Source organism: Lactuca sativa, chromosome 3 (genome assembly GCF_002870075.4).
Source record: "Lactuca sativa cultivar Salinas chromosome 3, Lsat_Salinas_v11, whole genome shotgun sequence".
In the NCBI taxonomy this organism is placed as follows: Eukaryota; Viridiplantae; Streptophyta; class Magnoliopsida; order Asterales; family Asteraceae; genus Lactuca; species Lactuca sativa.
The window spans coordinates 50895301-50966375 of NC_056625.2; the positions used below are offsets into that span (position 1 = coordinate 50895301).

At 37.3% G+C, this 71075-nt stretch overlaps 6 protein-coding genes across 7 annotated transcripts; all 6 read left to right on the top strand.

Annotated features, from left to right (window-relative positions):
* The first annotated feature begins 6801 nt into the window (after positions 1 to 6801).
* LOC111891841 (uncharacterized) lies at positions 6802 to 9080 on the top strand. Its single transcript, XM_023887904.3, has 4 exons — positions 6802 to 7065; positions 7465 to 8374; positions 8458 to 8574; positions 8660 to 9080. The coding sequence occupies exons 1-4, from the start codon at positions 6952 to 6954 to the stop codon at positions 8923 to 8925; spliced, it is 1407 nt and encodes a 468-aa protein (XP_023743672.1). The 5' UTR covers positions 6802 to 6951; the 3' UTR covers positions 8926 to 9080.
* Positions 9081 to 10626: 1546 nt separating this feature from the next.
* On the top strand, positions 10627 to 14698 carry LOC111891840 (uncharacterized). The gene is made up of 7 exons (XM_023887902.3): positions 10627 to 10902; positions 11155 to 11953; positions 12177 to 12259; positions 12354 to 13107; positions 13211 to 13293; positions 13384 to 14431; positions 14535 to 14698. Exons 1-6 carry the CDS (start codon positions 10789 to 10791, stop codon positions 14422 to 14424), a joined length of 2874 nt encoding a protein of 957 aa, XP_023743670.1. The 5' UTR covers positions 10627 to 10788; the 3' UTR covers positions 14425 to 14431; positions 14535 to 14698.
* A 17879-nt stretch (positions 14699 to 32577) lies between these two features.
* On the top strand, positions 32578 to 34373 carry LOC111891838 (uncharacterized). The gene is made up of 4 exons (XM_023887899.2): positions 32578 to 32704; positions 32774 to 32822; positions 32879 to 32985; positions 33106 to 34373. Exons 1-4 carry the CDS (start codon positions 32578 to 32580, stop codon positions 34371 to 34373), a joined length of 1551 nt encoding a protein of 516 aa, XP_023743667.2.
* Positions 34374 to 35309: 936 nt separating this feature from the next.
* On the top strand, positions 35310 to 41503 carry LOC111891835 (DNA (cytosine-5)-methyltransferase CMT2). 2 transcript variants are annotated; one of them, XM_023887896.3, is made up of 21 exons: positions 35317 to 36248; positions 36515 to 36549; positions 36637 to 36745; positions 36827 to 36934; positions 37223 to 37345; positions 37443 to 37530; positions 37619 to 37803; positions 37892 to 37957; positions 38048 to 38299; positions 38395 to 38453; positions 39167 to 39233; positions 39349 to 39678; positions 39758 to 39826; positions 39902 to 39988; positions 40072 to 40159; positions 40296 to 40408; positions 40500 to 40598; positions 40676 to 40719; positions 40799 to 40868; positions 40961 to 41064; positions 41166 to 41503. In XM_023887896.3, exons 1-21 carry the CDS (start codon positions 35403 to 35405, stop codon positions 41344 to 41346), a joined length of 3123 nt encoding a protein of 1040 aa, XP_023743664.1. In that variant the 5' UTR covers positions 35317 to 35402; the 3' UTR covers positions 41347 to 41503. The 2 variants fall into 2 exon arrangements, 1 of the variants encoding a protein (XP_023743664.1); XR_006189104.2 differs by lacking the exons at positions 40961 to 41064; positions 41166 to 41503 and having other exon boundaries at positions 35310 to 36248; positions 40559 to 40598; positions 40799 to 40852.
* Positions 41504 to 41718: 215 nt separating this feature from the next.
* LOC111891837 (leucine-rich repeat extensin-like protein 4) lies at positions 41719 to 43092 on the top strand. The gene has a single exon (XM_023887898.3). The coding sequence runs from the start codon at positions 41740 to 41742 to the stop codon at positions 42886 to 42888; it is 1149 nt and encodes a 382-aa protein (XP_023743666.1). The 5' UTR covers positions 41719 to 41739; the 3' UTR covers positions 42889 to 43092.
* A 2873-nt stretch (positions 43093 to 45965) lies between these two features.
* LOC111891850 (early nodulin-like protein 1) lies at positions 45966 to 46880 on the top strand. The gene is made up of 2 exons (XM_023887912.3): positions 45966 to 46168; positions 46286 to 46880. Exons 1-2 carry the CDS (start codon positions 45985 to 45987, stop codon positions 46732 to 46734), a joined length of 633 nt encoding a protein of 210 aa, XP_023743680.1. The 5' UTR covers positions 45966 to 45984; the 3' UTR covers positions 46735 to 46880.
* The last annotated feature ends 24195 nt before the right edge of the window (positions 46881 to 71075 follow it).

Below are 71075 nucleotides of genomic sequence, written 5' to 3' on the forward strand. Positions count from 1 at the left end.
GGTTTGTAGTTACTAAGCCTTGGTTAATCATTTGATCAATCTTTTCATATAGTTTTTCAACTTTTTCATTTAATTGATTAAGTGATTCCTTGATGTCAACCATAGATGTCATCCCATAAGTTGTTTCATTTGATTTTGCACTTCTTTTAATCTAAGATTAAAATCTTTCATTTGGTCTGTAACAACAACTTTATGGGCAACTTCTTTTAGTAGATCATCGAAGTTTTTAGAAATTTTATTAAAAGTTTCCAGTAGTTTTGAGTAATGTTCTATTATGTTGTTTATTTTTTCTAACCGAGTAAAAAAAATTCAAACTGATTGTTATCAATTTCTCATCCATTTTGAAGGGCAAAACTTAAATCTTTCATAAATTGATTGAAAGGTTTATTATTTTGTGATATATCTTTAGAAATATCTTTTTAAATTCCAAAATAATGATTTATTTTGAGTGTATTTAACCAGCATCTTGCGACAATCTGATTTATATTGTTACAAATGTTAGCTAGGGTTTGAACGCCTACTTTTCCTAAAGAAGAAAAAGCATATTCTTTTTTTGGTAGGATCATCAAGATTTTTAAGTCTCGATGATTTACCATTTTTTTAAATATGAGGAATGTCTACCTTACTCATTGATTACTTCACTTACGCTATGTTTAGCATACTAGCTAAAAAGCTAGCTGATAAAAAATGATGTTTGGTAAAACTAGCTGAAAATGTGAAATGACATAAAAAGACATTTAGAAGAATGTGCTTTTATAATTAATTAAGGGGTATATTTGGAAAATTTTAAAAAAGCTCTTAAAAAGCTAGTCTAAGTAGCTTTTTAAAAAAACTAGCTTATAAGGTACTTTTTGGCCTGTGAAACACGACAACTTAAAAAAACTCGAAAAATAAGCTAGCTTTTCAGCTAACTGTGGCGCGCCAAACACATCCTTAGTTGGTTGATCGTTTAATTCAAATTATCAACTCTAGAATACATACTTCTTATGCTTTTGAGTATATTTCTTGGAGTAGGTTCCAGAGATTCGGATATTTCACCTATATGAAGAGAATCTATTGAGATTCTAGGTGGTTGCTTTTCTCCTAAAGCTTTTTTGTTTCTGGCTATGTTTAAAGACCAAGAGCTATCTTGAGGATCTATGTCACAAAAATGTTTATCTTTGACATGTCCTATTTTTTAGAATACATCTTCAAGTTCTATGTAATCTTCCTTTTTATAGTATATGCTATGATAACTATTTATCAATGCATATCATATGAGGTAAGTTATTGTGAAGGGTTTATCTCTTGGATTCATGAGATCACTTCTTTCAAAGTGATGAATAAAAAATAAAACCTCATTTAAGTTTGTTGATTTTCGGATCTAAGCCAAATTTAGGGTAAACTGAAAACATGAATTTTTGGTAAGCTAGATTTCCTTTGGCTGCACCAAGAATACAATGTTGTAACATCTCGATTTCCCGATATCAGTTTAAAGCTTTAAGAGTCATGTTTCAAAGGCGACTCGATGAGTAGATAGGCCAGCTCGTCGAGCAGTGGCCAAATCAGTCGCGTGGATTTTAGACCCTACTTGACGAGTTGGAGGACCTGACTCGACGAGTAGGTGATAGAAAGTGAAAACCCTAATTTTAGGGGTTTGCACCTTATTTAAAGGTCCTTAACTTTCCTCCTCAGTCTCCCTTGTCACCTTCACGTCCAAAGAAACCCTAATAGCTAACAAGTCTCTATTCTTGAGTGTGTGAGACCAAAATAGAGTGTATTGGAGCATTTCTTGAGGAGTTAAGAGCTTGGAACAAGGAAGAGCTTGTAGATCCAACATTTCCAATGTTATGACAACAAGATTGAGGTATAAAGCTACCACCTTTGCATTTCATTGCTTAAATCTCCCTTTTTGGTATAAGAATGGTCATTTCTAGGGCATGATGGGGTCACTCTCGGATTTGAGCTTGTCACAAGGGCATAGTTTCAGATCTTGACTTCCCAAGGCCTTATGGACATAAAGCCTTAAGATTTATGAAGCCCTATCCCTCTTTCATGTTCAAAACCTTTTCCTGATGCTAGTTATGAGTGTTTTAGCTTCATAAAACCTTGCATGCATGTAAAGTTAGCAACGTTACATGATAATAACACCCTAGGAGCATAGATCTACTGTTTAGAGCTTTGGACCAGCTTAAAGTCGTCTGATTGAGTGATGGACTGAATGAGACTCGACGAGTTGCATGGTTGACTCGACGAGTCGGTTGAAGATTGCCTTTATTGGCTTGCATGGACTCGGCGAGTCAGTAAGAAAATTCGACGAGTCAGTTAGGGTTCTTCCCGATATTTAGACACGCGTAGACTAGACGAGCTAATGGGGAAACTCGACGAGGTGACTCATGGATTTTGCGGTTTTCTGAGTTTTGGAGGAACTCGACGAGTCAGTAGTTGGACTCGACGAGTTGGGTCAACATGGACTGTTGAACTTGGCTGTTCACTTGGACTTTGACCAGGGTTAACCATGTTTGACTTTTGAGGGTTTTTGGTAAACGGGTATTTATGAAATTAGATCATTGGTGGTTAAGGGTGTTGGAGTTTGGGGCAGTGTTTCGGGAGCATGATTTCGTGGTTTAGTTCGGCATTGCAAGGTGAGTTATCTTCACTATATCAACAAGGTCTAAGGCACCAAGGTCGGCCCTTTATTGGATTTGTATCTGGGTATTTGCTTGATATGTTTATTGATCTACTAGATCTGCATCCTGGTAGTTAGGATGGTATTATGTTAGTGACCTGGTTTAGGTCGCTATCTTGGTATATAGGAATGATGTTATGTTAGTGACCGGTTAGGTTGGTATCCTAGTTATAGGATGATTGCTATGCTAGTGATCTGTTAGATCGGTATGATTATCTATTATATACATGTTAGCGTATGATATTTATGTGCACATGATTGTTTGATTGGTATGGGGGTTGGGTTGAGTCGGGTCCTGCTTCGTGTTGTAGGCCAACATACACAGGGAAAACAGGATAGACTGTAGGCCCAGGAGAGCACCTAGTTAAGCCGAAGGCCCGACGAGCGGTCCGGATAGGTTGAAGGCCCCGAGAGGGCGATCCAGACGTGACGAGGCTCATAGAGTGGGCCAGATAGACCGAAGGCCTGATGTGGGCGGTCCAGTCATACTGTAGACTCAGAGAGTGGACCAGGTGGATTGAAGGCCCGGTGCGGGCGGACCGGTCACACTGTAGACTCGAGATGTATGGCTGTTTTGTTGCTTATATGTTTATATGATATGGTTATCGGTGTGGCGTTGATATTTTGGGGGTAACTCACTAAGCTTTCGGGCTTACAGTTTCAGTTTATTATTTCAGGTTTAGCGGATGGTTGCGGGTAGGCGAATGCGTGACCGTATACTTCCTCGATCGATGATTATGATTTTTGGAACTATGATGTTTAAACTATTTTTAAAACAAATTGTAATAATTGAATGGTTTTAAATGATTTAAAAAGTTTTAAATTGGCTCGAATTTTATGGATGTTACAAATCTTGTCGATGATTGATTCTATCATCAACCAAGGCCATTTTTGTTGGAGAATTAATTCCTTCTTGAAATTGTAACGTCCCGTTCTTAAAATATCTATTCATGGGTTCCGAGATCAAGAGTAAGGGCGTTTCGGTCATTTATGGGCAATGGGTTTTATCCGAGAAGGTTTCGGACCGGTGTATGTTGATAGAAGCATAGGGCTTCTCGCCACCTTCGCATGGATATAAAGTTCATCGGGAACGGGCTTAGAGTAGAGGAGTTATGGCATTTCGAAGATATTGTCAATTATAGCCCTTAATGGGAATAGTTGATAAGGAAGGCCAAGTATGAGAATGGGACATGCTGGGTACGCCCAACGTAGGCTGGGTTACGCCCAACGTAATTAGGTAAATGAACACGGGTCTGTGGGGGCGTACGCCCAGCGTACGTCCAGAGTCTTTTAAACCCTAATTTGAGGGTGAGCCACTATATAAGGAACATAATGGCTCAAACCCTAGCCTCATTATCAGTCTCCCCAACCTCAGAGAAACCCTAGAACGCCTCACCCTTCCTTTTTGTGAGATCTTGACCTTGGGAAGCTCATTTTGGAGGTTTAAGCTTGGAAGAGGAAAAGAGGAAGTTGTCAAAGAAGGACTTGGGAAGTTGGATCTTTTAGATCTGGAATAACATCATCTTCTGGAGCCCTTTTGGGTATAAAGTCTCTTGCTTGACATTTATTTTGTGTGGATCTTGGTGTTATGAAGTTTTGACATCTTTCTTGTCCCAAAAGCCTCATCTTGATACATGATTCGAGTTGGTTGAGATTAGTTGTCCTTTTAGACCTTAGGAGAGGTCTTGAGTAAGAAAAATAAGGTCCCAAGGGCTTTGGTTGTCTCATATATGATATAGATGGGCCTTAATGAATTAAGACCTTGAGTTAAGAGCTTTATGGACGTCCCAAGTGATAAAGTTTGAGACTTTTTGGATCCTAGTCATGTTTGGTCGATGGATCTGAAGTTTGGGCTTAAGAGCTTAAGCCATTAAGGACTTATGAGGACTTTGAGTTCAGCGGGTTTACGCCCCGCGTAAAGTGATGTACGCCCAACGTACTCACCATTTTGCCTGTACGCTTAGCGTACATGGGAGGTACGTCCCGCGTACTCTGTTTACATGGATCATGAGTTTTTGGGCCGTGGTTTGGGGCATGTTTGGGTATTTGGGCCTTAGTGGGCCATCAGAAATCATATTTTATGGACCAAGGATTATATGGTGGGCTTAGGTTGAGGCCCATTAAGGGATTAGGCCCAATGTAGCAAATTGGGCCATTGGTGGGTCACTAGTGGGCTTGAGAAGCTTACCTAGTGTTGGACCCTTCATATTCTAGTGTTGGGCCTTAGTCTTGGACCAGATTGAGTTAAGGGTAAATTGGTCAATTTACCCTTGGAAGGATATTGTGCTTGGTCTAATGTTTGTTTTGTCGCTTCGGGTAGTTCGGGATTTTTGGTGAGGCGGAGGTTCGGGAATCTGCTTCTTCAGTTCAGAGTTTCGGCAGTTGCGAGGTGAGTTATCCTCACTATATCGACAGGGTCTACGGCACCAAGGCCGACCCTTGATCGGATGGAAATCCGGGTAGCTGTTTGTTATGTTATTGCTTTGTTATGTTTGCATCCTGGTAGTTAGGATGATATATGTTAGAGACCTGGTTAGGGTCGGTATCCTGGTTTATAGGATGATGCTATGCTAGTGACCGGTTAGGTCGGAATCCTGGTAGGGATGTGCTGCGTATGTGATCTGCTAGATTGGTTGAGTTGTTGTTATATGATTATATGTTTATGTACACATGGTTGTTGATTGGGGTTGGGTTGAGGCGGATCCTGCTTTGTGCTGTAGGCCAACATACCCAGGGCGGGCCGATTATCCCGAAGACCCAGCGAGCGGTCCGGATAGGCTATAGGCCCCAAGAGGGCGGACCAGACATACCGAGGCTCGGAGAGTGGACCAGGCCGACTGAAGGCCCAGTGCAGGCGGACCAGTCATACTGTAGACTCAGAGAGCGGACCAGGTGGATTGAAGGCCTGGTGCGGGCGGACCAATCACACTGTAGACTCGATGTATATGGCTAGACTCGGAGGGTGGACCAGGTGGACTGAAGGTCCGGTACGGCGGACCAGTCACACAGTAGACCCGAAGTGCATGGCTGTTCTGTGTTCTGTTATGATATGGCATGTTGTGCGTGTATGATATATGTGGTTGGTATTTTGGGGGTATCTCACTAAGCTTTCGGGCTTACAGTTGTGGTTTAATGTTTTCAGGTTCTTCAGGAGACTGTGGCAAGGCAAAGGCGTGATCGTACCGCTCCTCATGATTATGTTTTATGATGTGGTTCTGGGAAGATTCTGATAATAATTGTATTGAAAACCTTTTTGTAATAACTTTATGAAACTGGGTTGTTTTTGAAAAGTTTAAATTGGTTGAAATTTTTATGGTCGTTACAGAAATTGAGATTTGAGTAGAATTTTTACTGCTCCAATGTGGGCCATTCTAATTTTAGATCTTAGTTTTGTGGGAATATCGTTTAGGTTACTGTTTATCTGTTTTTTGGTTAATAGTGGTAAATAAACAGATCATGTAGTATCTTTTATGTCGACATACATTTCTTTTGTACTAACGAAGTAAAATATTTCATTTTTTCTCTTTTTAACGTATTCAAAATATTAAATTTTGAGGGAACGTTTCTGAATATATTTTCTTTTTTTATTTTAAGATCTATTTTCTTAATTTTTGAAAGAAGATATTTTTAATCATTAGGCTTCCTTGAAAACCATCTTCATTTTCAATGAAGATTAAAGTATAACCTGAAGGTCGTTCTTCAGATCTTCTCTGTCTTTATTTTTTAAGGATAAATCCATAACAAAGCTCTGAAATTTCTACTAGGATTTCAAACATAACGTTTTCTAGCTGTCAACTTAGTATATATATTGATGTGAGAAACATGTGTAGTAGTGTGGTACGAAGAGAATAGTTAGTTATGAACATAAAAAACAAACAAAATTACATCTAAATTTGCACAAAATCATCCATATATATATATATATATATATATATATATATATATATATATATATATATATATATATATTGTCATTTTAAATTGATTAGGGACCAGAATCGAAACAAAACAAAATAAGAAGGGTCTGAGTTTAAAAAAGCTACGAACAAAAAACGCCAAGGACCATTCATGTAATCTACTGATTAAGTAATGATTTAATTTTCAAATCTCCCCGCTGTAACGGTATCATACGACAGGACGCCCTACGGACAAGGGTTGCTCGTATAAATATCCCTCTATGCTTACCGCCTCCTCATCGCATTTTGAGTTCCTCACTCATACTCGATCCACCTCCTTCCAATTCAAACCCTAATTTTCTAATTCAGATCACTAATTCAATACTCATGGATTTCCAAACCCTTAACAGAAGAGAACTTCAAGCTCTCTGCAAGCTCAACAAAATCCCTGCTAATGTCACCAACATTGCCATGGTCGATGCTCTCAAATCTCTTGAGACTGTAAGTTAATTCATTCCAATCCAATTTGATTATGCATCTTCTTATTGTATTAGTATTTTGTATTGAAAAACCCAATCTCAGATTCCCGCTATTGGCCAACCGTTGTTTTTAGTGTACAGATGTTAAATTAAAACTATAAAGCTTTATGAGCTATCGTATCTTTTGTGAGAAAGAGTTATTCAATTTAATCCAATTTGTTTCGTATTGTGTTCGCATTGAGAAAAATGCATTCGATTTAAATCTGTTTGATTGCGCCTTTTTTCTATCACCCAACTGTGAAGAATATCGTTATCTGTGTAATTCAGAATGCTTTTACCATGATTTCTTTTTGCTACTATATACATATAAAATTTGGGTATATTGATTTTGAAACTGTTGTTGCTTCCTATATTCAATCAGGTGGAAGGGATCGAAGAGTTTTTGAATCCTTCAAGGTCTGAAACTATTGGATCGTCAATTGAATCGCCTGAAAGAATTCAGGCTACATCAGTAAGGGTTCCTCGCACAACCTGTAGGACTTCCACTAGGCAAAAGGCTAATAATTCTGAAACCGAGTCTCTGCATGCGACTGCGAGCAGGGCAACTTCTCGTGGAGTAAGGAGGCAATTAGATGGAGAGGTCAACGAATTCCTGAAAACTCCAATGGTTTCCAGCATCAGAAAGAAAGGGACTACAACATCAACTCATCAAGAAACTTTGAAAAAGGAGACTGCTACTACTACTACCACTACTGTACAGAAAGCTTACAGCACAAGAAGATCAACAAGGTTGACTGCAAAGAAATCTGAAGGGATAGAAGTGATAGAGAGGGAAAGAAGTGAACCCATAAAGCTTGATTCGTTTTTGGCTGAAGTGAAGGATTTGGGTAATCAAAGTGATGAAAATTCAAAGAATGAGAAGGAGGTTGTGCATGTAGACATCACTACACTTGAAAGTGGAGAGAAGAAAGTAGATTGTTGTGGTGAGGTAGACGATTTAAAGGTGAAATCAGATGAAATCATTGAGCAACATGAGAATGTGGATTTAGAAGATCTAAAACCAGATTCAGAACCATGTGAAGATGATGATTCAGAAGAGAAATGGGTGATCATAGATGAGAAAATTGATCTCAATGAAGCACTGAATGTTTCAGTTAAGGAACAGGATGCTAATTTTATGGTTCCAGAGGAACACACAGTCAAAGCTGATGATATTGACGATAATGCCCTTTCCTTTAACACCAAAAACCCAAGTGATCCTTCAATATTGAAACCTGAAAGCATCCCCTGTGTTGTTTCAGAGATGAAGAATGAAGAATCAGAGTACAATGGTAAGTTCCATATCTCTTATATGATATAACTCCACATATGCTTATTACATGAATTGAGTCATATAATCTTTTTGTTTCTTCAGGGAATTTGATTCACTTCAACTCTGAAATTCCAAACGAGCCCTTGAAGTTAGATAATCATATTATCGATGAGGTAATGATTGCAGAGGGTATAGATGAGAATATCTCCGAAAATAAGGGTAAGTTTTCAAATTCTTGTCAATCTAAAAATGATAATTTGTTAAGGAAAAAAGATTGATTGTGATTATTATGTTGTGATTACAGTTGATTTTGAAGAAACACAAGAGTCTTTAATGGAGGAAATTGATGTTGATGAAGTAACACATGAGTCTTTCATGAAAGAAGACAAGAAATCTTCAGACAACAAGGAGAATGAAGAAAACATAAATGAAAAAGAAGGTGATGGAGATGAGAATGTTAAGAAGAATTTAATTGATACAAGTTTGAGGCAGCTGAAGAAGCAACTAAAAGCTTTAACGATAAAAAGCAAGGATGCAAGTTGTGTGACAACTACAGAAATGGAGAATTGAAGAAGAATGAATGTATGCAAAATTTTGACCCCATCATCATCATCATCATGTTTCTACTACAACATTTTTGTTTTTATATTGAAATTATGACATGGTATGCAAAAAACGTGGCTTGAAAAGTAATAGAATGGAATAATATCATATTTGAGCTCAAATGGTTTTTTATTTTATTTTTTTGTGCTTAGACATAATCGGATTGAAGTCAAAATTCCTAGTTTGACCCAAAAAATATCCACTGGTTAAGTTTGGATTGATTACAAAATAGGCGAGTTCAGCCAACTTTTAACACATAAAAGTTTTATATTGTCCAAAAATCACTCAAGTTTGATAATTTATTCAATTTATGTAAAAAAAAATGTTAAATATAAAATTTTTGACATGTTTAACTATCATATCTAGTTTTGTTACTGCAAAATACCTCAAAATTTTTGTAAAAAATTTAATTTAATTGCATGTTTACGAAAATGTATTTTATTATAAATTTAATACCATCATATGAAGTCTAACATGTATGATGTATAATGTATTATTGACAAGATTAAGATTATGTGATATAAATATATGTGCAAACGAGAACCCTAACTTTATGGTAATGTTGTATTGGATATCCCTTGTTCTTGCATTCCTTGCCCTTCACATTCAACTAGTTGCCTTCTTTCTTAGGGAATTCAATCACATCGGATCAGTGAGCTAAAAAGTCCATCAACAACTAAAGTAACTGCTTGATATGTCACCCTCCGTGATTCAAGTCTGTCACTAAGCCTTAAGTCAAAAGCTCGACTTCAAGCCCTTTATTTTAGGGCACCAAGTGAATCAAAGCAAGAGCTTATTCAGAGTTTGAACTCTGTTTAAATCAAAGTCAAACGAAGCAAAGCAAGCCAACCTAAGAGGGATAGGCATGATCATTCTATTCTAAAGATAGAGATTTGAACTAAGGACTGAAAGCTAGAAGTTCTCTATGTGAACATAGAATCCAATATAAACAACTGGAAATGCTAGAGTAACTGCTACAGAGGCAACTTACTGAAGAAAGTCAGATGATGGAAGTTACTCGGTTAAGAGGATTATGGAATAAACTAAGGAAAGTTTAACACAAATGATCATAATATGTGCTCATCTTCTTGGTAATTAAAATGAATGACGTATTGGTCTAGTTGTACGTTACATGTGTCCAATTAGAAAATTTTGCTTAGTGAAATCATATTTTCTTGGCAATTTTATTTTACCTTATGCTTATATTTATATTTGTTTGTAATAGAGATAAAAAATGATTTAATGCATGCCTAACAAATAAAGTAATAAACGAGAAATACTATTTGTTATTATTTTTCTTTAAAATAATTTGACTAAAGTATATTATTATTATTATTATTATATACTTTCAAACATAAACCAAATACAGATTTATAAGGTTTTTCTTTTTCTAAATTTATAATTATCAATAACAATAACAGTGCTAGAGGCACCAAGTAAGTTTATGAGCATTAGAAGATGTTTTCAAAATTTCGCTCAAAAACACATAAAAAAGATCAAAAAAACCTGATGATCGAATAAGGTTTCTTACATTTAAAATGTCAGTCCACAATCAAACATTTTATTATCATTTTTAAATTTTATTTTACAGCCCTATTTGAAAAATTATATAATACTCACATTTTTTCGTTTTTATTCCGAACAAAAATCAACATACTGTATTTTATGTTTTCTATGATGTAACACGCGCAGTTCGGACAAGGGTTTGATGCTTTGATATATAAATGTCGTTCTATGCTTGCGCGCCTCCTCGTTGCATTTTGAGTTTCTCATTCATGTTCGATCGAACTTCTTCAAATTGAAGCCCTAATTTTATCTCAGTTCTCAGTCATGGATTTCCAAACCCTTAACAGAAGAGAACTTCAGGCTCTCTGTAAGCTCAACAAAATCCCTGCTAACATCACCAGCATTGCCATGGTCGATGCTCTCAAATCTCTTAAGACGGTAAGTTAATTGATTTCAATCAAATTCGATTCTGCATCTTTTCTGTTCTTATAGTTGAATCATGCGTTTTATGTATTTTAATGACTAATGTTTTCATATATCTTGTGATAGCGAGTTTTTCATTTTTATATACTTGGTTTCTGCATTTTCGTATTTTGGAACTCCATTTCATCCTCGTCTAATCTCTGACCATTTACATATAATTTTTTTTGGTGTTGATTTGGAAACTGTTGTTTGTAAATACATTATCAGGTGGAAGGGATTGAAGAGTTTTTGAATTCTTCAAGAACAGAAACTGTCGGATTGTCAATTGAATCGCCTGAAAGAATTGAGATTACATCACCTAGGGTTCCTCGCACAAGCTCTAGAACTTCTACACGAAAAAAGGCGAAGATAGATGTTAATGAAGAAGTCCTGAAAACTCCATTGGTTTCCTGCACCAGAAAGAAGGATCCAGAAACTTCTTTCCATGATGTGGCAAATCAACTGAAGGAGTGTGAAATTATTGCAAAAAATGAGAGTTTAGTGAATCATGAGAAGGACTGCATACCAAATACACCTGTGGAAACATATAGCCAGATGAAGGTGACTAAATCAACTCATAAAGAAACTGTGAAAAAGGAAACTACTTCTACTGTACAGAGAGCTTACAGCACAAGAAGATCCACAAGGTTAGGTGCAAAGACATCTCAAGGTGCAGGTCTAACATCTAAAGAGGATTTGGGTAAGCCCTTACAAGAGAGACATGGTGTTATTGTTTTGGATGAAAGTGATGAAAATTCAAAGATTGAGAAGGTTGTGCATGTGGACACTACATTTGAAAATGAAAAAGAGAAGGTAGATTGTTGTGAGGAGATGGACACTTTAAAAGTGAAGTTAGTTAAAGTCTTTGAGCAACTTGAGGAGAAAAGTGGTCAAGTGGACAATCTAAAATCAGGTGTAGAAGGCATATGCAATCGAAGTGAGCTGGAGCCCTCAAAATTGGATAATCATAATGTTGCTGAGGTGATGAATACAGAGGGTATAGAGAAGAATATCTCTGGAAATACGGGTAAGTTTCAAAATTCTTGTCTCCAAATATTTAAAAGTCTTGAGCCCCAAAAATCCATCAACCTCATGTCACTTAAAGTCCAGTCTCACAATGGATGCACTCTCATTTCTTTGTCCAATCTTTAGCACAACATTATAAATTTTAACCAAAGTGTGAGTCTTTTACTTTTACCTGCTTTCAAAATGAAATTTTTCCTCATCTACATTTTATCTGTTACTATTAGTTGGTTCTGTGAATCCCAAGAAGCAAAAGGCGAGCATGAGTTTTGAAGGTAAAGATGGAGAAGCACAAGAGTCTTTAAGTCAGGTAATGTCTGTCATTTCCTTTTTCTGGAGCTGTAATACATATAAAATTTCATTGTATTGATTTGGAAATGGTTGTTTTTATTACATGTTGTTAGATTGAAGGGATTGAAGAGTTTTTGAATCCTTCAAGAACAGAACCTGTTGAAATGTCAATTGAATCGCCTGAAAGAATTGAGATTGCATCACCTAGGGTTCTTCGCACAAGCTCTAGAACTTGTACACGAAAAAAGGCTAAGATAGATGTTAATGAAGAAGTCTTGAAAACTCCATTGGTTTCCTGCACCAGAAAGAAGAATCTGGAAACTTCTTCTTTCCATGATGTGTCAAGTCAACTGAAGGAGTGTGAAGATATTGCAAAAAGTGATAGTATAGTGAATCAGGAGAAGAACTGCATGCCAAATACACCTGTGGAAACACATAGCCAGATGAAGGTGACTAAATCAACTCATAAAGAAACTGTGAAAAAGGATATTACTACATCTGTACAGAGAGCTTACAGCACAAGAAGATCCACAAGGTTAGGTTCAAAGACATCTCAAGGTGGAGGTGTAACATCTCAAGAGAGACATGATGTTATTGTTTTGGATAAAAGTGATGAAGATTCAAAGATTGAAAAGGTTGTGCATGTGGACACTACAGTTGAAAGTGGAAACGAGAAGGTAGACAATTTAAAGGTGAAATTAGTTGAAGTCTTTGAGCAACTTGAGGAGAAAAGTGGCCATGTGGACAATCTAAAATCAGATTTAGAAGGCATATGCAATCCAATTGAGCCCTCAAAATTAGATAATCATAATGCTGTTGAGGTGATGAATGCAGAGGGTATAGAGGAGAATATCTCCAGAAATACGGGTAAGTTTCAAAATTCTTGTCTCCAAATATTTAAAAGTCTTTTGCTTTTACTTCCTTTGAAAATGAGATTTTTCTTCATCTACATTTTCTGTGGAATTATTAGTTGATTCTGTGAATCCCAAGAAGCAAAAGGCGAGCATGAGTTTTGAAGGTGAAGATGGAGAACCACAAAAATCTTTAATTGAGGTAATGTCCATCATATCATATCTTTTCTGTATCTGTAAATTATATAATACATGTAAAATTGGTTTTATTGTTTTTGTTTTATGGTGTCAGGTGGAAGGGATTAAAGAGTTTTTGAATCCTTCAAGATCTGAAACTGCTGAGTTGTCCATTGAATCTCCTGAAAGGATTGAGGTTGCATCTCCTAGGGCTAAAAAGGCAAAAATAGTTGTTGATGAAGAAATCTCGAAAACTCCATTGGTTTCCTGCATCAGAAAGAAGTCTTTGACAATGACACCTTCTTCTCGCCATGATGTGGCGAGTCAACTCACTGAGTGTGAAGATGAAGATATTGCAAAAAACGAGAGTTTGGTGACTAAATCAACTCCCCAAGACACTGTAAGCAAGGATACAACAAGTGAACCCTTAGAGATTGTGAATGATTTGGGTAATTCCATACTAGAGAAACATGATGATGTTGTTTTGGATGAAAATTCAGAGATTGAGAAGGTTGTGAATGTTGTGATGAATGAAGTTGATAATCTAAAAGCAGATTCAGAAGTTGATTCTGTGAATCCCAACAAGGAAGAAGAGGTGAGCATGGATTTTGAAGTCCCTGATGCTGGAGAAGCACAGGGGTCTTTAATGGAGGAAATTGGTGTTGAAACAAGACATGAGTCATCAGTAGCTGCTGATGTTTCTCTTGTTGAAGAAGAAAAAAACCATCAATTTTCAACAAATGCAAATGATGAAGATGATGATGATGTTATTGTAATGACTGAGGTTTCAGAGAACATAATTGAAGAGAATGAAAAAGAAGTTGTAGTGGATATGGATATGGATATGGATATGAATGTGGATGAGAAGGCTAAGGCTAAGGCTAAGAGTGTATTTGATAAAAATAGTATAAGGCAGTTAAAGAAGAAACTGAAAGCAACTTTACTTAATAAATTAAGCCCACCTCCAACATCAGTAAGGATTAAGACTGAGGATTCAGACAACAAGGATATAAATAAACCACATGCTGTTGTAGTTGAAGAGAATGAAAAAGAAGATGTTAAGAGTTTAAATAATAATAATAATACTTGTAGTCTGAGGCAGCTGAAGAAGAAGCTGAAAGCCGCGTCAGTAAAATATAACAGCATTATTGCTTGATGACAAGGTTAATATTTTGTAGTCAAAAGTATTTTTAATTTTGTAGTGGGATTGATTAAAGATATTGTTTTGACTAATTTAATTTTATGTTATTGTTAACGAATGAGCAGGCGACAACAACTACAGAAATGGACGCACTGAGGGCTATCTTACCTTACAACGGAAGTATTCCAAATTTTGACATTTTGACTTTTATTTAAAATAGTCACATAAACTACAAAATACATGGCTCCCAATTTTTGAAACATAATAGAAAAAAAAAATATTATCTTAATTGATGCCTCTATCGTCTCATATTTTTATAAGCTTTTGGTTTCTGTTCTTACATCTCAAACTCGGACAGGTAAAGGAAAATAAATAATCTTTTATTGGTAAAGGATCTTTGGATACTTTTACATGTCAGAAATCTCACTCTAACCTATACAATATATTATTAACTAAACCTAAAAGACAACTCTCACACACAGTCTGTACTCTGTACACAAAACTCATGGTAAACAAATGAGAGAGACAATATATACAAGTTGCAAAGAAAGGGATGAGAGTGATTTAGGGTTTTCTCTAACTGGGATGACGAGTTATGAGAAACCTCGTACATACATGAGAAAATAGTCAGCATAGTATCAAGTACAGTGTTTGTCGCATAATATCAAGTTCCCAACCAACTTTTTAACAAATCATTCACTTTCTTCAACTCCATCGTGAAACACAACCACATTAAGATCAAGAGGAGTATCAACCAATTTATATGATAAATGCCCAAACTACTTCATTTTTAAAATTCATACTACATTAGTTGTTGCAACAATCTCAATCCCTAAAAATATTTTAAAATACATGTATTCTTCATTAAAAACTTAGTTCTTAAAAACGTTTTGACAATTGAAACTTCACTTCTACAACTACCGGTTAAAATTATATCATCAACATCTACCAAACAAAAATCCAAAAACACCTCCTCTAAATTTAGAAAAAAAAAATCACTTTTTGCTTTGGCAAAACCAAATTCAATCAAAGATGAAGTCAATTTTTGGTTCCATTTCCTATAACCTATAAAAGGACTTTACTAATTTACACATGTTTATCATCTCTTAAAAAAATACATATAAACATCCTATTTAAGGGATCTATACAAAAAAACATTGTTAACGTCAAGTTAATATAAATTATAGCTAAGAACAATCATACAAAATATGCATGTTACAATTATATGTTTAGCATCTCGAGTAAAGATTTCATTAAAATTCAAATCTTCTCTTTGATTGTAATACTCGGTAACAAACCTTGTTTTATACTGCTTAATTTCGCCATTAGATTTGTACTTGATTTATAAACTCGTTCACCCAACTGAGTTTTCTCTCATTGGGTAAATCGATAATGATCCAAGTCCCCTTCCTATTTAATGTTTGTAAACTAATAAGAATTTAAAAAGAAGTAATAACAATATAGAGAAAAAACGGTTAGGGTTACATTGTTGATAGAAAACGGCTAAGGTTACATTGTTGCTAGATAACTGTACAATACAATGAAAGACAAATAAGACTATAAATAGGAAAGATATCAAGAGTAACCAGACTAATGGGCTAACATAAGGTCTAATACAAAAGAGCCCAAAATATTATTATGCTAATATTTCCCCTCAAACTCACAATGCGGTGGAAACAAACTTGAGAGTTTGTCTTCAAAGAAACGAAAATGAGAATCTGAGTGTGTCTTAGGAAACATTCATATCCACAAGCAACCAAACAATCTGTATTTTTGTAGCGGCCAACAATCGTCATCTAAGCAACAATATCAAACAATCTTCAAGAGAAGCAGCAGAACCAAAGAACCTGCATGAAAACATCCAAAAAAAAACAAACAATCTGCATAAAGACAATCAAAACCAAACAATCTGCACGAAAACAACCAAAACCAAACAATCTGCATGAAAGCAACAAAAACAAAATGAACACTAAAGATAATACCGACAACAACCAAACAAAGAAAACCCAATATGCAAATATGCATTGTACTAAACTAATGTAACCAATCATCCGTATTCTATTTTATTAAACTAATGTACTCAATCCTCCTTATTTTCTTTCCCTCACAATGCTTGAATAATAAACATTGACCGTTTGCCAAACAATAGCAACATTGAAACAAAAACAAAACCCAATGAAAAATAAAAATAAAAATAAAAGTAAAATAGAGACGCGAAACAAAACTAGAACAAAAGAAATTATAACCAAACAAATATAAATCCGAATCAAATACTTTTGTAACCAAAAATGAAAATGGAAGCTACAGCCGAAAAACAAACAAAAGAACTCAAATCGGAATAAAACCAAATCCAATATATTAGTGAAACTAATATGGATCCAATGATACTAACGGAAGTGGAACTTGCAACTAGATTTACCAAACCTTAAAAAAAATCTTATTATTTTTAATAATAATATCAAACGAAACATAACATCTATATTTTTGTAATACTAAACTTAAATAAAAAAACTATTAAAACCCTTAACAAACCATGTTCATGACAAGAAGGTAAGACAAAAACATTATAATTTCTCTTACCATAAAATGACATTCTTGTAAAAGTAAAACAAAAAACATTTTTTTAAAGTTTTAATAGGACGACATAGATTAGACCAATCATTCAATATAATAAAACCTTTTTTAAGAAGCTTTCAAAATCAATGGAAAAAAAAACATGAATTCAGTCGGAAACATTAAGAATAACAAGAGTAGGAAAATTTTGATGACCAATCTTTTCAAGAGCTCCGACAACAAAAGAAAAATGTAATAAAACCTTCAATTATGTTTCATAATTGAAAGGAAATTATAATTAAAAAAGTGTAATAAAAGCAAACTAATACCAATCAACGAATACAGACAAATACTTCAACAACCAAACAAACAAAACTTTAAACAATAATGCGATCTTAATAGAAAAGTGCGGTGCAATATGATAATCGCGACGAGATATCGATGAAAAAAAGGATATTTTCGCGGTGGCGGCAAGATATCGACGAAAAAACCCAAATTGTGGCGCAAAGGACTCAAAAATGCGACGCGAACTATGAATACCATAAATAATCGAAACCCTAAAATAACAACAAAATCGAACAAATAAAACCACGCAAAATATAGAACCCTAAACATATCAGAACCCTGACTCACGATCCAACTCGTCGAGTCATCCCTCTGACTCGCCGAGTTCCCTGGCTACTCATAGTCGTGATTAAGCGAGTCAACTCGTCGAGTTCTACCATATTCAGAATCGGGACAAAACGACTCAACTCGTCGAGTTCTTCTATGGACTCGACGAGTTCTTCAGTTTGTTTGGGCCTTCTTAAAGGATTAAGCCTTTACTCTTCGGATCTCAGCTTCTTATTCCTCATGCACACTAAAAACGTCCTTTTAAGGGTAAAGTTTCCAACTTTACCCGCTAATATCCCTTCTTCATGGGTTTAGCCCAAACCCTAACCCTTTAGGACCTAGATCTTGGTCCACAAGCCATCCATACTCCAACTAAGGCATATTCACTGAGATCCAGACTCTAAGCACTCCATGAACACGTAAAGTTCCTAACTTTCTTCCCATGCATGGCCTTTTGAAGCTTAAAAGGCTAAAATGGAAACTTATAGCTTGCATGGGGCTTCCATAGCCATAAAGTTTGCACCTTTATGCCATGTGAGCCCCTCAAGGTCATAGATCTGAAGGTATACCCACTTGGGATGTCCATGTCCCAAAGATCATGTTTCTTGGACCAAAAACCCCATAAAATGATAAGAAGGAGATCTAACAAGCTACTAAGCAAGGTTGAGACTTGCTTACCAGAAAACGAAGAGGATGAGATGTTGTTTCTGGATCTACTAGCTTCCTTCTGAATCTCCAAGCTTCTCCTTCTTTAACAAGCTTCAAAACATACAATCTTCACTCAAAACAACTCACAAGCTCATACAAGGCACTAGGGTTTCGTGGATTAGGGTTTGAGACTTAGAGGATGGAAATGAGGCCAGCAAGTGAGGATTAGGATGCTTAAATAGGGTGTAAAAACTCGAAATTAGGGTTTCACCCTGGCATCCCTACTCGTCGAGTCGAGACTCTCAACTCGTCGAGTGGGTGACTTAAAATCCCGCGACCAATATCGTTTCTACTCAACGATTCTGGGGCTCCCAACTCGTCGAGTAGCTTTACAAAAGTGAATAAATTATAATTAAATGCGTATTTGGAACCAGACGTTACACTTTGTTACAAAACCACTAAAGTAGGTGCTCTCATATCCCTACTATACCTTTTATTCTTCTAAGACCAATTATAATGTAAACTAAATTAATCATTGGTGCGATCTCCAAGGTTCGCCTAACAGTTCATAATGTTGTTACAAGTGTTGATTTGAGATCACATTCTTTGAAAATATTGTCAAACTTCCCTACAAGACGACCGTAACATCACTGCATACATATTATATCAATGAAAATGGTGTTGTTCTTTATTCTTCATCATGTTATGTACTCTTCATGTGTTGTTAATTTGTTGTATAAAAAAATAACAACATATTTCTAAAACAACTACAAACATTCTATGAAAATGACACATAATAGAAAACAATTGTTCGTGATACTTACCATTCCAAAACCATCGAAAAGGCGCTAAACAAACTTATTACATCTACTTACAATGATTCATTGTAGAAAAAAATACACAATAAACATAATTGTAAGTTTAAATCTAGACTACACTGCAAGAATGGTGTTTGTGGTATGTTGAAAATTGTCACTTTGGTCCAAAAAAGTTTGGACTAGCACCACCAGTCCAAAAGTTTCATTTTGTTGCTAGTTTGCTCTAAAAGTATTTTATATTTTAAAAAATGATGGAATTACCCCTTTTAATTTGCTTTTTCAATTTTCTTTTGTTACAACAATTGAAAAGAAAATAAAAAATAATAACAATACTACTTTATCCTTCGTCTTTTTCTTTTACACAACACTTAATTTCTCCCCTTTATTGTAGCTGAAAAGCTTCATCGGCTACCATATCCATCTTGTCGAAAATACCGACGCCACTACTGTCGGTTGACGTTATCGCCGATGCCATAATCGTCGTCGTCGTTAGCCACCACCACCTTCAGCATACATCGTCTCCGCTACCACCAACCTCCGATAGATCTGAAATCCACTATCACCTACAACAAACCCTAATCGATTCCTACCACCGGAGTCCATCTTGTCACCTTCTTGGTTCGTCTTCTCCACCAGAAACCATTTCCATAACCCGCATTTTCGATGGAAACCATCACCAACTTCTCGAAACCCTTGCCGCCACCTTATCTCATATGAATTAAGGCTTCTGGGGAAGAATAAGGACGGCGACGACAGGGGGTTTTCGACGACGAAGAAGAAGAGTCGTCGTTTGGGAAACCCTAACTTTTCGGATCTGAAAACCTAACTAGTTGTCGGATCTAAGAGAAACGAGACTCGCTGGAGAAAGAGAGAGAGACATATGCGACGTTTGTGGCTTGAGTTTCTAGACGAAACCGCCATCGGGTTGTGAAGACGGCGACATTAACAGATTTGGAATGTTGTCGATGTCATCATCGCATATCTGAACTCTAGAACTTGAGGGTTTTCAAATCGGGCCATTTTGACATCGTTGATTTGGGTTTTCACGTCGTCGCTTCCCTTCGTCTTCTTTGGTTCGTCGTAGCCTCCATCTGTAACTCAATACCCTCAACGACGTCGGAAATCGAGTTGCCAACAGAAGATCTGAAAATCGCCGGAAAAATGGGGGTTTCTTGCTCGTCGGAAGAATGAGGGTTTTTAGATCGGTTGTGGTGGTGGTGGTGTTTATATTCGCTGGAAAAATGAGGTGTTTCGAAGGATTTTCTAGTGGTGATGTTCATATTTTCTGGCATTGGTAGTTGATGCGTGCAAATAATTACACCTAATTTTACCAATTACTTTACTAGCTATTCGACCCAGGGCAGTGTATCCCGCGTAAATAGTATAACATAAAAGTCGGGTATCGATCACAGGGAACGATATTAATTAATTAACCTACTTACTATTAAATTAATCTAGAATTCTAACAAAGGTAAAAAGGGGTTTTTTTTTATCTAATTTTGCAAGTTTAGATAAACTTAATTTCTTAACACGATTCAATCAAATAACAAAAACACTTCTGTTAGTTTGCATCCACCTTCCCTCAATGGTTTAACCATTAAGTATGACAATTCTCATTGGTTACCAATTAAAATATTATTACAATTCAATTCCAAATTTACTAATATAAACTAATTCATGTAGAGCTATGTATGGTCATACATAATTTAACACATAGTCAATTATTAAATAGAATTGAAGCTATATAAAATTGAGTTAACAAACACAATTATGTTCATAATATGAGTTCTCCAGCACAACCAAATTCAATACTTTAATTACTTATCTAAGATTGGTTCTTTCTTAGCTCTAATAATCTAATGTTCACTAAATTACTAGGTAATCAAATTCATGTAGATTAATGGTCACTAACTACACAAAATAAGAATCTAAAGCAATCTAGTATCAAATTAAGCATGCTAGGTATAATCAATCAAACACAAGACATTAACCAACAAGAAAAATCTAAATTATTATAAACAAACCATGAGTTCCAGTTTCATCTAGCTAACAGAAGCGACTAGATTTAGCTACTCATACTAGCAATTGAACTAAAAAAAGTCATAATCAAAAGCATAGTAAAGTACAATCTAGAAAGTCAATTATGTTCTTCTCCTTCTTCCTTGGTATTAAAACCAAATTCCTAGCCTTCTAAACCTCTGAATTACGATTTTTGAACTTTTCTCTAGCCAGCCTACCTCTCAAATTCGTAGAAATCCAGGATATATATAATTTTCGAAATAACCCTACTCACGTCGTGAGCATAGGGGTCTCACATCGTGAGTCCAGTAATTATCCGTATCCAACACGGGCTCTTGCTTCACGATGTATATCTTCTAGAATGTCCGAGCTCACGTCGTGAGACTTAACTCCTTACGTCGTGAGAATGCTTTTTGTTGGATTTTTTTTTTATCTTTTAAGCTCTTAACCTCCAAAGTCCCAATCTTTAACGCTTTCAGTCATTTTTCTTCAAAATGTCGTCTTTTGACTACAAAACATATTTTAACCTTATAAATATCATTTATCTATACAAATAACCAAAATATTAATCAAAATGTAAATAAATATTGCATAAAAATATGTATAAATATGACAACATCAGTAGTGATCATATCTTCCGATAGTAGCGGTGGGTATTTTAGAAAGAGAGAGAGGAGAGAGAGAGGTTATATATTTTTTCTATTTTATTTATTTTTAATTAGGAAAGTATAAAATTAATAAAAAAAAGTGTAAAAAAAATATCAAGAGCAGATCCGTTATTTTAAGGGGGTGTTTGGATAGGGAAAAAACAGGCTGCTTATTGCTTATTGCTTAATCCCACCGCAATAAACAAATTTAAGTGTTTGAATAGGAGTCTTTAAAAATCAGCTTATTGCAGTAGGAATACACAAAATAAGCTGATTTTAATAAGCAGGGGGAATGCTTATTGCTTATTAGTCATTTTACTCATATAAGTTGTTTTGTTTGTTAAACACTTACAATGCTTATTGCTTATTCCCACCGCAATAAGCTAATCTAAATACATTTTAAAAAAATGCTTATTCTCACAGCAATAAGCAAATAATCAATAAACTAATAAGCTAAAAACTATTTATCCAAACACCCCCTAAATATTTAAAAAAAAAAAAAAAGAAGACCAAACTAACAACAAAATTAAAATATTAAAATTTTAAACTTGCGGTGTTAGTTCAAATTTTTTTGGACTAAAAACATAATTTTCTAAGATACCATATCGACTATTCTTACTATTTTGTCTTAAATCTTGGGTCCTCCTATTCGCACGATTAAATTCGTGTATAAGTCATTATTAGAGTATTGATTTGATTACTGCATAAAAAGTCCCATCACTTTTGTCACTTCACATGATTTCAATTGTTTTTATGTCTTTTCTAATTTAATCCCTTTCACTTAGATATAAATTACAAAACACACCTTTTTGTTCTTTCGAATTCCAATAATTTCATTATTATCTATTTCAAATATATAGATGAAAACTTAATCTTAATAATTATAAGGTTTGCAATTTCATTATTATTATATAGGCTAGTATTGGTTTATTTTCTTAAAAGTATATATAGATCTGAAAAAACTGTACAATTAGTCTTATAAATATTTTCAAAATAATATCAATTAAAATGTTAAGGCTTTATATTTGATTTTTAGTATTACTATGTATTCTAACCATTTTCAGTAAATTTATTTTTCATCAAAATGTTAATAATATATTTTATTATTTTCAAAATTCGTATTATTAATGACCGACCAATTTATAACTTTTCTAACCCATTGCTAACAACATTTATTTAAGTAAAATTAAGTAAATTAATCATAATTTAATGTGTATTAAAAAACCTAAAAAATAACAAAAGAACCGCTATTAACTCATTCTAGCAACATCTATTTAATTTAATAAATTAAAAATGGCAACTGACACATATCATTTCAATTATCGTGTGTCAATCTATCTGTAACAGCCCGAAATCTCAGGTATTGTTAAATTATGTTTTTGGGGTGAATTAAGAGGGGACTCGGCGAGTTGGAGCCTAGACTCGCCGAGTAGGATCGCAGACTTGGTCGCGGGTTCGCGACTGGACTCGACGAGTCCAGATATGGACTCGGCGAGTCTACGTTGTTTAGCGAAAACCCTAACCGTTCAGGTTTGGGACGTATAAAGGAGACTTATTGGCCGTCATTGTTCATTTTACCCTTCTGAGAAGAACCCTAAATCGATTGTGTGCATCTGGAGCAAGGATTATAGGCCATTGTTGATTATAGAAGAGTGGTTGTGCAAAGAAGAGAAGGGATTGGCTAAAGGAGCAGCAAGGGAGTCACATTCTGAGGATTGGGGACACAGAGGATACATCATCCAGGTAAGAATTCGAGTATACTCTGCTATGTTGATGTGATTATGGAATTAGGGTTTATGGAACCCTTTTGTGAATAGATTGAATGTTACCCTAGTCCCCATGTCGATTGTAACCCTGTATTGGGACCTTTGGAGGTCCAGAATGTCCCATGTCTGTGCATTTCGGGAATTGATGAAGGTTTTGGATTGGAATCCTTATGCCTTAGGTCAAAATGTAAATTATGAATCATATGGTGTATCATGAGCACTGAAATGAGGACTTTACGTGATGGATCAGCCTAGGAAGGCCAGACCTAGGAATGGTCGAAGCAGTTCTGACCTTAGGATGCAGTTTGAGCGGTTGCATGGCATGGACTCGCCGAGTTCGATGAACAGACTCGGTGAGTAGCTTGAAGATTAACTGGGACTCGTCGAGTTGTTCTTCAGACTCGGCGAGTTGAGTCGGGGTGGCCCCGCGATTCTTCCAGGAGTAACTCGTCGAGTCAAGGAGGATACTCGACGAGTAGATAGGGAATCTCAGAGAGTTGGAGGACGTCTAGACTCGCCGAGTCGACATGGTACTCGCCGAGTCCGGACGAGTTGACCGTTGACCAGAGTTGACCTAAGTCTGACTTCTTAGGGATAGTCACACTTAGAAGATATAAGTGTTAATGAGAGATTGTGATGTTATAGGGAGGTTGTAGCTCGTCGGATTGTGCACGAGTGATTTTAGGATTTGCTAGCTTTCAGCATTCACGAGGTGAGTCTTCTCACTATACTGTACCCGGAAGGGTTTGACTGTGTGACCGGAAGGTCAGATATGATATGTGATATGTATGCTATGTGTGGTAATCTGTTTGTTATGTATGTTATGGGCCGGAAGGCAATATGTTGTGTGATGGACCGGAAGGTCGGCGTGGGTAGGACCGGAAGGTTTACCCAGCAGGGACGGAAGTCCCCTGAGACACATGGACCGATAGGTCAGGGCCTGGAAAGGCGTATGTGCGTAAGTTGTATATTGGGGAACTCACTAAGCATTTATGCTTACAGTTGTTATGCATGTGTTTTAGGTACTAGCGAGGACCGTGGGAAGGCGCCGGCGTGATCGATACACACTGAAGGATGTTTTTATGATCTTGGGATTTAGACAATTTGTATTTGACATGACACTTAAATTATTTATGCCTTGTTTTGAATGGAAATACTTTATTTTTAAAATGAAAATTTTGTTTGAAAATTTTGCGTTGTTACAATTGGTATCAGAGCCTTGGTTTGAGGGATTCGGGTGCACCTTCGGGAGTAACTGAACTCAAACCGAGGATTTGAGGAAAACTTTTTAAATAAAGGCATAAACTTTTGTAAATGGTTTTGTGGTAAGCAAGAAAGAAGTAGTGTGTACGATCAGTCAGCGCCCGAACGGTAAAGATCCCCAAAATACCTTACAATATTATATGATATGAATTGTTATGCATGTTAGAAGACTAGGTATTCATGATAGGACTAGAGTGGCCTAATTTGTGATGCCTTAGTCTAGGGAAGTTTGCCGATATGGGATGCTTTGCTAGTGTGCGGGTAGATAGTGCATAACAGAAGTAGAGTACTCACTATCCGGGGTTTGGGGAGGAAGACTTGAGATGAATGCTGATGCGGTATGGTCGGTAGTATTGGGCCCGTACTACCGAAGACACCGGGTCAGTGGGAGACCCAAGTAAGAATCCCTGGATATCGGAGACTGAGTAGGGTTGCGTTATCGAGTGCGATTATTCTCGATGGAGTCTCTGATAGTTCTATGTTGTATTTCAGAGACATCATGGTTAGACCACGCCACGGAGCGAGTTCGAGCGGTGTGAGTGACGAGGAGATTCGTCAGATGATTCACGAGGAGGTAGCTGCGGCGATCCGGGCCAAAATCCCGGAGATGTTTGGGTCTATTAAGACCACCCTGATGGAGACGTTCGAGGAGCGGTACGCCGCATTGACTGAAGCTGCAGCCGCTGCAGCTACCGCAGCTGTGGCCGCTGCTAGGCCACAGGGGGGTGACTCGTTGCTTTTCCGAGAGTTTAGCAACACGAAGCCACCAGAGTTCGATGGGACGCAGGATCCGATTGCTGCGATGAGGTGGATCGCGGATATAGAGGGGTGCTTCTACACTTGTTCATGCCCGGAGCACCTGAGGGTACGGTTCGCTTTGAACCAGCTCCGTCTGGGAGCGAAGGACTGGTGGAAGTTCGTGACGGCGAACTTCACTTTGGCAGAGATTACAGCAGTGACTTGGGAGGGGTTTAATGCTATGTTCAGGGACGAGTACGTTCCCCCGGTGGAGAGGGAACGATTGGTTCAGGAGTTCTTAACCCTCAAGCAGGGTACTGATTTTGTTGCGGTGATCACGCGGAAGTTTCATGAGAGGGCGATGTTTTGCCCCGAGCTGGTGTCCACTAATCAGGCTCGGATGAGCCGGTACTTGGGTGTGTTGAGGAGGGATATCCGGGAGTTTGTGTCAAACTCCACCTACCATACTTTTGCTGAGCTTCAGGCGAATGCCAGGAAGCGCGAGATCGAGTTGGAGACCCAGGCCAGGGAGGAGGCTGAGTCTCAGCGGGTGGACCGGCGACCGACTCAGTCCCAGCCGGCAGCCAAGCGGATAAAGTCCGCCGATTCGAGGACAGGAGGTTCGAAGGGTCGCACTTGCGAGAAGTGCGGCAAGAGTCATGATGGGGTATGTCGATCTGGTGCTTGTTACAAGTGTGGCAAGGAGGGACACATTGCTAGGGAGTGCCCCAAGGGGTTTACGGTTTGCTTTCATTGCAACCAGACAGGCCATCGGAAGGCCGAGTGCCCTCAACTTCTTCAGGGATCTGCACCTGCTACCAGAGCTACTGCGACTCGACCGGTGAAGGCCGAGTCCCCGAGGGCTCGAGGGAGAGCCTTTCAGCTGACTGCAGAGGAGGTCCGCGCTGCGCCCGATGTTGTGGCAGGTATGCGGTAATTCATGTATTTATTTTAATGTCGAGACGTTATGCTTATGTTATTATATGCGTAGGTACTTTCCTTGTGAACTCTGTGCCTGCCTTAGTGTTATTTGACTCGGGTGCGAGTAGATCCTTTGTATCTTTAGCCTTTAGTCAGCATATCAGCGTTAGTCGTGAGTCGTTGAGTCGGCCTCTGAGAGTTTCTATAGCTGACGAGAGAGTGATTTGTGCCACGGAGGTTCTCCGGGGATGCGTGTTAGAGATTTTCGGGGTCGAATTCCCGATTGACCTGATTCCTATTGCGATGGGTGATGTCTGTGTCATCGTGGGCATGGACTGGTTGAGCCAATTCGGCGCTGTCATCGACTGTGAGCGTCAGCTGGTGACTATACGAGACCATAGTGGGGGAGTTCTTTCGGTGTACGGCGAGGGTACCCGTTCGGGATCAGCTTTTTGTTCGGCCGCTAGGGCGAGGCAGTGTCTACAACAGGGCTGTAAGGGTTTTGTGGCGTATGTGATGGATACGCGGGAGGCTTCCGAGAGACCGAAGTCAGTTGAGGAGGTCCCTGTGGTGCGTGAGTTTCCAGATGTTTTCCCCGAGGAGCTGCCGGGAGTACCTCCTGTGAGGCAAGTAGAGTTTGGTATCGATCTAGTTCCGGGGGCCGCACCTATTGCTAAGGTGCCTTATCGTCTTGCACCTCCAGAGATGCAAGAGTTGTCCTCGCAGCTCCAGGAGTTGCTGGGGAAGGGATTTATTCGGCCGAGCAGCTCGCCATGGGGAGCACCTATTCTGTTCGTCAAGAAGAATGATGGTTCACACCGGATGTGCATTGATTACCGGGAGTTGAACAAGTTGACGGTCAAGAACCGTTACCCGTTACCGAGGATCGATGATTTATTCGATCAGTTGCAGGGAGCATCTTGGTTTTCCTAGATCGATCTGAGGTCAGGGTACCATCAGGTGAGAGTGCGGGATGAGGATGTCCAGAAGACAGCGTTTAGGACGCGATATGGGCATTATGAGTTTGTGGTGATGCCTTTCGGGCTCACCAATGCCCCGGCTGCGTTCATGGATCTCATGAACAGGGTATGCAGGCCGATGTTGGATCGGTCAGTGATTGTATTTATCGACGACATTCTGGTGTATTCGAGATCTAGAGAGCAGCATGAGGAGCATTTGAGGGAGGTCCTTGAGGTATTGAGGTCGGAGAAGCTTTATGCAAAGTTCTCCAAATGTGACTTCTGGTTGCGGGAGGTCCAATTTCTAGGACATGTTGTTAATCAGAAAGGGATATTGGTCGATCCGGCCAAGGTCGAGACGGTGATGAGTTGGGAGGTGCCGAAGTCACCCTCTAAGATCAGGAGCTTCCTTGGGTTGGCAGGGTACTATTAGAGATTTATTAAGGATTTCTCCAAGATCGCAGTGCCGCTCACCAGATTGACCCGCAAGGGTGTTGCATTCTCATGGGGACCCGAGCAGCAGACTTCCTTTGAGACACTTTGCCAGAGGTTGTGCGAAGCCCCGGTATTAGCTCTCCCGGACGGGATGGAAGATTTTGTAGTATATTGCGACGCATCGATTTCGGGACTAGGTGCAGTGTTGATGCAGAGGGGTCATGTGATAGCTTATGCGTCGAGGCAGCTGAAGCCTCACGAGGCGAGATATCCCACGCATGATTTAGAGTTGGGGGCAGTAGTGTTCGCTCTCAAGATTTGGCGTCACTACCTGTATGGGGTTCGATGTACGATATACACGGACCATAAGAGCTTGAAGTATTTGATGGGTCAGCCCAACCTAAATATGCGTCAGAGAAGGTGGTTGGATGTGGTCAAGGATTATGATTGTGAGATCCTGTACCACCCAGGCAAGGCTAATGTGGTAGCCGATGCATTGAGCCGCAGGGCGGAGAGCACTCCATTGCGAGATGTATGCTTGAGACTGACTGTGATGACTCCAGTATTGGATGCTATTCGTGGGGCACAGGCCGAGGCTGTGCGACCAGAGATGTAGAAGAAAGAGCTGGTTGTGGGGTTAATTCCAGATTTCATTAAGGATGGACGAGGGCTTATGACGTTTCAGGGTCGGATTTGGGTACCGTTCGTGGGCGGTACGCGTATTACTTTGATGGAAGAGGCGCATAGATCGAAATTCTCGATCCATCCCGGTGCTACGAAGATGTATTTGGACTTGAGGAAAGAGTATTGGTGGCCCTGTATGAAGAGGGACGTCGCATGGTTCGTTGAGAGGTGCTTGACCTGCCGTAGGGTTAAGGCCGAGCACCAGAGGCCGCATGGCAAGTTACAGCCATTGGAGATTCCTGAGTGGAAGTGGGAACAGATCACTATGGATTTCATCACCAAATTGCCGAGGACTGTCAGGGGAGTTGATGCAATTTGGGTGATTGTGGATAGATTGACGAAGAGTGCACACTTCCTTGCCATCAGCGAGAGTTCTTCAGCGGAGAAGTTGACGGAGATATATGTGAGAGAAGTGGTGTCTCGGCATGGGGTGCCGATCTCGATTGTTTCAGACCGTGATGTACGCTTCACTTCCAGGTTCTGGAAGAAATTCCATGAGGAGCTGGGTACTAAATTGCATTTTAGTACCGCATACCATCCCCAGACAGATGGTCAGAGCGAGCGGACGATTCAGACGCTGGAGGACATGCTTCGAGCGTGTGTGTTAGACTTCGGGGGTAGCTGGGATGCGTATTTACCCTTGGCAGAGTTTTCCTACAACAATAGCCATCATTCGAGCATTGGTATGCCACCTTTTGAGCTGTTGTATGGTAGGAGGTGTCGGACCCCCATTTGCTGGGGAGAGGTGGGACAAAGAGTGATGGGCAGCACAGAGATCGTACTTCAGACGACAGAGCAGATTCAGCAAGTTAGACAGAGATTATTGACCGCCTAGAGCCGACAGAAGAGTTATGCAGACAGGCGCCGATCCGAGCTTGAGTTTCAAGTCGGCGACTTCGTTCTCCTGAAGGTCTCTCCTTGGAAAGGAGTGATTCGATTCAGGAAGAGAGGCAAGTTGGGGCCCCAGTATATTGGGCCATTTCGGGTGATTGCAAGGATAGGCCGGGTAGCCTATCGGTTGGAGTTGCCAGCGGAGTTGGGACAGATCCACGACACCTTTCATGTGTCGCAATTGAGGAAGTGCATAGCCGATGAGTCGGCAGTGGTTCCATTAGAGGATATTCAGGTGGATGCGAGCCTGAATTATGCTGAGAGACCAGTGGCCATCAGGGATCGGAAGATCAAGGTTCTGAGGAACAAGGAGGTACCTCTGGTGTTGGTTCAGTGGCAACACCGGAAGGGATCGGAAATGACTTGGGAGCCGGAACGTGAGATGCGGGAGCAGCATCCGGATCTATTTTCAGAGTGAGACTTCGAGGGCGAAGTCTAATCCTAGTGGGGGAGAGTTGTAACAGCCCGAAATCTCAAGTATTGTTAAATTATGTTTTTGGGGTGAATTAAGAGGGGACTCGGCGAGTTGGAGCCTAGACTCGCCGAGTAGGATCGCAGACTCGGTCGCGGGTTCGCGACTGGACTCGACGAGTCCAGATATGGACTCGGCGAGTCTACGCTGTTTAGCGAAAACCCTAACTGTTCAGGTTTGGGACGTATAAAGGAGACTTATTGGCCGTCATTGTTCATTTTAGCCTTCTGAGAAGAACCCTAAATCGATTGTGTGCATCTGGAGCAAGGATTATAGGCCATTGTTGATTATAGAAGAGTGGTTGTGCAAAGAAGAGAAGGGATTGGCTAAAGGAGCAGCAAGGGAGTCACATTCTGAGGATTGGGGACACAGAGGATACATCATCCAGGTAAGAATTCGAGTATACTCTGCTATGTTGATGTGATTATGGAATTAGGGTTTATGGAACCCTTTTGTGAATAGATTGAATGTTACCCTAGTCCCCATGTCGATTGTAACCCTGTATTGGGACCTTTGGAGGTCCAGAATGTCCCATGTCTGTGCATTTCGGGAATTGATGAAGGTTTTGGATTGGAATCCTTATGCCTTAGGTCAAAATGTAAATTATGAATCATATGGTGTATCATGAGCACTGAAATGAGGACTTTACGTGATGGATCAGCCTAGGAAGGCCAGACCTAGGAATGGTCGAAGCAGTTCTGACCTTAGGATGCAGTTTGAGCGGTTGCATGGCATGGACTCGCCGAGTTCGATGAACAGACTCGGCGAGTAGCTTGAAGATTAACTGGGACTCGTCGAGTTGTTCTTCAGACTCGGCGAGTTGAGTCGGGGTGGCCCCGCGATTCTTCCAGGAGTAACTCGTCGAGTCAAGGAGGATACTCGACGAGTAGATAGGGAATCTCAGAGAGTTGGAGGACGTCTAGACTCGCCGAGTCGACATGGTACTCGCCGAGTCCGGACGAGTTGACCGTTGACCAGAGTTGACCTAAGTCTGACTTCTTAGGGATAGTCACACTTAGAAGATATAAGTGTTAATGAGAGATTGTGATGTTATAGGGAGGTTGTAGCTCGTCGGATTGTGCACGAGTGATTTTAGGATTTGCTAGCTTTCAGCATTCACGAGGTGAGTCTTCTCACTATACTGTACCCGGAAGGGTTTGACTGTGTGACCGGAAGGTCAGATATGATATGTGATATGTATGCTATGTGTGGTAATCTGTTTGTTATGTATGTTATGGGCCGGAAGGCGATTATGTTATGGGCCGGAAGGCAATATGTTGTGTGATGGACCGGAAGGTCGGCGTGGGTAGGACCGGAAGGTTTACCCAGCAGGGACGGAAGTCCCCTGAGACACATGGACCGATAGGTCAGGGCCTGGAAAGGCGTATGTGCGTAAGTTGTATATTGGGGAACTCACTAAGCATTTATGCTTACAGTTGTTATGCATGTGTTTTAGGTACTAGCGAGGACCGTGGGAAGGCGCCGGCGTGATCGATACACACTGAAGGATGTTTTTATGATCTTGGGATTTAGACAATTTGTATTTGACATGACACTTAAATTATTTATGCCTTGTTTTGAATGGAAATACTTTATTTTTAAAATGAAAAATTTGTTTGAAAAATTTGCGTTGTTACACTATCGACAAAATGTAATATTACAATTTTATACCTCCAGTTTACATTGTAGTTTTACAAAAGACCCTAGATTTTTTTAATTTATATCTTAAACCCTTGAAACTTTATTAATTTTGAAAACTAACAAATAGAAACATATTATTTAATCATAAAAGTTGTATAATTAAAATGATCTCATGAATACATTTACAAGAAGAGTAATAATGAATATTATTAAATATTAATAAAAAAATGAATTTGTTAAATAAGAAATATAAACTATGAAACATTAACAAAAATAGAAGGGATAAAAATGAAAATTTGGTTTCAATTTCTTTCTTTATATAGACAATTGATATTTCTTATTTGTTAATAAAGCGACTTGCAATATCATATTCAAAAAAACTTTCATTAAAAGCAAACATACAATATTTGTTATAAATATAGATTTTATTAAATGGCAATTTGGGAAGAATGGATGGGCGACATATATTATGAGGTATTTGTACTTAACATTTCTTATTTTTTATTGTATTTTTGTTAAATGTATGTTTTTCTCTGTGTTATGTTTAGAGAGACGATATTTATCCAATGGAGACAAATGAAGTAGATGAAATAATAGCTTGAATGTATGTAACTATTTTTTCGAAGACAGATCGTCATTTGAAACGGATATCCATCCAATGTACACAAATGAAGCAGAAGAACTGATTTACGAGCTATTATTATCGTCAAATGTTGATAAGGGTTCTATTATAATGTATTAGTAACTTGTCAATTATTTTTAAGCCATACAACTGTTATACCCCCGGCCGAGGCGGCGGAATATAAGGTTTGATTTGAAAATCAAATATAAATGTAAGGATATTTAATGAAAATAATATATTTTATTATTTTCAAAATTCATATTGATCGACCAATTTATAACTTTATTAAAATAATATGTGTGCCGATAAAATGTATTAATATGTGTGCCGATAAAATAATCATTTTATCGATAATTGAAGGATGTATGTTGCCGCGTGTTATTGTGACGGATAGAGAAATGGCTCTCATGAACGCATACACTATTATATTTCCAGATGCTAAAGGATTACTTTGCAGATGACATATAAATAACAATATCATGAAGAAATGCAAATCATGTTGGGATGTTCTTTATACGTCATGGACGAGGTTGGTTAACTCTGAAACAAAGGAAGCATACAACAAGAATTTGGCACAAGTTGAAAAAATTACGAACAATTATCCAGGTATTTTTAAATATACATTATAATATGTTATAATTCATTACATCAACTGAAATTTTTTATGTATTTCAGATGCATTTTCTTATCTAAACAAAACATGGTTGACACCACACAAAGAAAAGTTTGTGTCTGCATGGATCGATAAGTTTCTTACTTTGGCAACCACATAACTAATAGAGCTGAAAGTCAACATGCCAAGTTAAAAAGATATGTCGAAACATCACGATCAGATATCGCTAAATCATTGAAGCGTATTACTGATGTTGTTGAGTCACAATACACAGGTATAAAAGCGAGTCTTGCGCATAACAAAATTTTGATTGTACATCGGTACTACGAAATACCACATCTAAAACCATTGTGTCGTTTCGTTTCAATTTATGCATTTGATATCATTTTCAAAGAATATGAGCGGTCCAAAGAATTTGGATTTGTTTATGAAAATTGTGGATGTCAAGTACGTACAAGTTATGGGCTGCCATGTGCGCATGAACAAGCTATATTTGTTAAAAAAGGTCATTGTGTACCGCTTTATTCGGTAGATAAGTTTTGGAAGAAACTTGATTTATTAGAATGCAAATCGTTAGAAGATGACAATTTGGGTTGTGCAGTTGAGGTAAATATGTTTAATGCTCATTACGAAAAACAATCAAGACCTGTTAAGTTAAGTTTAGCAAGGAAGTTACTAAACTTAATCACGTCGTCAACAACTTCAGTTTCTGAACCTGCTACTCACAAAAATACTCGTGGGCGCCCCTCCTTAAAGAAGAAACTTTTCAAGAAAACCCATATCGATTTAAACAAGGACCCACCAACTCAAGATCCACCACCTCAAGATCAACCGACTCAAGCGCCACCAACTCAATATCCGTCTCGACGTAGCATTTCTACTTATACGCCTGATTATATGCGGTCTAATTTGTTTGATCTAAACCAGGAACCGGATAGGCACAGTACGTACTCGTTCCGAGAACCTCCAATGTTCAACTCAACTTTTAATCAGGAACAATCGATGCATAGCTCGTACTTCAACCAAGAACACGTAATGTATAATTCAGATCCACTTATGAATGAAATTCCGTATGAATTTCATCCATATGTCACAAACATACAAAACATGAGGGGAGATGGAAATTATGGATTTCGTGCAATAGTTGCGTGTCTCGGTTATAGTGAAGATAATTGGCGTCAAATCCGCTTAGATTTACAGAATGAGTTGTTAGCACACCCAGCTGAGTACGCACAAATTTTTGATTACGATTTAAACACCATACATCACTCATTGAATTTCAATGGATCACATTTCGCACCAAAAGATCGTTGGTTGATTATGCCGGTCACTAGCTTTCTCATTGCTAACAAGTATAATGTAATAGTTATTTTTCTAAGCAAAGATAGTCCATCAACGTGTTTTCCACTATGGCTTGGTCCCCAAGACATCTCAACTCATATAGTTGTTGTTATTGCTCTTGTTAGAGGTGATCATTATGTGAATGTTGATTTACATGGAGCATATCCAATGCCTACTATTTTACCACTTTGGCGTCACAACAGATCATCACGGTCTACTGGATGGGAAACTATTTATGCTGCTCGCCTGAATTCCTACATTTCTCCATTTGCAACACATAGTAATTGTAACAATTCTACAGTTATAATATCTGATAATTAATAAAATCAAATTTATGTTTTGTTGTTTATAATTATTAAGATCTCTATAAATTAAAAAAAATTTGTTTTTTTTTTTAATTTAGCAAACTTATATATGTGCGATTCTGATGTTTCTAAAAAAAGATTAAATATTTTGAAATACAATCTAGAAACTAATCACAGTCTACAAAATATATATATATATATATATATATATATATATATATATATATATATATATATATATATATATATATAAAAGTTTTAAAAAGTGTAAGGTTTGATTTGAAAATAAATACAAGTATAAGGTATTGAATTGAAAACTTACATCTTCTGTAATTTTTAACAACAGCCGATGCAAATTCAATTTAATATTATTAAAAATAGTCAAATTTGTTAAGTGATGTATATCAAATCAATTCGTGTCTTCGTGCATTTGGAATTCAATTCGTGGGTTTAGAATTACCCTAAAGCTTTTGTTCTAAATGTCTGAATGTCAGTGAATGTGATTTTGTGAAAGTTAGTTAAAAGCAGAGTTGAGAGTTGGAGTTAAAAGAAGAGTTAGGAGGCTTTTTTTTTTTCTTCTTCATAATGGTACTAGGTGTGAGACCCATGTATTACATGGGTTTATTTAAAAAAAATTAAATATAAAATTTTAACAATTTGAAAACTTTAAATTTATAAGAAAAATAAGAAATTTTTTGAATTATTAAAATTAATGAGACTTTAATGCATTAGATACATTACATATATAAACCATTTTCTAATAAATACCTTACATATATATTACCTTATATATTAAATGTGGATTTTAATTTAATAAAATAAAAAATACAATAAAATGACAAGTGGAAAATAGAAAAATTTAAAATTTCTAGAAAATGACATGTGTCCAAATGAATGAGAAGAGGACATGTGGCAAAGTCATTTTCATTTATTAGGGTAGATATGATATCATTGGTCAAACTTCATGAGATGGAGAGATCTAGAGAAAGATTTGAAAAGAAAAGAAAAGAGGGGAGCGGGGGAAGTAGGTGTGAGAATGTAGATCATGGAGATTTTGAAACTCAAATTTTATTTTTATTTTATTTTTATCGGTGTTGCTCCCATTTATTTCCCGATTTGGCGATTTCAGTATACCAAATCACCCTCACACTTGTCAGATTCAAACTCTATTTCCCATAATACCCTTCTCATCTTCCTGTCTCAGTGGAGTCAACCAGAGATGGTTGGTAATATTGATGGCAACGGCGGCGAGGGTTCTACTTCTACTTTACATCCACCCTCAAGACCTCCACTATCGCCGCTGTCTCCACACCCATCTAGTATAACAGCCGGCACCGGCGATGAGGGTTCTAGCTCCCATCTACCCTCAAAAACTCCATTATCGCCTTTATGTCCACAATCATCTTCTCTCCCAAGCTCAGCAAGCCAAGATACCCCGGCTGTGCGTTTAGCCACCGGCGGCGAGGATTCTACTTCCCATCCACCCATAAAACCTCCAATTTCGCTGTTATTTCCGGAGCCATCTTCTGTAACAGCAAACCATGATTCCCCTCCTGTGCATTTCGGCACCGGTGGTGAGGGGTCTAATTCCCGTCCACCATCAAAACCTCCACTATCGCCGTCACCTCAACAGCCATCGTCTATAACAGCAAACCATGATACCCCGGCTGTGCATTCCGGCCAAATTTCACGCAGACGGTCCCCTAGACTTATTGACTGTAATAACGGCGGCACAGACAGTTCTTTTGACTTTAATAACTTACCGAAGAAAAAGAAGGCTCGTACTACTGAACCTTTTTCTTCCCTCCCCAATAATGTCTCTTTCTTGATCGGCGATCCAGTTCCCGACGAAGAGGCTCGACGGAGATGGCCTTGGCGTTACGATTGTGGGGTATATTTTTATGTTATTTTTCTGTAATTGCATTCGCTTTGTAAATTCTTTTTATTGCTTATTGCATTCGAAGTTGAGACCGATCTTGAATTAACTCGATTTATAATTGCCCTAATCACTAAGTCATATGGAAACGTATTCTTTTGTTTGATTGTAATCGTTAATCTGATTAACTGTCGTATGTCTGGAATTCTGGATTTATTAATCTGATTAAGATTAATTGTCGTATGTCTGGATTCATTAATTTAATTAATTGTCGTATGTAGGAACTCAAAAGCAAAGGTCGCTTCCCAAACAGCAAGTAAGTAATCACTCTAATGGTGCAATTAATTTCATATGCAGTATCAGACACTTGTTTTTCTTGTTAATTAGTTACTTAATGATGCAGCAATGATAATGGAAATGAGGACAAGTTGGTTTTGAATGTGAAATGCCATTATTTACAAGCTAATATCGAGTCACACATCTTTGATCTTGGTGATTATGCATGTGTGAAGGTATTCTAATATTAAAGTGGCTATAATCCATTAACAAGAAGTCAAGAACATAGTTGCTTATTGTGCTTATTTGCCTTTCAGGGTGAAGAAGGTAGCCATGATCATGTTGGTAGGATACTTGAATTTTTTAAGACAAATTCAAATGAAGATTTTTTCAGAGTTCAATGGTTTTTCAGAGCTGAAGATACTGTAAGAATGTTTTGTATACTTTTCAAATGCATTGAGACTATGACAAATCACGTATTTAATTTTATTCTTCTGCTAATTTAGACTAGAAATAACAGCTCTCTATTCCAAATGGGGGTGCTTTTAGAATCTTTATGAAAGGAAATCTGCAATGTAATATGCTACTTACATAACTGTTATCTATGTAGGTAATAATAGAATGTAATCTAAAGTAGTAAGGTGTATGAAATTAGTATTTTTGTAGCATATCCACCATATTACTGTGTCATGAATGCATTTTTATTTCTTCAGGTAATAGGAAAAGATGAAGCAGCATCTCATGACAATAAGCGGTTGTTCTATTCTACCTTAAAGAATGACAATCCATTAGATTGCATTCTCTCAAAAGTCAAAGTACTCAAAATAGCACCTGGTGTATGTTCAAAACTTATAACTCCAATTTTTTTTTTTTTTTTTTTTTTTAATCTTGTTCTTATATTCATAATTCATGTCTTGCTATTTTATTTAACAGGTAAATTTGAAGTCTATTCCACCATGTGATTATTATTATGACATGAAATACAACATAGATTACTCCACATTTTCTACAATAAAAGATGGTAATTGGTTATTATTAGTTATTACAACATTATCTCATTTTATACTTCATTGTGATTTATGACTAACATTTTTTTTTTAATGTTACAGATGTTCCATGTATTAAGGAGGAAATCCATAGTAATGGAAGCAATGATACTAACATAAATGGAATAAATAATAATTTAAAAGCTAAAAAATCAGAATTGTCACTATTAGATATGTATTCTGGTTGTGGGGGAATGTCAACAGGATTATGTTTTGGAGCAAAGGCATCTGGGGTAGATCTGTCAACAGTAAGATACAATGAGTTCATTTAATTTAATTAAATTTGTCCCTTTTTTTTGTTTTATTTTACCAATTTGTGTTGAAATTTATATGTAGAAATGGGCTGTAGATGCCAACAAAGATGCTTGTGAAAGCTTGAGGTTAAACCATCCAGAGACACAAGTCAGTAGTAACATTTTGTTTTGCTAAAATCATTTTCATGAAATTAAATTTGTGTATTATTTTACTGATTATCAATTCTTTGTTTTACAGATTAGAAATGAATCTGCTGAAGATTTTCTTGACCTAATAAAGGAGTGGGACAAACTCTGCAAAAAATATTCAGTCAACGAGGATAAAGATGAAGATGAAGATGAAGATTCCATGTTGGCTGAGTCAGCTGATGATGTCAGCATACCCTCAAAGCCTGATGATATTGTTACAGAAGATGAATATGAAGTTGAAAGATTGGTTGATATATGTTATTCTGATTTTGGTAAAAATAAACGTGAGCTCACATTTAAGGTATGCTAAAAACATTGTGTAATTATATATATTACCATTTTAGATTTTGAATTTGGAATTAAGTTTTTTTTATTTATTTTAAATAATACTTTTAGGTGCGTTGGGCTGGATATGGTCCAAGTGATGATACATGGGAGCCACTACAGGAGTTAAGGTAATGTATTTATATGTTTGAGTAAATTACAAATATGGTCCCTGTGGTCATGGTTTCATTTTGTTGCAGGTTTGGTCCCTTGGTTGTTAAATCTAACTACTCAGCTGCTAGTTTTTTTTTTTAAATGACCAGTTTGCCCCTGGACCAAACCTGAAAGAATGTTATACTGTATACCCTAGGGACCAAATTTGTGATTTACTTATAACTTTATTAGTACGTTATTTTCTAACCTGTAATGTATACTGTATAGTATTAATATATTATGTAATTTGTAACGTATTTTATTTTAAAGTTTGAATACTTTATTTGAATATTATATATACCACTGGTATATTAGCTTATTTGAATTTCTGCATTTTAATTTTTCACATGAAGATGCACAAGATCAAATAGAACGTTTATAATTTAAAATAAAATACATTATTATTTAGAAAATATTTTAATAATAAAAGCATGATTAAGTTACAAATTTGGTCCCTGTGGTAGTGTGGTAGGGTTTTTTTTTTCAATTTTGGTTCAAGGGCAAAATTGACATTTTCTAAAAACTAACAGAACGACTAAGGGATCTCTAATTTCCACTATACCACATGGGCTTTTTTTTTTTTTTTTTTTTTTTTTTTTTTTTGTAATTTACTCTATATGTTGTAAACAATTTTGTTGTAGAACACAGACATTATGTTTTCCATAATTAATTTTAATTTCTGTTTTGTTAGCAATTGCGAGGACAAGATTCAGGAGTTTGTCCAGAAGGGAATGAAGGCAAACATATTGCCACGTCCGGTATTAATATTAATAATTAATAAATAAACAAATCCCTTAAACTAATATTTGCAACAACAAGACATTTATGTTTATTATAAAAAAGAGTTGTCTCTTGTGTTTATGTTGCTTGCAGGGTGATGTTGACATCATCTGTGGTGGCCCACCATGCCAAGGAATAAGCGGTTACAATCGGCATAGAAATTTCGAATCTCCTTTAGAAGACGAAAGGAATTATCAAATTGTAGTATTCATGGAAACTATTAACTTTTTGAGGCCAAAATTTATTCTCATGGAAAATGTGGGTGACATTTTAAGATTTGCAAATGGTTGCCTTGCAAGATACGCCATTAGTTGTTTGGTTCGCAATCATTACCAAGTTCGCCTTGGAATTATGGCTGCTGGTTGTTATGGTCTCCCTCAATTCCGCTTGCGTGTCTTCTTATGGGGCGCTCATGCTGACGTGGCAAGTATTTTATTATTATAATTGTTAATACTATAAACCCAAAAATTATAAAATGATTTGATGAGTATTTACAATGCAGAATCTACCACCATTTCCACTTCCGACTCATGATGCCATCTTCAAGTATGGGCCTCCAACTGGTTTTGAGGTGCTAACTCTGCTTAATTGAATTAAGATTATCGACTGTTTTTTTTTACTAATGTGGTTTTATATTATATTGCAGCGTAATGTTGTTGCTTATGATAAAGGGGAATTACGGGATCTTGAGGAATGCGTTCTTCTTAAGGATGCCATATCTGATCTTCCACCCGTATAAACTCTTTCTCTCACTTGTTGATGTTTGCTATGAATGAAAGTAGATTTATTAATCAAGAAATAGCAACATACTTTCAGGTCTCAAACTCTGAAATTCGTGATGAAATGAAGTATGGAAGTGATCCAGAAACCGAATTTCAGAAATATATTAGGGCCACAAAGTCAGGTGAGTTTATTTAACGTTTTGTTTATTTGTCACATGTAATTAATTATTATACCAATAATATTCAAACAACATTTCTTATGAAATGAAAACAATAAAAGAAAAAGAAAAAGCTAACTTTGATTCCAATGTGGTGCAGATATGTTGGGCATCCCTTGTATAGAGAAGCAGAAGCCTAAACTACACGATCACCGCCCTAAAGAATTAAACGAGGATGATTATTTGCGTGTTTCTCGAATCCCAAAAACAAAGGTTATTACTTTACTTTTAGTATGATGGTGTTGTGTTACTTTTTTACTCTGTTTAGTTTTTTTTTTCTGAAGATTTTTATATTATTTTTTAGGGAGCAAGTTTTAAAGATCTCCCCGGCATTATTGTTGATGATGATTATACTGTATCCAGGTTACCTGAAGCCGACCTCATGCCATCTGGAAAACATTGGGTAATTTAAAACTTACATTCTCTACATTCTATCTATCTACAAAAATCATATTTTTAAAATTATTTTTATTTATGCAGGTCCCTGATTATGCGATAAATTTATTAGAAAGGAAAAGTGCAAGGTGAGAATCGTATTGTTTATACTTTATGAATGTTGTTATCTTTCTCGCATTTCATCAACTTTTTCCTAATAAAATTTAGGTCTTTTGCACGTTTATGGTGGGATGAGACTGTTTCCACTGTTTTCTGTTTGCCAAATTTCCGTGTTGAGGTAACTTTTTTCTTTTTTCTTCTTCCTAAATTATAAAATGCCCCACAAAGCGATTTTTAGTGTTATTAATTTAAATTTTCTTTTGATTTCAGGCTGTTTTACATCCAGAACAAGATAGGGTCCTGACTATTCGTGAGAATGCAAGGTTACAAGGTTTTCCCGACTTTTATGTACTATGTGGTACTGTTAATGAAAGGTATAATATAAGAAAACTCTTTTTTTTTTTTTTTTTCTTTATGATAGTTAAATATTTCTTTTTATATTTTTATGGGATTCCAATTCCGGTTGATTTTTCAGATACCGGCAAGTGGGTAATGCTGTGGCGGTTCCGGTTGGGCGTGCACTCGGTTATACACTCGGAATGGCATTCCAAAAGTTGACCGGAGATGAACCTCTGACGACTCTCCCGCCAAAATTCTCACATTCTACCACCATCGCCTTGTTGCAGCCGCCAGTAGCCACCACCACCACCCCTTAATAGGCTGACTGGAATTGATGGCATTAAACAAGAAACAAAAACATCGAATACAAAATTTGATGTTCATGTATTTGCTTTTTGACTTTTTGGGCTCTAATCCTTTGTATTCAAGTTAACCTTTTCATCATCTCAAACGGTGGCTGTCTTTCTCTCTTAACCACTGATCGATAACATGGAAGTTGTCATCTCCTTATCATTACATTTTTCCAATTAACAATCGATTGTTTAGAAATTGTCTTGCAATTTATTCTTAACCTACAAAGATCCTCTTATCCTATCAAACTTTTTCAAACGTCAATAATTTTGTCACCCAATAACGTTGTTTAAGGATACATCTCCTTATAAATATCACATAATTAACAAGATATAATTACCATTTGCCAAGAATAAGAAATGGCGTCGAGAAGCTCTTTAGTTACTACCACTACTGCTGTGTTTTCCTTTTTAATTCTTTACCTCGCCAACATAACAGCCAAACACCGCCATTCCACCACCAACGACCACCACCATCATCACCATGACTCAAGTGTATCAAACCCACGACTCCAACAAGCTTATCTTGCACTTCAAGCATGGAAACTCGTGATTTACTCCGACCCTTTTAATACTACTTCAGATTGGATTGGGCCTTCAGTTTGCAGTTACACAGGAATATACTGCGCTCCGTATCCAAACGACACAAATATCCAGACGGTTGCCGGAATCGATTTAAACCATGCAGATATCGCCGGATTCCTCCCTAATGAATTCGGTTTGTTGTCTGACCTTGCGCTACTCCATCTAAACAGCAACCGCTTCTGTGGCATCCTCCCTCTCACTTTATCGAATCTCACTCTCCTCTTCGAGCTTGACCTAAGCAACAATCGATTCGTGGGTCCTTTCCCTTCCGTCGTCATGTCCCTCCCTAGCCTCAAATTTCTCGACCTCCGTTTCAATGAATTCGAAGGGCCATTGCCCCCGGAGCTCTTCAACAAAAACCTAGACGCCATTTTCATCAACAGCAATCGTTTAACGTCTGTGATTCCTTCGAATTTGGGGTCGAGCACGGCTTCTGTGGTGGTTTTCGCGAACAACAACTTGGGAGGATGTCTCCCGCCAAGCATAGCAAACTTCGCAAACACCATGGAAGAACTGTTGCTGATTAACACGAATATATCGGGGTGTTTGCCTCAGGAGGTGGGGTTTCTTTACAAGTTAAGGGTGTTGGATGTGAGCTCGAATAAGTTGGTGGGTGAAATACCTTACAGCATTGCAGGATTAGCTCATTTGGAGCAGCTAAATTTAGGGCATAATATGATGAGTGGGGTGGTTCCATTAGGTGTTTGTGAGTTGCCTAATTTGGTAAACTTCACGTTTTCGTACAACTATTTCTTTGAGGAAGAAGGTGTTTGTGGGAATTTGACGTCGGTGGGGATTGTGGCGGATGACCGAAGAAACTGTCTGCCGGAGAGGCCTCTTCAGAGGAGCAAGAAGGAATGTGATGCAGTGCTTGAACATCCTGTTGACTGCTTTGAGCTTCCCTGTGGTCATACTCATTCATGATGCTGGAAACAGGCATTCATAACTTGTACCGTACAACATGCTGATGCTCTTCATAGGATTTTTAATTATAGAAAGAAGTCATGTTACTAATGTATGTATAGTAAGTTGTATAAGTATAGTAGGACATGATATTTGTAGCTCCATCGACTGTTGAATAAAATACGTAATTAAACAGTGAGACTTGTCAGCCTGTCTCCCTTACCATTTTGCAAAAAGTTATAAGCTTTCCTTTCATACTAGTTATATGTTGTTATAGACTTCTAGTTATGTGACTAAGTTGTATAAGTATAGTAGGACATGATATTTGGTTGTAGTAATTTAAGAATCATTTTTCTTTTTAGAAAAAAAAATTCTAAAGTATTTTATCAACTTTAGTTTAATATTTTTTCAGGATATCTAAAGATCTTATCTTTTTATATTTTTAGGATATATTCATTAATCATAATTTACTATCTTCGTAGGATATCTAACGATCCTAACGTATTTTATCTACCACTTTAAGGCGTCCCTAATGATAGTCAGATCTCTAAGATGTTCTAATGTATTACCATGAACCTCTATAATCAATGCTTTTTGACTAATAATTTGCCACGCCACGACGTTTCATCAGACGTCGAATAGTGAATAATAAGAAAGTTATCATGTTGGGATTGTAGCTAGTAATCGCAGGTGGAGTTGTCAGACCCCGTATAGATTTATACATATCTTCCTAACTCTCGCAAAATTAACGATTATAAGTATCGGGGAATGCCGAATTTAATCAAGGCCTTTGGATGAATATCAACAGCTCAGTAACGCATTGGCCTTAGGTATTTATCTTTTATCTTTATCCTTCCTAGGGATTTCCTATAACTATCACAATATAAATCTTTTATCTTATATTTGATAATTATAACGTTTGACCTCATAATTATTTTGTGTGTGTGTGTGTGTGTATATATATATATATATATATATATATATATATATATATATATATATATATATATATATATATATATATATATATCCTAATTATGGTTATTTGAAAATAGGATAACTAGGTAGGGTGCATATCCTTATATTTGACTAGCATAACTTTTAGGTACTATATTATCTTAGGTATTTGACTATTCTAACATTTAGGTATTATCTCTTCTTAAACTATCAGACATCATAACTCTTAGGCATAATATCATAGCTTACAATTAGGTATAATATCTATAACAACATTATCTTAAGGCTTTAAGCTTTATAATGATTTGATATTTATAGATATAAATATATTTTGATAAAACCATTTGATAAACATGTGTTCCCCCTCCTAGTAAAACATTTAAAATAGTAAAATAAGGGTCGCAAACTTACCCTAGTTGCGCAAAACCTTTAATGTAGGGTTGGATCGGGCTTGGGATTCCGAGGATCGCTCCTAAAGGTAGCAGCTTCAAGATAGTGAATGAGAGAGAAGATTGACGATGTGTAGAAATGGAATGACACTACCTTCTATTTATAGTCGAGTCTCGGAGGTGTATGCCAGACAAATATTTGCGCGCGCCGCACGTGATCATTGTGGCTCCACAGGAAGTGGCCACGTGTCACTCCTCCACTCGGCCGCGTCTCTCGCAATCTACTCAAATCCAGTACGCGATGTGCTGAGACGCACACCTGACGCGCACGAAAAGATTTGCAAAAATTGTAACTTCTTCGTGCGAGCTCTGATCCAAGCACTCTTTATATTTATGTGATTATCTCAAAGGGTACTACAATTCTCCTTTAGGTTGTTTTGACTTTCATTTTCGTGCCTAACTAGGCAAACTTTTTCCTAAAGTTTATATCTTGAGGAGTACTACGAAACTCCTTTTTGCATTTTAGTCAAAACTGAACCAATCTCTAATTACCGTTTTGACGTAATTAATTTTAATTATATGGTTGATTTCTATTTTTATAAAATCCATAACTCCTTCATTTGGAGTCAGATTTTTATCAATCCTGTATCCTTGAGATCATGTTAACGAATTTTATCCAAGTACGTTAACCAGCTTAGAAAACGTTACAACTTTTTGGACGCTAATTTTTGAGCCTAATGAACGTTTTAACAAATAAATATAATGACACATCTGATTCTTATTATCTCAAAAATCAAGTATTACAATATTAAGTTATTACATCTATTTTCCTACTCTTTCCTGTAATGGTGATCGGTGACGAAACCTCTCATTGTCACAGTCTCCTCCTGTTTAGAAAATTTCGTCCTGAAAATTTATCTTGTCGTCGGGACATTTAAAATAGTAAAATAGGAGCTGTAAACATAATCGTGCGGAACCTTTGGTGTAAGGTTGAATCGGGCTCGGAACTTCGGGGATCGCTCCTAAAGGTAGCGGCTTCGAGATAGAGAGTGAGTGATGGTCGTCTAGATATCATATTTACAAAATTAAATGAAAAAACCAAGTACAATAGGATTAGAGTGGAACTCTTTTTGTGTGAGTTTTTTTAAACATCTTTTCACACTCTCTAGTCTATTGCTTAATTCCACATATATGTCTTGTACCCCACTTTAAGGGAGAACATCTCACCATACCACTAGGCCTTTGGCATGTTGGTACTCATTTTGTAAGCACATTGATTTGATTAACAAATTAACATGTACCATTTTTTTTTAAATTAGATTAGAATATATGATTGTTACTTGTTAGTTTCATTTCCTTAACATGTGCTGTTTTTCAGTTAATTAAATTGTTAATTGATTAATTCAGATATCAAGCTTACAACGCTAGATATATGAAGAATTTTGGCTCGACAGACACTTCAACCTTACAAGTTTATTTAATTATGATAAGTTGGTGAATCTTTTATCTATAGGTTGATATTGTATTTGTATGTATATATATACATAAGTTGATCCTGATTGTTAAGGAAAATCCAGAATTTGAATTACAATAACCGTTACAGTTTTACCAACATGATATGCGGTATGAAAATCGTGGCCTCCAACTCAGCTCCAACCAAGCGATTACCATTCATTCCAACGGTAACTTTACTTGCGTATCTATTATAAATACGCCATCTCTTCATTTCCATCTCCCAAACACACAAAAACACACAGTAGAATTCTCATCTATGGAACACCAAATGAATCTGCTTACAAGCTTCGGTTTGCTGTTCATCATATCCGCAGGGTTCTTCAGGTCATGTTATGGCTACACGTTCCATGTTGGTGGCAAAAATGGTTGGGTTATCGATCCTCGTGAGAGCTATAACCATTGGGCTGAAAGAAACCGCTTTCAAGTCAATGACACACTTGGTAATTAGCAATTAATATTCTCTTTCTCTTTAATTATATGTTTGCATGACTGAAAATCAAATCGTCTCAAGATAAGTTTAATGGATCGATGTTTGTGTTTTGTTTGTTGTGTTGCAGTTTTCAAGTACAAGAAAGGGATGGATTCGGTTTTGGTCGTAAACGAAGAGGCTTACCACAACTGCAACAAAACTGACCCCAAAGAAACCCTAAACGATGGTTACTCCGTCTTCAAATTTACAAGATCAGGTCCCTTCTTTTTCATCAGTGGCCACGACGGTAAATGCGAGAACGGTGAAAAGTTGTGGATCGTTGTCATGGCGGTGAGTCACCGGACTCACACCGTGCACTCCACTGCCGCTCCTCCCACACCAGCGTCGGCCACCCTCCCCCCAACAACACCGGCTCCTCCCAAAACAGCAGCGGCTCCGATGCCATCAGCCATGCTACAAGGTACTGATAAACCGAAAATGCACGCACCGGCTCCGGCGACTTCAGGCGTGGCTTCTACTGCTTTTGGGGGTTGGGTTGGTTTGATTTTAGGTTTGGGTTTGGTTTTAGGGTTTTAGAAGTTTAGGATTTTGGGTATGGGTTCGTGGAAAGAATATTGTTTGATTCTGTATTTTTAAGGTAGTAGTAATCAATGGGATTTTTCTATTAATGATTTCATTTACGATTCTTTTAAGTTTTAACAAGAAAAAATTTTTGTTTGAAATTAGAATTGGTATTTGTTTTCGTTGTTCAACATTTGATATGGCAAATCGAAAACAGAATTATATCATCTTTTATATTTCGTACTGCACTTCTTGAGAATAATTATATTATGAACAAATTTTATGCATGTGTTTTGTATTTTGTAGTTTGTTTTTATTAAAATATATTTAGAGTTTTTTTTATTATTATTTGGTAATTTGTAATTAGTAATAAATCTGTGGGGAACAATTATAAACTGATAAATGATGTTCAAGAAAATAAAAACGGTGATAAGTTATCATAAAAATAGCTTTCTTGAGTAAGTTTAAGAATATTACAAAAAACAACAAAAATTACATCTCTCAAAATTTGATAATTTTTTATGGTCGAGTACAACAACAATACGGATTACTCAAGTCCTCAAAAGACACAGAAAATATTTTTATTAAAAACGTCGGATATAGGAAACGTTCGCCCATTGTAAATGCATATGATGCTACTTGATAACGGAGAATTTGAATTAAGAAAATAAAAAAAAAATCATATCATAATAATAAGTATGTTGTGAATTCAGTGAAGAATCTTAAAGAATGGGGCATATTTGGAAAAACCATATGGAGGCCTAATCAAATATTAGTTGAACTTTTCTTTTTGAAATATATCAAGTAATTTGAAGTTGTATCAAATAGTTGTAATCATCAAAAAATCGAGGCAGAGGTATAATTAGGATGTCATGTTTGGGTGTGAATTATAGGCATTGATGTATCAATTAATTGATGATTTGAGTATTAACATATTTTGATTTCAATCTGCAAGGTAAAAACCGGACGTACTGCTTTGTTGAAATCTTTTCTTGGTAGCATTGATATATTTTTTATGTCAACTTCTAAAGTTCCAGAAAAGATGCTTAAAGAATTAGAAAGTTTGAGATGCAAGTGTATGGGGTGGGTAAGGCTGAGTGGTATACATACAATGACCAAGCTCGTGGTTGAGTTGGCCAGGAACAAATTCGTCTGCAGTGTTTATGTATATGATGAATCGGGTATGCAGGTCGATGCTCGATCGATCAGTCATTGTGTTCATTGATGATATCTTGGTGTATTTCAAGACCAGAGAGCAACATGAGGAACACCTTCGTGAGCTTTTGGGAGTATTGAGGCGGGAACGGTTGTATGCCAAGTTCACGAAGTGTGAGTTTTGGTTACGAGAGGTTCATTTTCTGGGTCATCTCGTTAATCAGGATGAGATTTTGATCGATCCGGCCAAGATCGAGGTCGTGATGCAGTGGGAGGTTATGAAAATCTCCAACAGAGATCAGAAGTTTCTTGGGTTTGGCAGGATATTATTGAAGATTTATTCAGGACTTCTCCAAGATCGTAGTACCCCTCACTCGTCTGACGAGGAAGGGAGTGGATTTTTTAGAGGGCCCTGAGTAACAAGTTGCTTTTGAGACGTTGTGACAGAGGTTATGTGAGACCCAACATGCTTGTTTGTATATGATGTGTATTGTGTGCTGATACTTTGGGGGAAACTCATTAAGCGTTGGCTTACAGTTTTAGATTTATTTCCGATACTTCTAAAGACTGTGGCAAGACGAAGGCGTGATCGTACACATCATCGTTTTAATGTTGATGGATCTTGGGAGACTCTGATTTGAATAATATTTGGAAAACAATGATTTTGTCAACTCTTTTTAAGTAATGGGTTGTTTTAAAAAGTTTAGATTTATTATGATTTTTGAGACGTTACAAGTTAATTAGTCAAAACTTCCTAGGGGTTTCCCATCCCTGAATTGCTCTTGTCCGGGCACGCTTAACTGCAGAGTTCTAATGGGATCTTCTGCCGTCACGGCTATAAAACGCGTTGTGTTAGAGAAGGTATATACACCCTTATAAGGAATGCTTAGTTCTCCTTCCCAGCCGATGTAGGATCAAGTGCAATTCAGGGATGGATGACCCCTTGTGAAGTTTTCACGTCGGAAGCCCAAAACTAACAATACTGTGATACGTGCCAGAGAGGAATGTTATACATTGATTTATCAGTTACCCGTCTGTTGAGAAAAAAACAACATAAATTATAATTATACTGAAAAACCGAATATTTAATATGATTTTAATCAACTATATATATATATATATATATATATATATATATATATATATATATATATATATAAACAATGCACAATTTCACATTTATTATAATCAAGAACAAAACTTTTTTTTTACAAAAAAACATCAACATACTTGTAACACCCGAAATCAGAAAGGTCAAGAAAGGAAAGGAAAACCATAAGTTAAAGAGGGTCGACTCGTCGAGTCCAGGGAGGAACTCGACAAGTCGGAGCGGGATCCGGGTGTAAAGTAAGTGACCGACTCGGCGAGTCGGCAAGTGTAAGGGTGTTCGTTTGGATGGATCGGTTTGATCCGATCCAATCAAGTGAATCCAAATTGATTTCGGTTTTCAAAACATGGATCCGAATAGTCCAAACTAAATTCAAATCCGATCCGATCCGATCCAATTACAATTCGGTTGGATCGGTTTTTATAATTCGGTTTTCAAAAACCGAAACATTTTAAAACGACATATAATTATAATATTACCTAATTTTACACCAGAAACGAAAAAATTTATTTAGTTGTGATTTGAAATTTACGTACAAACAACTACTAAGCAGATATATTATAGTTAAATATTTTAAAGATAGAAAACTTTTGAGAGATAATACATATTGATGTTTTTTTATCGGGTGAAATGTTTTAAACCTATATGAAAAAATAAATTACAAAATCAATAGATAACTATAGATATATATTATAAATAAATAAATAATAAATGTTTATTCGGTTTTTTTGGACTATTCGGTTCTTATTTTATAAACCAAAACCAATCCGAAATCCAAAATAATAATTCAGTTTTGTTGAAAACAAATCCAAAAATCCGAATATCCGAACCAAATAGTCCAATCCAAATTGTCCAATTGGGCAATTCGGTTTTATCCAAATAGCGAACAGCCTTAGGCAAGTGTACTCGGCGAGTCTGGTCTGAAGAGAAAAACCCTAAGTCCAGGACTTTGTGCACTATTTAAACGTCTCATTCTCTTCCTTAGGGTTCCTTTACAGTCTCTCTCACCTAGAATACCAAACCCTAGCCGCCATAATCCTTTTTGGAGCAAGATCTAGTTTTGGTGAAGGAAATCTTGAAGGTCAAGAAGCCTAGATCAAGGAGACTATAAGAAATCTGGATTATACTTCAGTGGGAGGTCATTTTGGAGGTAAGGAATCGTTATCCTTGGCCTTCTCCTTTCTATTTCAACTTTCATGGAGTTTTAGGGTTTGGTTAGAGAAATATTGATGAGATCTTGAAGCATGAGTTAGATCTGGAGTTGAAACTCCAGATCTGAGTTCTATATGAATCATTGATGTAGAAAGCCTTTCTAGTTGTTATGCTAAAGCCTTTCCCCAAGAGTTAAGTCCCTTTCTAGCTTGGTTTTGGTATTATGAGACAAGAAGCACGTAAAGGTAGCAACTTTATGTTGCTAATGGACTCTAGGAACCCAAATCTATTGTTTGGAGCAAAGGAGTAGCTTTGTGACTCGAGATTATGAGAATACACGAAAGGACTCGGCGAGTCGGGCTAGATATCAAACTTAGAGTCGTGTAGGAACTCGACGAGTCACATGGGTGGACTCGGCGAGTTGGATGAAGATAGGCAGGAACTCGACGAGTTGGAAGAACAACTCGGCGAGTCTGTTGAAGATTGCCTTGGACTCGGCGAGTCTGGTCGTAAAACCCAAACCCTTCTAGTTAAGACTTGGACCAGTGAGTTTAGTGGAGACTCAGTGAGTTGGACAGGACATAACTCGGAAATCAGTAGACTCGGCGAGTCATGGGCTGACTCGGCGAGTCGAGTCGCGAAGGAGAGGGTTTTTGAGCTTATGAACTCGGCGAGTCAGTAGGCTGACTCGACGAGTAGGGTCAACCTGGAAGGTTGACTTTGACCAAGACTTTGACTTTGACAGAGTTGACTTAGTTGACTTTTAGAGGACGGTTAGACTAAGTGTTATATTTGGTATTAGTAGATCGGGGAGTTTTTGGAGCAGGAGTTCGAGAGTGTCTGATAGCAGTCAGAAGGGTATCAGCAAAAAACTCCAGCAGTGCAGGTGAGTTTCCTTCCAGTAGGAACTGGTCTAAGGCCACAATGTCGGTCCGTTTTTAGTTAGCAGTAGTTTCCGGACTTCGGTCCAATGTAGTAGTTAGTATGTTTAATGCCTTCGTGGCTCATACAGGATTATGTGTTATGTGTTCGTGCTAGTTGATATGTTATGTTATGGTATGTTCAGTTAGATCCAGACTTCGGTCTGATGCAGTCAGATCCGGACTTCGGTCCGATGCAAGGGACAAGGTCTCAGTTAGTCCGGACTTTGGTCCGATGCAGGGGGCAAGGCCCTAGTTAGTCCGGACTTCGGTCCGAAGTAGGGGACAAGGTCCCAGTCAGTTAGTCCGGACTTCGGTCCGATGCAGGGGACAAGGTCCCAGTCAGTTCCGGACTTCGGTCCGATGCAGGGGGCCAGGCCCCAGTTAGTCCGGACCTCGGTCCGATGCAGTGGGCACACCATAGTCAGTTAGCCTGGGATGTTTTACTCTGATAATAAGTTTATGATTTGAATTAATACTATGAAATTATGTTACGACTTAAGAAACAGTTTTTATAACTATGGTTTTAGTAATGTTTTAAAAGAAATTTTTAATCGTGAAAATTGGGTCGTTACAATACTTCTATTTTTTATCCAAAACAACAAATACAAATGAACATTTTCGAATGACAAATAAACACCAAAAAGAGATGATCGGTCAAAAAATAATTTTTATTCCTTGAAATATAATAGTTTTCCGAATGTAAATAAATGTTGAAACAACTATTCGCCACCTATCGCTTTCATGGGTAAAAGGTTTTCTCATAGAACAAACGTTATATGACACTATCCAAACAGATATTATGTGTTAATACAAAACTATTTATGAATCCTAATGAACAATCGATCATGTGTTCATGTATCTCAACTTTTCATTTTTTATTTTTATTGATTTCATTTATGCTAGCATTGTTTTATTGATAATTATTTAGATGTAATAAACTATTGACGCAAAAGAACTACTCGTATCTAGAAATTAATTTAAAAAATTATTCATACCTGTCGTTTGATGCGGGTAAGGTTTAGTGTGTGTGTATAGTGAGCCAATCAAATTTACTTATTTTAAGAAAATGATTAATATATATTATTGAATTAAATATAATTGAAAAAATCATCTTAATTAATTACAAGGGTAATTTAGTCAATTAATATAGATTTAATAAAGGAAAATCACATTTTTTAAGGGATCATAGATTCTATTAATTTTAAAAATCCGATTTTACAAATTATAATTCTTTTAATTTGGACATTCTGACAGAATATGTTTATAAGTATATTCAAAAATAAAAATATTCTTGAACCTATTTCTTTATCATTAATTTAAAAACTTCTAGTAGAATAACAAATTCTTGAACAATCAATTGAAGAATAAAAACAACAAATACATTATTTCTTATAGAATACGGGTAACAATTGTTAATAATTATATCAAAAACTAACAACGACTAATACATTCTAAAAGAATAATGTGATCCGTTTCAATTTTGTGGTCCGTTCTTCAAGCATCAACTTCTGTGATTCCAACAAAATTGGAATTCGTCATTCCATTCCAACAGAATTAGAATTTTTGATTCTAATCCAATAGAATTGATAGAATACTATAAACGAAGAAATGTTCATGATTATCATAAAAATCATTCTTTTCTGATAGAATACTATAAACGAAGAAATATCATTCAGTTTAAGCATTTTAGCGAACACTTGGTGTACATCAAAACAACTTTCACTTTCCTGTAAAAATTAGACAATAATAACAAATTCCCAATTCACCAAAAAGATTACACCTTGAAAGAATTAGACAATAAACCTAAACACATCCAAATTTTCTTTTGTTTCTATAGATATAGTAAGAAAATTACTAATTATTTAAATTTAACTTGGATGTGCAACCTGAATCTTCTTCTTGCTTCAAGATTCTTGGGGGCATTAGCAGCAGAATCCTTCATTTTTAAAAGTAAGTGCAACCGCTTCACCTGCTTGTTCTGTAAGAAGAGGTTAAATTATGTTGTCAATGAAATTGAACTTTTTTATAAAACTATATAAAGGTCAAAATCAACTTACAATGTCAGGATCTCTAGGCCATCCGATATTGGCAAATAGGCGTCCTTCATTTTTTGCCTTTGCTAATATATTCCATGTATCATGTTGCTCACTGAAAAATTAAAACCCCACTATAATTAATCTCATATAGAAGTAAAACATTTCATGGTTTAGGTTTAGGGTGTAAGGTTTACACAACATACCTTAGATTTCGACCCACCTTTCTCATTTGATTTCAACATAGAGGCTTCAAATCCGATTGCAATCTCATGAACAGCCCCAATCGATTGCGAGATTGTGACATTCAATTCCAGTCAATTCCGAATTTGAAGTATGATATTTCGATTTCAATTTTGATGAACAGTTCCAAATTTTGCTTATGAATAAAATCGGTTTCGCTTTATGTGTCTTCAGGCTAGAGATGAACCTTTCTTCTTCCTGTCAAAGATAACAATCGAAAGCCTCATGGATCGGTGTAGTCTCGATGCTTCTTCCCTCCGCACCTCCTCGCGATTTCCAAACTATCACAGAAGCTCCATCGACATTCCTTGTTCCTTCGTTTCCCTTAAAGTCAGCGTCTTCCCTTCACACACTATGCCGGAATCGGGAGAGAAGCAACCGAGAGCTGCTTGATTGTGAAAGTCAGCTTGATGCCGGAGACGTCGTTTCTTTACAACAATTGATTGTGTTGGGTCTACAGCTAAGGATCGGTTGTTTATAGACTGGAGACGAGGTCGATTGTAGGGTTTTAAACTAAATTACTAATTAAAAGGGATGAAAATACCTAGGTAGCTAAGTCAATGGTTACTATAATTATAGGCTATTATTTGTGGAAACTAATTATCAAATTACCTATTTACCCTTATTTATTTATTTAATTATTTATTTTTATTTTAAATTTTGATTGGCCCACATTTATGCATACAATAGCAGAATATATTATTACATATAATAGTCTATGACAATGAAATACTCACTAATAACAAACAAAACCATGTATATTATCCGACTTGAATATTCCAGCAGAATATATTATTACATATACTCCTATCATTCTATTGTAGATTATTCTATCAGAAGAATAACTCTTTCCTTTGTGAAGACCAGTGACAATTGTTCAGCCATCATCTAATCTTCAAGCCCTTGATCATCAATGAAATTAGACATTTTACGAAATTAACTGCCATGAATCAAATCATGTAATAATAATATGTGGACTTGTAAATTGCACCAAAACCAATAGCCAAGAATTGTATAGCATGCATAAATCAGTGAGAAAATATTCATACTCCATTCCAACAGAATTAGAATTCATGATTCCATTCCAACAGAATTGGAATTCGTGATTCCTTTCCAATAGAATTGGAATCTCACCAATTCATCCATTGAATCATGTACATAAACAAATTGATTTTTATCATATAAGAAGAAGAAAATTTAATATGGAAATAGTGACAAACTACCTTGACTTTCAGAATAGTCAAAATAGTGGAAATAGATGAATCCCGAATTTCTCCATGTCGTCTTCTGTGCACCTGAAAACGATGACGTTTTAAAGATAAAGCATTTCCATCGCTAGGGTTTGCCAGGATTGCTCGGTTGCAATACTCCTCAGCCCTCGAGAAATCACCTCGCACCTGTTTAAATGAATCAATCAGATCAAAAATGGCCAATAGATCGGAAGCCAAATGAAACTTGATCTAGTAAAAGAAGAAATTGAAATCCGTGAATGATGAATATTGTTGTAACGTCCCAAAAATACGAGCCAAAAATTTCGTTTTTGAACATGTACTTAGCAAAACATTTAGAAATTCAACAACAATTTCATTTCACAAAAGATGTTGCATGTCAGAAAACATTGTCATAATCACAAAAATGTCAGAGTACGATCTCCCAGGTAGATGTCATAATGCGGAATATAAGCAGGTGTGTGTGTGTGTGATGTACCGCTACCGCGCCAACTCCTTCCCCTTCGACGAAGAGGTACCTGAAACCAAAACTGAAAACTGTAAGCACGAAGCTTAGTGAGTTCCCCCATAATACCTCATACCATGCAAGCATACAACATACAACTAGGAGATACGGGCCTTGCCCACACTCATGAAGATACGGGCCTTGCCCACACTCCGCTAGCCGAGAGATACGGGCCTCGCCCACACTCCACTATCTGGGAGGTACGGGCCTCGCCCACACTCCACTCTCGGAGAGATACGGGCCTTGCCCACACTTAGCCGCTAACCCATAATATACAAGTATCACACAGACAACAAGTATAGACAACTCTATCATAACGGCGCATATCATAATCAACTCAACCAAGAGATGCGGGCCCGACCCACACTCTAGTACTAACATCTCGTCTATACGGGCCGGCCTTGATGCCTTAGACTCGTTCCTACTGGAAGGAAACTCACCTCAAAGTAGTTGCTGATCGGTGTGGGAATTGACTGCTTGCTGCTGCTGCCGCTCCGGAACTCCTCCGACTATAATTCCCACAAAATACTCAGTCAAATACTGCTAACTGCCTTCAGGGTAAATTGACCATTTACCCTTAACAAAACAAGTCACAGTCAACTGCCAGTTGACCAGACTCGCCGAGTTGGCTTGCCAACTCGCCGAGTCCCTTTCCCTTAGTCTGACCATAAATCCGTCTCTACTCGTCGAGTTAAGCGTTGACTCGACGAGTTTTCCTTCTATACCCAAGGCCAATTGTCCTTCATCCTACTCGTCGAGTCGTATGAACAACTCGCCGAGTTCATCTTCATCCGAAGAACACTCTAAGTTGTGACTCGCCGAGTTGTATGAACAACTCGCCGAGTTGTTCTTGAGACAAGAAGATTGCCTTGAACTCGCCGAGTCATGGCATTGACTCGCCGAGTGACTTCATGAGTGAGTCTAGCTTCCAACCCACTGAGTCACACCCAATGACTCATCACTCCCAACCCACAAATGCAACAATGGGGAAACTCGGGGACTCACGACTCGACTCGCCGAGTCAGATGAACGACTCGCCGAGTCGGCCACATGCAAAAACTATTCACGCGATTATGCTTGAATCCAGCTCATGCCATTCATAGATCTGGGTTTCAAGGGCATGAATAACACGTAAAGTTTCCAACTTTACATGTAAATAATCACCAATAAAGGTTTTAGGGCTCAAAGTGCACCAAAAGGGGTAGATCTAGGACTTTCATGCAATATGACTCCATAAAGGCAGTAGATCCAAGCTCCAGGGACTAAATAGTGCCTAGATCTAAAGGCTAACAACTTAATACAACCCACAATGCACAAACAAGCTTGGGGAATGGCTAAAGAGGGACTTTCATGAAGCTAATAGAGACTACAAGCTTGAAAACAGAGGGGAAACGAGCTATACTTCAAGGGAAAACGTTGAGATGTCACAAAGATGCTTGGCCTCCTTCTCCTCTTCTTGATCTACACGTCTTCCTCCTCAAAAACTTCAAGAACACACAAAAACACTTTAATCTCACAAGGAATGAGGGCAAAACGATGTTGAGAGCTCTTGATGGGTTTTATGCATACGAAACATTCCTATGTGCTCATGCAAACCCTAATGCTTTGATCTAGGTTTCACTATTGAACATGATTTGATTCCAAGACTTACAAACCCTAATCTAGCATATAAACAACAAAAATAACATATAGAATCAGATCTAGATGTTTACCTCTTCACTTGTTGGCTTAGATCTTCTCTTTCTTCTTCTCTTGAGCTTAGAGTCACAAATGCAACTCCTCTAATGGTTCACAAACCCCACAAGCAAGAAGGCAATATGAGAGAGGGAGAGAGAGGCTAGAAATCGGCCTAGGGATCTCTTAGAATCAAGTGGTAGCTGAATTCAATGCTCTAGGGGTCATATTTATACTTACAGGTTACTTGGGTTTCAGTCTAAACCCTAATGGACAGCTTAGCCACCAAGCAGCCCATGGAACCTTCTGGAATAAGGCCTTGGACAAAAATATGATGGTTACCCATCATAATTTCGTTCCCCCTTAAGCCCATTAGGTTTCCTTAACCCAAAACTCAACTATCATACATTTGACAGTTTATACCCCTTTATTCAATTAATCTCTTTTGATCACCAAATTAATTCCTAATTAATTTATGATCAATACTAATTAAATAAATATGATTTCTCCTTTAATATATTATTCTTATAATATATTAATAAATCATAATACTCTCTCTTTCTCCTTAAATTACCTTGTCAAGTTGCTTTGGAGAAGGTGAACGACCCAAAGATCAGACAACTTATCAAACAATGGCTGTAAATAAGAACAATAAAGATTCACAAAGAAAACTTTCACTAAGAATGATAATCTCACCAAGAGATTATCGTATGCACAAAGCGGCTATTAGGGTTTGTGAAAGGCGTGCCTATCACAAACCGGTACAAACGAATATATACAACTATTCTAGGCTATCCCTACAAATCAGGGATATACCAGCTAACTAATAGACGATAACTATGGAAGTTAGATAAGTACTAATTCTGTTACAAAATGCTGAATATTAAGCTATACATTGAACAACTGATACGCTTACGCTGATACTGACGCTGAGTCATGCGCTGACGCTGAGTGACCAGTTTCAAACATCATCATATTACAAGGTTTGACCTTACAATCTCCCCCAATATGATGATGTTCAAAACCAGCTAGACTAGAACACCTCTGGACAAAAATTCTTCATACTCAGCTTCAGCTTCTACTTTTACTGGCCAGTAAGGACTATCCAGCAGCTCCTGTCTTCTATTCGGTAATTCCATAGCAATTAGAATATGAAATTCTCCAGAAAGATCTTGATGACTCATGCACATTTGTCTTAAGCCAACAAGATGAGTTGTTGGAGCCCTTGGAATCTCTGCAGTTCGCTGAAAACACATTTTTCTATTTTTGTCAAGATAAAACATTCCATGTTCAGCACCAAAATTTAGAACCAACACATCTTCACCATCAACCTGAAATATGGTTCTTCTGTTTCTTGGAATTAAGGAACTTGAACCTTGCTGCTGAGAACGCTCTTTAGGAACGAGATCAAGACGCTGAACTTTCTTAATCAGTAAATGCAAGTCAATTCTGAAGAAAAAGCTGAAGTTTGCTTGGATGCCAACTCGAGCAATTCCATCCATTCAGAGTGTCCATATCCGATCAGCTCGTCTCTCTTGACAACTTCAGTGTACGGATGTTGAGGACCTTGACGAGTGATCAACAAAGTAAGAATTTTCTCGTTACGAGGTTTTGAGGCTTTAACTTTGATGATCTTATCATTGCTCACTCTTCGTTTAAGAACATCTTGAAACCTCTTGCGATCAATCCTGTCGAGAACACTATCAGTCCTTGACTTACTGCTACTGGGAGGAGGCTGTGAAGATTTTGATTTGGACTGATATTCTAAAAAACTTTGCATCTGAGCTTCAAAGGATCCTTTGGCCTGAAGTTTGTGCTGAATGAGGGATTCATCAGCTTGAGCAATATTCTTTAGAAGTTGAGCTTTATTGGCTTCATCAAGGATTTGCTTAACTTGATCGGGGGACATGTTCCATTCAGCTACCAAATTGGATATGCTGACAATGGACTTAGATTTCTTGCTGGGAAGAGAAGTGTCAGCATGTGAATCAGATAATTCAGTATCTGCTGCCTTGCGCTTTCGAGATAAAGGATGAAGATCCTCGCTAACTACATCTGAGTCTTCACCTTGAACTGGCACAGTGGGATCAATGAAGTTCATGTCTAGCATCTGACACTCATCATCATATTCATCTTCATCATCATGCTCACTATCTTCAGTAAGCTTTTCAGTTTCTGTTAGTCTCTCAAAGTCGTGCACAGGCTGTGGTGGCTCGGTCTGGTTTAAAATGTTGTCTTCAGATCTATGCTCAACAGAATCAGTTTCTCCCCCTTTTTTATCATCATCATCATTTGGGCCAGGGGAAGGAGTTGACAGAAGAACTCCCTTCAGTTGGTTGACATCAGCCTTAATACGTAGAAGACGTTGACTCATGTCTCGAGTCAGTGTAAGAAGCTCATTAAACACTGAGGCCGGGATATGAATGAGCTGAGTACCTGGAATTTCTTGTGATCGATGCTGCTCCCCTTGAAAAGGTTGCTCCCCCTGAGCAGATGGCTCCCCATGAGCTGAACGAATCCTTTCAGTGACAGAGATGGTATGGTGAGAAAGTTGAGGAGAGATATGACCACCTTCTTGACTAGGATCAGCTTGTATTTCAGCATTAGTGTCGTTGATATCAGCATCTCCTTCGTCAGTGTCAGCGTTTAGTGAAGGAACAGTATATGGATTCGCGATCCATTCTCGCATCCGATCAGAGATGCCGATTTCATTTGCCAGTGGATCATCCTGATACATTCGTACTGACATGCGTGGGCATTGGATGGGGTTTTCAGAGTAAGAGTAGTAGGCTTCAGCGAAAAATTTATCCAGGACAAGAGCAATCCAGCGTGAAAATGGAACATGATCAGCTCGTACATTGGCACAAAGAAGTTGGACAAGCTGATCAAAGAAGAAGGCCACATAATCAAGACATTTTTTGAGAAGAAGGGAACATACAACTTGTTGCTCAAAGGCACTCAGTTGATCACCACTACGAGATTTGTGACCCACACATTTGCAAAGTGCCCCGGTGAAGAACTTCCATCCTGGAGTCATACATTGACGCAGAATGAGAGTTGGTCGAGCACCAGCCTTAGAGTGATCATAGCCCAGTTAATCGAAAAGGCGTCGACAACTTTCAATAGTTGGAAGCTCAGAGAATGGTTCAAAAATTGGTAACCTGAGTGCAGCACTAAGAAGATCAGCGGTGATGAAAACTGAGCGACGGCCATGCCCAATAGTGCCTGAGATGACGTTGTTTTCATTATTAACCGTTGCGGTGTAGTAGAACTCACATACTTGTTCGGGAAAGAACTCTGATGGAACCTCACTGATAGCGTATCGAAGTCGGCAGGATACTAGAAAATTGACAAAATCATCAAGTCCAAGACCGCGATGAACATCTGGTATATCAGGGTTAAAAACGACATTTGTGGCTTTGATGTATATGGGAAGAGGAGGAGAGTTTGGAGCTGGGATGACTCTTCTTGAAGTGGAGGAGAAAGTAAACAGTGATGCTGCCATTGACGAGAGTTTGGATTCTAGCGTTTTGAAGAGAGAGAAGGAAGTTTGAATTATGGGAGGAAGGTTTGAGAGAGAGGTGGGGAAAAAGTTTAAATATGGGATTAAATGGTTTTAAAAAGGTAATGATTATCTTTTTCGAAAATAACTGTGTATCTTAACAAACTGTCAAATCAAAAAATAGTCGTTTGGTAAAAAGAGTCGTTGTACTGAAGATGAAACGACAATCAGTGTCTGCGGAAGCACTGAGATCAGTGTCACTAAATGTTACATGCTGAAAGATAGTTTGTCGTCAATTCAGGTACAAGTTGCTTGTTTAAGGTTAGCAAGGTGGTTGGTGCGTGTGATAGATATTGGTTTAATAATCTAACCATCGGTACAGAGTGTTGAGTCTTTATCAGTGAGTGGTGCTTCTTACTGAATCATTAGACACTGAGTGAGAAGAAGGTGAAGAGAGGATTGTTGCGTGTGATAGACCTTGGTGTTTTGGTCTAACCATCGGCAAAGACTGTTAGACTCTCATCAGCATGTGTTTTGTCACACTGAATCACAGAATCAATGTAAGATTGGTAAGAAAGGATAGTTGCGTGTGATAGACCTTGGTGTTTTGGTCTAACCATCGGCAAAGACTGTTAGACTCTCATCAGCATGTGTTTTGTCACACTGAATCACAGAATCAGTGTAAGATTGGTAAGAAAGGATAGTTGCGTGTGATAGATCTTATTGTTTTGTCTAACCATCGGCAAAGAGTTTCAAGTTGTTATCAGTGTATGGTTTAATACAATGAATCATTCAACTTTAGTTTAGAAGATTTGTAGAAGAGATAGAGATAAGAGATCATACAATGTACTCAGCATGGTAAACATCATCAACACATCATCATCAGCAAAAAATACATTAGTTTATAAGACAATAGCAAACATTAGTAAAACATTTTTTAATCCAGAGTGATCATTCCAAGTTCTCCAATAATGTGAGCAGTAGTTTGAGTATCAAGGGCCTTAGTGAATATATCAGCTAGTTGATCTGAAGTCTTGACATGTTCAAGAACAACCTTGCCCTTCTCAACATTGTCTCTGATGAAGTGATGTCTGATCTCGATATGCTTTGTCTTTGAGTGCTGAACAGGATTCTGTGTGATCTGAATGGCACTGGTGTTATCATAGTATATAGGAGTCTTTGTGAATTTAAGCCCATAGTCTAGAAGCTGATTCTGAATCCATAAGAGTTGGGCACAACATCTCCTAGCTACAACATACTCAGTTTCTGCAGTGGAGATAGCTACTGAGGTTTGCTTCTTGCTAGACCAGCTGATTAGTCGATTTCCAAGGAAATGACATCCACCTGACGTGCTCTTCTTGTCTAAGTTGCATCCTGCATAGTCGGAATCAGTGTATCTAAAGAGTTCAAGTGCTAAGTCACGAGGGTACCACAATTCCAAGTTCTGAGTGCCCTTTAAGTATCGAAAGATGCATTTAACTGCAATAAGATGAGACTCTTGGGATTAGCTTGGAATCTAGCATAGAGAATGGTTCCAAACATGATATCAGAGCGACTTGCAGTGAGGTAGAGAAGAGATCCAATCATTCCTCGATAAAGAGAGTGATTAACATCAGTGCCGGTGGGATCAGCGTGTAGCTTATCAGTCTTGGACACCGGAGTAGAAGTCGGTTTGCAGTTGTTGAGAGAGTACTTAACAAGCATGTCAGCAATATATTTACTTTGACAAATTGAGATACCTGATTTTTGTTGCTGAACCTCAAGACCTAAGAAAAAGGTCATCTTCCCCATCATGCTCATCTTGAACCTTTGAGACATCATCTCAGCGAATTCCTTGCTCAGCTTCTCATTTGGAGAGCCAAAGATGATATCATCGACATAGATTTAAACAAGAATCATGTATGAGTCTTTGTTTTTTATGAAGAGAGTATTATCAATTGCTCCTCTTCTATAGCCATTTTCAAGAAGATATGATGTCAGTGTCTCATACCAGGCCCTGGGAGCTTGCTTCAGTCCATATACAGCTTTATCTAGTCTGTACACATAGTCAGGGTACTCTTTGTCTTCAAAGCCTGGGGGCTGTTTGAGAAATACTTCTTCTTCTAACACACCATGAAGAAATGCTGTTTTGACATCCATCTGGTAGACAATGAAGTTCATGTATGAGGCATATGCGAGAAACAGTCTGATTGCTTCAATGCGGGCAACTGGAGCAAAAGTCTCCCCGTAGTCAATAGATTCAATTTGAGTGAACCCCTGAGCAACAAGTATTGCTTTGTTGCGAGTAATAATACCATCTTTATCAACCTTGTTACGGTAGACCCAGCGTGTTCCGGTGATGGTCTTTCCTGATGGTCTGGGAACAAGAGTCCAAACCTTGTGCCTTTCGAACTCATTCAGCTCGTCTTGCATGGCTTTAATCCAGTCAGCGTCTTGAAGAGCTGAGTGTATCTTGTCAGGTAAGATCATTGAAACGAAATTAACATACATGCAAAAATTATTAGATACACGAGATCTGGTTCGGACACCATCATGAAGATTCCCAATAATTTGATCAACAGGGTGATCTCGATGTTCAGGAGCTGATTCCAATGGATTTGACACTGAAGTGTTATTACTGAAAGGAACATCAGTTGCAGGAGAATCTTCAGCTTCAAGGGTTTCATCAGCATCGGACAAATGAGTTGTCGAGCTGACCGCAGTACCTTGATTTACAGAACTTGGGTATGAAGCAATAGGATCAGGAATAATAGCTTCTTCTTCAGTATGAGAAACTTCATCATATGGGCAAGAGAGAAGCTCTTGAAAGATAGAAGAGGAATGAACTACTTTTTCATCAGTGTATGATTCTTCATCAAACTTTACATGAATGGATTCCTCAATGCACTGCCTGTTCACATGAAAAACACGAAAAGCCTTTGAAATAGATGAATATCCAACAAAAATACCTTTGTCAGCCTTAGGCTCAAATTTTGATCTGGGATCGCGCTGATTGAGAATATAGCAAACACATCCAAACACATGAAAGAAAGATACGTCTGGCTTTCGACCTTTCAGCATCTCATATGGTGTCTTCTTGTGAACCTTGTGAATTAGAGAGCGATTCTGAGTATAACATGCTGTATTAACAGCTTCAGCCCAAAACGACATAGGGAGACCAGCATGTATCATCAAGGTTCTTCTTGCCTCAATCAGTGTTCGATTTCTTCATTCAGCAACTCCGTTTTGTTGAGGTGTGCGAGGAGCTGAAAAGTTCTGCCCAATGCCTTTAAAATCACAGAAGTCTTCAAGAGTTGAATTCCGGAACTCAGTGCCATGATCACTCCTTAGCTGCTTAACTTTGAGACCAGTCAGTGTCTCGTTTTGACGAATCAGGGAGATAATTTCCTGTGCAGCATGACCTTTTTTCTTCAAGAAAACCACCCATGTAAATCGAGTAAACTCATCCACAACCACCAGAGTATACTTGTTTCCTCCTAGGGAACGAACAGTAATAGGTCCAAACAAGTCCATGTGAAGTAAATGAAGAGGAACGGATATGCTAGAACATGACTTGGGTTTGAAAGATGACTTGGTTTGCTTTCCTTGTTCACACGCTGAGCACACCTTATCTTTGAGGGAGACCTCTAACCAGATCTTGATTGGATATTTTAGACAGATTCTTAAAGTTCAAATTTGAGAACCTTTTGTGCCAAATCCATCTGAGATTGGTTTGAGATTTGGTAAAAAAACATTGCATCAGTGCCTTGTCACTTGAGAACATGTCGGGAACATATATATCATCTTTTCTGCTTGCTGAGAGTGCAATGTTCTTGTCTGTGTTGATGACTCTTCCCTCCTTCTTTGTAAAATGAACTTCATAATCAACATCACACAATTGGCTGATTGAGATAAGGTTGTGTTTGAGACCCTTTACATATGAAACATTCTGAAACACCACATTGTTGCACTTGATGTTCCCATATCCTTTAGTAAACCCCTTTCCATTGTCTCCGTATGTAACTGCAGGACCACTTTTCTTGACATAGTCTTCCAGGAGAGACTTGGATCATGTCATATGTCTTGAGCAACCACTGTCTAAGTACCAAAGATGCTCTTGACCCTGCAGTGCTGAGAAACTAGTTAGAACACACTAACCCATTCTAAAATGGGTCATTCACAAAGTTATTTGACAATAAATTATAACACTCTTTAGGAAGACAGTTCAAAGAATTTGATTTAAGAGTCCATTTTTCATTTCTAACTTTGATGTTGTCAGCTCTTAAAGATGTTTTATCAAATGCGCATTCACTGATCTTGTGAGAGGTATCACCACATCTGTAACAAACTCTAGTACCAAAGTTTTTCTTGGTGAGCAGATGTCTAGATTTAACACATTTGGATTTGTAAGATCCACCAAGTGAACTTTGAGTCCTTTTGTTTGACATTGAATCACAACTGAATTCAGTGTCAGATGGATTATGATCAGTGATGGATGAGGAGCTAACATCAGTATCAGATTTGGACTTATTCACGGAAGCACTACAATTAGGGTAATGCTTAAGTTGTTCATGAATAGCATGAAACACTCCATTTGAGATAGGAAAGACAATAATATTTTCAGTGAGAGGAGTTGGTCTCACAAGATGTGCAGGGTAAGAGGTAGGATCAGTTCCGGTAATTTCAATATCACATTCAGTAACACCATTAGAATTAGTAACACAGTATTCATCAATTAGACTCTGATTAATAAAATTGTTACTGATAAACTTGTTTTTGAAACTATCTTTCAATTCATTCATGGAATAAAATTCAGATTCTTTTTCTTGAGATTTAAAAACCTTTTCAGCTTCAGCAAAATTTCCCCTAAGAATTTTCTCACATCAATGAGGTATTTGAGCAGAAATAATATAATTAGCATTTTTGTAAGATTTAGCCCAAATTTGTAGTACAGTTTGTTCTTTGTTCAAGAGATCTTTAACATTATCAATTTCAGTAGACAAAGAGGAGTTTGATAAACTAGTGACTCTTAGATTTTCCTGAGTAGTATCAATAATGTTATTTTTCAGGGATAATTCAGTTTTAAGAAGATCAATCTGATTTTGCAAATCCCTTATTGTTTGATTCTTCTTAGATTTAAGAACACCCAAATACTCAAACATTTTGATTTTTTTCATTCATTGAATAGGAAACAAAATTTTGAACCTGATACATTGAAAGAGAATCAGTGTTGTGCTTCCTGGAATTTTCAACTCCATCAGACATATCAGCATCAAATGAACTTGTGCTAACTTCACATTCATCAGCATCTTCTGTCTTGGCCATCAGACATTTAACTTCATCATCTGATGACTCCTCATCAGTCTTCCATTTTTCTTCTTCAGCGACAAGAACTTTATGTTCCAAGTTCTCTGCTTTCAGCTTTTCAACCAACTTGTTGTACTTCTGCTTCCAGTATTCGTCCGAGCTTTGGGTTCTTTGCTTGCATTCTTTTGCAAAATGATCAGTGCTACCACAGTTAAAGCACTGAGCTTTCCCTTTCTTTTCAGTAGCATGTTTCTTGTCAGCATCTGATTTTTTAGAAGATTTCCCTTTCATCTTCTTCTGAAACTTTGAGAAATTACGGCCTGATTTCTCAAAAGTCTTCACAATGAAAGTCGCACTAGCAACAACCTTTTCCAGATCATCAGTATCACTTTTAGAAGAATCAGTGTCTGAATGGTTTTTAGTGTCTGACTCGGACTCTTGCCTTTTGTTTGAAAACAGTGCCACTGATGACTCACGCTGAGCATCCTTCATCAGCTCCTTTCTTTGGAGCTTTGATTCCTCATAGTATCGAAGGTTTCCATAAAGAATTTGTAAATCCATTGTGCTGATCTTCTCACTATTCTTCAGCACATCAACATGATTCTCCCAACCTGCACCCAAAGAATCCAAAAACTTCTGCACTAGAACAGTTCGATGCTTTAACTGATCTAGTCTCCGCATATCATTAACAAGAGTATTAAACTTGTTAAAGGTTTGAGTCATGGTTTCACCTTTCTTTGCAAAGAAATGTTCATACCTTCTGTTTAGATCATTTATCTGAGTAGCCTTGACTTCCTCAGTACCTTCAAAAGATATAGTCAGCGTGTCTATCATTTCTTTTGCTGAGATGCAGTTCTGAATCAGCCCAAAGATATTGTATGGCAAAGCATAGCTGATTGCAGCCCGAGCACGAACATCGAGACCATTCTTTCTTTTGTCATCTGCTGTCTAGTTTTCTCTAGGTGTTTTCTTCATGACACCATCAGGAACATATGGACCATTGTCGATGATGTCCAACATGTCTTCATCTACAGATTCTAATGCATAGAGATCTTTGATTTTCCACATAACAAAATTGGTTTCATCAAATGGAGGAATTTTAGCAGAAGGATGATTTGATGAGTTTAAAGAAGAAGATGATGAAGCCATTTGTTTGATAAGAGAACACTGCTCTGATACCAATTGAACAACCCAAAGATCAGACAACTTATCAAACAATGACTGTAAATAAGAACAATAAAGATTCACAAAGAAAACTTTCACTAAGAATGATAATCTCACCAAGAGATTATCGTATGCACAAAGCGGTTATTAGGGTTTGTGAAAGGCGTGCCTATCACAAACTGGTACAGACGAATATATACAACTATTCTAGGCTATCCCTACAAATCAGGGATATACCAGCTAACTAATAGACGATAACTATGGAAGTTAGATAAGTACTTAATCTATTACAAAATGCTGAATATTAAGCTATACACTGAACAACTGATACGCTTACGCTGATACTGACGCTGAGTCATGCGCTGACGCTGAGTGACCAGTTTCAAACATCATCATATTACAAGGTTTGACCTTACAGAAGGCAACCCAAAATGACCATGCACAACCGGGTCAAGTACATACCAAATATAGTTACGGGCTTAGACACTATTCCAACAGCTCTGAGGGTGAATGGGGGCGAGCTTGGGGCGGAAATGAGGGTTTAAATAGGGTGCAAACCCTTGAAATTTAGGGTTTCATCAAACAGTTGTGACTCGCCGAGTCCAGAATATGGACTCGCCGAGTCGCCAACTTAAACGTGTACCGGATCTCGTCCCTACTCGGCGAGTCAGACCTGCAAGTCGCCGAGTCCAAGGCTAAAAATGAAGAACACTAAGATAAATTTTATGTACCAGAAACCAGGTGCTACAATTGTAAATTACCTCAGGTATTTCGCGTAATTGCTAAGAATCACTAAATTACCTCAGGTAAATTACCAATACCACCATCGCCTCCATAGATCTTTCCACTACTGTCGCTTCCACTGGTGTGCAGGAACTCCTATGGCCATCCCGCCCCTCCGCGTCGGTGGGATTGAAGTTAACAAGGAAGAAGGGATGGTGGAATGGTTGGTTATGGAAGAAAATTGAGAGAAAGGAGAAAGAATTCTCAGTGGCAAGATGAATTGATTTCGAATTCTTAGTGGCAAGATGAATTGATTTCGTTCTTCAGTTTTATCGGTGGAGGAGTGAAACATGATTGCCAGAATCACAACATCAATCCCTAAGAATCTGGTGGTGTTGACCAAAATTATAGGGACTATTTGTGGAAGCTATTTATCAAATTACTAAAATATCATTGTTTATTTATTTAATTATTTAAATTTTTATTTAATTTTGATTGACCCACATTTATGTATACAATAACACAATAATTAGTTTAAACACCTGAATCTCTCTCTCTCTCTCTCTCTCTATATATATATATATATATATATATATATATATATATATATATATATATATATATAGAGAGAGAGAGAGAGAGAGGTAGGTTCAAATGTTTCTCACATCTATTGTACACTAGAATGCACCAATAGGAATTTAGTATTAATTATATGTATATTAAATGTTATCCATACTTATAACTCATTTTTAGGGAAACTAATTAAATTAATCATTAATGTTAACAATAATATTCTTTCAGAATGAATTCATATTTAGAAGAATGAGAGTGTATTCTAGTAGAATACACTACCGTTCTTCATATTCTATGCAAATTTGTTGTATTTTAAGTGAGTGAGTCCTGAAACAAAATACGAACTCATATATAAAAACCTATATGCAAATTCATTCTGAAAGAATGTTATTGCTGACATTAATGACATATTTAATTAGTTTCCATAAAAAGAGAATTATAATTATAGATATCATTTAATATACATATAATTATGGAAATCATTTAATATCTATTTTTATTTAATTAAATAATTATCTAATTTACTCAAATCTTATTGGTGCATTCTAGAACACAATATATATATATATATATATATATATATATATATATATATATATATATATATATATATATATATGAAATTCACCAGATAATCAATTTGAAACCTTAGACCATGATTCATGAATGAAGTTCATTTTTGATGTTTAATAAACTTTTTGACTTATATCTTTTTCCAAAATGAAGTTTTAAAATGTGTTTGGATTAAAGGAGAAACTATCAAAAAGCCAAAAGTCACCAAAAATCATAAACTTCTCACTTTTAAAACCATTTTTTTTCTTGCCAAAAAATCATTTTAAAAACTTTTAGATTTCTCAAACACATTTTCAAACTTTTAACCTTTTAAAAAAAGCCAAAAAAATCAAAAAAATGAAGACAAAACTTCAAAAATGGTCCATGTGGTTTCCGAAAATATCAAGTTTAGTCCCTAAGTTCAAAAAACATCACAGATGGTCCATGTGGTATCAAAACTTTTAACAAATGGTCCTTCCGCCTAACTCCGTCAGCTTTCTACCGTTAAGTGAAGGGCATTTTCGTCATTTCAATACACAGAGACCATTTATGAGGTTTTCTCTATTTAAAAAAAAAAGAAAAAAAATATAATTATTTAATTAAAGGGCCTCTCTCTCTCTCTCTCTCTCTCTCTCTCTCTCTCTCTCTCTCTCTCTCTCTCTCTCTCTCTCTCTCTCTCTCTCTCTCTCTCTCTCTCAAGAACCCAATCAACACATTAGAGTATAACCTCATTTCAGATTCAACCAATTCATCACTTTCAACTGATTCAAGTATAATCTCATATTCATCAAATAATGTCCACAAACTACAAACTCATATAGCATATTAGAGACAAATTAAACAATGTTTTAATCTGAAATTCATCACATTAAACTCATTTTCATATTAACAACAAACAGAAGGCAAACGAAAATAGATGGAGTTGGAACTCTAAGCTAAAAACATTAATCTCATATGCATCTACTTCCACCGTCGAGAAATCAAAAGAATTAACATCACAAATTGGTGAAATTGAAAACTCAGAATCATCAAAGTAAACACAGATATCGAACTCTAAGCTGAAATGGGAAAAAGAAGTGTGTGTACACTGTACTGAGAGGGGGAAGTCAAGAACTGCACGATTTGGAGAGTGGAGCTGAGCCTGTCGAGATAAAAGGCAAAGTGCGAGATCGACTCACTTCAGTTCAGCGGTTCATCAACCGTTGATTGCTTAATCAAATCGGTTGTTAGTGTTCGCTGTAGTTGTAGTGTATAGTTGAAGGCTGAGAGAGAGGAGCGGAGAAAAGAAACGTTGCCTACAGGGTTTGGGAGAGTATCGGTCTTATATTGGGTGAGAGAGAGAGAGAGAGAGAGGGCCCTTTAATTAAATAATTATATTTTTTTTCTTTTTTTTTTAAATAGAGAAAACCTCATAAATTGGTCCATGTGTATTGAAATGACGAAAATGTCCCTCACTTAACGATAGAAAGCTGACGAAGTTAGGCGGAAGGACCATTTGTTAAAAGTTTTGAAACCACAGGGACCATCTGGGAGGTTTTTTGAACTTATGGACTAAACTTGATATTTTCGGAAACCACAAGGACCATTTTTGAAGTTTTGTCAAAAATGAATTTGAAAATGAATGCTAAACACCTTAGGGGTGTTTGGATAAATAATTTTTAGCTTATTGTTTATTTGCTTATTATGGTGAGAATAAGCATTTTTTTAAAATGTGTTTATTGCGATAGGAATAAGCAATAAGCAATAAACATTTAAGTGTTTGACAAAATAACACAGTTTATATGAGTAAAATGACCAATAAGCAATAAGCATTACCCCCCCCCCCCCCCCCCCCCTCTCTTTTTTTTTTAAATCAGTTTATTTTGATTATTCCTACCGCAATAAGCTGATTTTTAAAGACTCCTATCCACACACTTAAATTTGCTTATTACGATGGGATTAAATAATAAACAGCTTATTTTTTCCTATCCAAACACCCCATTAATGTCATTGAAAAAGGGGGACCGGGTTGTTGATCCGACAGACAACTGCCTGGAGAGAGGAGAGATCTCGTTAATTTTCCCCCTTTTGATTCTCTGTTGCAAAACCATATTTCAATTCACAAATCGGGAACCTCTAAGAATTATGAACAACAATCTCTACAAGATACTGCATAGTTTCCCTTCCCGTTCAGAGTTCTACTTCTCTATGGAGTCGCTTACAAGAATCCATCTCCAAAAACTCATTTGACACTCTCCTCTGCAGACCACAGCAATCATCGCAAACGCTTTCGTTTAACTATACTACGTATCTTATTCAATTTGAGTAACTTTGCAGTTTCATGTCGTAAAATTGATTTTTTGTTCGAAATTACTTATTGACATAGCTATGTATGGAATTGTCTAGTCGAATACATTCATGGAAGCATGTTCTCGCAAAATCCGGCGTCTTATCAGATAAGGAAAATTCTTAGTAGTTACTTGACCGTTGATGGTCTTCCGGTGGGTATCATATCTTACATGGTAATGAATTGTCATTAGTTCTAATCATCTTTC

What these genes read in the sequence shown, in the direction of transcription:
- LOC111891841 (XM_023887904.3), top strand. Translation starts at nt 6,952, where the DNA reads ATGGATTTCCAAACCCTTAACAGAAGAGAACTTCAAGCTCTCTGCAAG. An exon ending in CTCTCAAATCTCTTGAGACT is followed by an intron (nt 7,066 to 7,464) that starts GTAAGTTAATTC and finishes ATATTCAATCAG; the next exon opens with GTGGAAGGGATCGAAGAGTT. An exon ending in GAATATCTCCGAAAATAAGG is followed by an intron (nt 8,575 to 8,659) that starts GTAAGTTTTCAA and finishes TTGTGATTACAG; the next exon opens with TTGATTTTGAAGAAACACAA.
- LOC111891840 (XM_023887902.3), top strand. Translation starts at nt 10,789, where the DNA reads ATGGATTTCCAAACCCTTAACAGAAGAGAACTTCAGGCTCTCTGTAAG. An exon ending in GAATATCTCTGGAAATACGG is followed by an intron (nt 11,954 to 12,176) that starts GTAAGTTTCAAA and finishes TGTTACTATTAG; the next exon opens with TTGGTTCTGTGAATCCCAAG. An exon ending in CACAAGAGTCTTTAAGTCAG is followed by an intron (nt 12,260 to 12,353) that starts GTAATGTCTGTC and finishes ACATGTTGTTAG; the next exon opens with ATTGAAGGGATTGAAGAGTT.
- LOC111891838 (XM_023887899.2), top strand. Translation starts at nt 32,578, where the DNA reads ATGAAGAAATGCAAATCATGTTGGGATGTTCTTTATACGTCATGGACG. An exon ending in AATTACGAACAATTATCCAG is followed by an intron (nt 32,705 to 32,773) that starts GTATTTTTAAAT and finishes TATGTATTTCAG; the next exon opens with ATGCATTTTCTTATCTAAAC. An exon ending in TGTTGAGTCACAATACACAG is followed by an intron (nt 32,986 to 33,105) that starts GTATAAAAGCGA and finishes TCATTTTCAAAG; the next exon opens with AATATGAGCGGTCCAAAGAA.
- LOC111891835 (XM_023887896.3), top strand. Translation starts at nt 35,403, where the DNA reads ATGGAGATTTTGAAACTCAAATTTTATTTTTATTTTATTTTTATCGGT. An exon ending in GGTCGCTTCCCAAACAGCAA is followed by an intron (nt 36,550 to 36,636) that starts GTAAGTAATCAC and finishes TTAATGATGCAG; the next exon opens with CAATGATAATGGAAATGAGG. An exon ending in AACGTGAGCTCACATTTAAG is followed by an intron (nt 38,300 to 38,394) that starts GTATGCTAAAAA and finishes TAATACTTTTAG; the next exon opens with GTGCGTTGGGCTGGATATGG.
- LOC111891837 (XM_023887898.3), top strand. Translation starts at nt 41,740, where the DNA reads ATGGCGTCGAGAAGCTCTTTAGTTACTACCACTACTGCTGTGTTTTCC.
- LOC111891850 (XM_023887912.3), top strand. Translation starts at nt 45,985, where the DNA reads ATGGAACACCAAATGAATCTGCTTACAAGCTTCGGTTTGCTGTTCATC. An exon ending in TCAAGTCAATGACACACTTG is followed by an intron (nt 46,169 to 46,285) that starts GTAATTAGCAAT and finishes GTTGTGTTGCAG; the next exon opens with TTTTCAAGTACAAGAAAGGG.